Raw genomic sequence first — 69,076 nt, 5'->3', positions numbered from 1 at the left:
GCTTAATTATTCATCCGCGGGAACCTGCACAGGGAGTTAAGAGAGGCCACCGGGTCAGGGCGGAGTGGAAAGGGGTGGACAAGGAAGGACGGGGAGTGGGGGGAGGGGGGGCGGGTCCAGAGTGGAGTCTGCACAGTGGGGTCCACACAGTGGAGTGTTTATGGCAAAGCAAGGGGTTGTGGATCACGGATGGAGATGAGTTAAGCGTGGAGAGGACAAGCGGAGGTTTGGTAGGTTTGAAAAAAAGAACAGGGGAGAAAAGAGGATGGGGGGGTGCGGTTTGGAACGGGTGGGAGTGGAGAGGCCCGACTGTGGACGGTTATAGAGGGAGAGACCCCGGTGGAAGCTGGGACGCAGAGAATAGTGAATCGGATGGTTCCGAAGCGCTCGGATGGGGAGTTCAAAGACTGGAGGGAAATCACGCCCGGCGGGCTCCGGACTGCAAGGAAGTCTGAGGCAGGGGCGTGGCTGGGGGGTGTGCGTTACACAGGATTCCCCCACCCCCCTGGAGTTCCAAGTCTTCTCCTTTAGTCCCTCCTCCTCCTTGGGAGTAACAAGCCCACCTTCCAATCAGAGCCGCGGGCTGGGCAAGGGGTAGCCAATGGCGTGGCAGGGGCGGAGCTGGGGAGGGGGCTCACACGACCAGGGGAGGGGGCGCGGGGCATCGAGGGCTCAGGAACTGCGAAGGGCGAGCCATGGCGTTGGGGCTGCAGCGCATGAGGTACAGGGCTTCGGGTATAGGATGATGGGGACCGGGGGCTCTCCTTGACCGGGGTGTGGGGGAACCCCTCATTTGTGGGGTGTGGCTCAAGTTGAGGATACTCTGGGGTGCGCGACTGGGGACACATCCCCGACGTACCCTCCACTCTAGAGGGTAGCAGGGGATCTGGGATTTACCCCCAGAGTTCCAGCTGTCCCGCCCCCCTGCCCAAGAGCTGCTCTGGGGTTGTGAGCTGCGATTTCCTGATACACCGGGTTCAGTCCTCCTTCTGGCTGGGAGTGAAACTAACTCCAAGTTCCTATGGTTTGGAGGTGGTTGTGTTTGATCAGTGGCCTCTCTTCCGAGAGAGAAGCTTTCCTCCAAGCCCCTGAATTGAGTCTTTCTTGGCCGTCAGACTCTTGTGATCTTAAAAAAGGGATCCCCAAATTGAGGTTTCCCCGACATAGGGAGCCCCTGGAAGACTCCACTTCTGACTCGCAGAAGAGAGATTACCTTTATCCTGCCCTAGAAATGACCGGGAAGAATGTCTCGTTAGTCTGTGGGACCCAACCAAGGTCCTTTATCCTTTCAAAAATAAAAGTGGCATGATAGCTGGGGAGGGGAGTTCACTCCTGTAAACCCAACACTTGGGAAGCTATGGTAGAATGATGATTTCAAAGCCAGCCTGGCCTACATGGCAAGTTCCAGACCAGCTTTGGTCTACACATAGAGAGATCTTGTCTCAAAAAAAAAGCAATTAAAAAAAAAAAAGTAGGGTCACCCCTTTTTAATAACAACGGGACAAGCCTGACCCACTTCCCAAAGCCTGGCTCTGTGTTTCATTCATCTGCCCCCACCCAGTCTGTAATTGAGGGAGGAGGGCCCCACCCAAACCCTATTTGAGGGGCATCCTTCAGAGACACGGATGCCCTGGCTGATGAAGCGAGGAAAGCAGCTCCTTCCTGTGGCCCGGCACAGCTGGGCCATCCTGGGAATAGTTGGATTCTGTGTTCACCTTGCAACAGGTGCAAAGGCCTTCTCGGGGCCAGAGCCAGGTTACCACAGGAGGCCCCAGAAAAGTACCCTAGACCCTTGGTATCCCCTGTCTAAACTGGGGCATCCCTCAAGTCTCGCCACAGTCCCCCACTCTCTGGTTGTGTAGGTCTGATTGGTTTTCTCTACACCCCACTTTTACCCCTACCTCAACTCAACCAAGCTCCCCTTCTGTTCTCCAGTTCTATTCCAATCTCTGGCTCTGAGCCCACCAGGGAACTCCATCCCCACCCCTTCTAGGCCAGCCCTGGCGCCGCCCGTGAGAGCGTCCCCTTATGGTTGTGTGAGGGGCCTCTCTTAACAAAACTAGGGTGCCCCCCCCTCTGCACCCAAGGCCAGCCCTTTCCTGTGGTGTCATCCCATGCCGTCATCCCATGCCGCACACCCACTAGAAACTCGCACCCGCCTCCCGGCTGAGCTCCGGGCTTCTCCTGCGCCCCCAGGATGGCACTTGGCATCCGAGGGCGCTTGGGTAAGTGGTTCTCTTCCGGCCGTGCGCCCCCATCTTTCTTCTAGCTTTCAGTTTCCAGCCGTCTCACCCTTCGTGGGAGTGTTCTTGGGAAATCCATAATGACCACATTGCCCTGTACCCACCTGAAAGCAGGGATCCCCGTAAAAACAGGACTGGTGTCTGGCACCCCACTGGATAGCCAAATGACCAAACTGTTGAGAACAAGTTAGATCAAGGTCAGAGAGGCTCCGCACTGACCCCTACCCCAAGTCCTTTCTCCGACCCAAACCTTGCCTTCTGGCCTCTCGGGTAACCTCCACGCAGCATCAAAAGGGGTCTCTGCCCAGACAGAAAGCTAAACCTCCACCACAGCTCAAATCCTCTACAGTTTTTGCCAGCCCCCCGGTATCAGGCTCAGTCAGAAGACAAGGCCAGAATGTGAGAAAGAGGCTCTCCTCATCTCCTAAGTCTTTCAGGATGGGGAAAGAGTTGGGGTCTCTTCTCTCTTGGCTAAGGGGCCCTGGGCCCCAAGTCTCCCTTCCCAGGCCTCACCCTGGGCCTCTTGGCCACACCCTCTGTTCTCAGCTAGAACACGGAGTAAAGGTGGCAAAGTTCCAGGCGCACGTCCCAGGCTGGGCACACTGCCAAGGGGTTGGACCAGCGCTGGGCCGGCTAGGGAGATCTGCAGCAGGGCTGGGACCTAAGAAAAAGACTTGGGCCACCAGGCAGAAAGGAGCAGGCACGGGTCCCTTGGCTGGTGGGCACACCCTCCTGAGGAATTCACATTTTAGAAGGCAGGCCCTAAAGTCAGGGTTCAAATCCCCAAGCTGTGCAATCTTGGCCCAGAGATCTCCTTCCCCGAGCGCCCACTTCAAGTCTTGGATAATGGGGGTCAAATCTCTCCCAATAAGGAAACAGGCGCCCTTCCTCCCCCCACCCCCCCACACACACCCACTGAGGTGCCAGAAGTTAACAGACCTGACTTTCCTAGGGATTATTATGTTATGTGGCCTGGAGCAAATTCTGTCACCTGTCTGTGGTGGCTTCCTTAAGCAAAAAGGTAATAATGGGTGCAGGGTGGATGTGAGGGGCTTAACTGAGAAGCCGCTGAGCAGGGCAGACGGAAATGGGCATGACAGGCTAGGAATTATCACGTGATCGGCACAGGCCAGGGGTGTCATTGCTCTGAACCGCAGACTCTGAGACAGGCTGACCTCGAAATCACTACATCCGGGGATGGCCATGAACTCCTCGCCCTCCTGCTCCCACCTCCCTAGTGCTTGAGTTGCAAACCGGGTGCCACCACACCCCGTTTATGTAGTACTTCAAGGCAAATGTCCCGCCCACTGAGCTACATACTTCTCAGACCCCGTTTCTACCTTTAAAAAAAAAAAAAATTAACTTACTTCCGAAGCTGTGCGGATGGGGGACGGATTGTGTGCTCGTCTTTGGGAGTGTATGAAGGTCACAGGATGGGTTCAGGTGTTAGAACTCAAATGGTCAGGTTTGGCCCTGTTTCTGCCTTGTTTGTTTGTTTGTTTGTTTGTTTGTTTCGAGACAGGGTTTCTCTGTGTAGCTTTGGAGCCTATCCTGGTACTCGCTCTGGAGACCAGGCTGGCCTCGAACTCACAGAGATCCGCCTGCCTCTGCCTCCCGAGTGCTGGGATTAAAGGCGTGCGCCACCAACGCCCGGCCTGCTTCTGCCTTTTTAAAAGGGAGATTGTCACTTCTGCTGCTATTGATAATTGTAAAGGGGGGGGGGGTCCTCTAGTTTCTGAGTGTGCAACACACCGACACTGTTATTCTGTTCCTTTAAGGCGTTCGTGTAAAAGCTGGGCATGTACTTACACACTCATACACACAAATACTTGCAGGCGTGACTAACTGCGCGCCCAGAGGCGCATAGGTTACTCCAGGGTACAAGAGACTCATAAACTAGGGCCTTTCATTACGAACTCTAGCCAGTTGCCCAGCCTCGCGTCCTAAGCCTCTGGCATACATTAACTCATTTAATCTTCAAGCCCCCCACCCCACCCCGCCCCGCCCCGGAGGAATCCATCACGGTGACGCAGTCCTGTGACCGCAGCACCCAGGGAAGAGGCTGCCGCAGGAGGCTCCTAAGTGTCAGGCCCGTCTGAGCTACACAAACGAAAACCACCCTTTGAGGAGGTGGGGGGGGGGGCTATTAAACTGTGCCCTGGGGAGGTTAAGCAACCTACCCAAGGTCACGCGGCCAATGAGCAAGGGTGTCAGGACTGGAACCCTGAGCCAGAAGAGGCAGCCCCCACTGTTTCACAGTAAGGCCAGAAAGCCAGCGAGAGGCCCATACTTCCCGTCCGCACATCCGGAGAACAGACGGAGAGGGGAAGCAGGGTCCCTTCCACAGCCACCAGCTGGCTCCTTCTATGGAGGAAGAAACCCTGCCACCCTAGCCGTCCCGTCCCGAGTAGGATTACAGAGCTCAGCTGCCTGGGAGGTGGGGCGCCGGCCCCACCCCCACCCCCATTCCCCTTCTCTCTCCCAGTTCCCTCTGTCCCAGGGCCCCCAGCTCAGGGAGGCCCGCCCACCCCCACCCTCTGGGCAGGAAGACAAACAGGGCTGGAACAGTACAGTACAGGACGGAATGTCCTCTGGGCAGGCAGGACTGAGGCCCCTGCCCCCACCAGCCAAGAGGGAGTTCATGGGGGCGCCCCCTTGGCTCCTCCAATACTAGGCCAGCCTGCCCCCTTCAGGGCCTCACACAGCCCGGCACTAACGGCTTCCCCACCCCATCCCACCCCCGCACCCAGACTGGAACATTTTTGTAGCCCTCCCACCCCCAATCCCAGAAGTGGCCTCTCTGCTCCCCCGAATTGATGACGATTGGGAAAGGGCAGCCTGCTATCCCAGAGTCAGGCTTCGGCTTCCTGGGATAGGGGGGCTTAGGTACCTCGTTGACTGGGCTCAGCCAGGTACTGGTTGTGAGATCTCTTGGGCCTCAATTTCCCCTTCACAAAGTGGGTTTTAAATTTGCCCCCTCCTGCGTCGAGGCCAGACAAAGTGACATGCCTATAGACTTATAATAATCCCAGCACTCAAGAGGTGGAGGCAAGATCAGACGCCTAGGGTCATCTTTGGCTTGGGCTACACAAGACCATGTCTCAAATAATAACGGGGTGCAGTGGCACACACTTTTAATCCCAGCTCTCGGGAGGCAGAGGCAGGCGGATATCTGTGAGTTCGAGGCCAGCCTGATCTACAGAGTGAGTTCCAGAACAGCCAGTGCTACGCAGAGAAACCTTGTCTGGAAAACCAAATAAATAAATTGGCCTCCACCACCACCACCCGGCCAATATACCTTTTTTTTTTTTTAAGAAGAAAAGAAAATATTCAAAAAGAGACATATAAGTCAAGTGTGGAGTCACAAACCTATAATCCCAGCACTTTCGTGGTAGAGGCACAAGGAAGGATTAGGTGTTCAAGGCCAGCCTGACCTACATAGGGAGACCCTGTCAAATAGACTATGGTTTCAGATAAAGTTTTGGGTTTTGTTTGGTTGGTTGCTTGTGTGTTATTGAGACAGGGTCTCACTATGTAGCTCTGACTGGATTGGACGTGTAGACTAGGCTGGCCCCGAATTCAGAGATCTGCCTCCCAAGTGCTGGGATTAAAGGCGTGCGCTACTACGGAGTTTTAAATGGGTTTGGCACTTGGCAGGGAAAATGACTTAATGGTGAAAATGGGTAATTGATTTCTCTCTCTCTCTCTCTCTCTCTCTCTCTCTCTCTCTCTCTCTCTCTCTCTCGGCAGGGAAAATGACTTAATGGTGAAAATGGGTAATTGATTTCTCTCTCTCTCTCTCTCTCTCTCTCTCTCTCTCTCTCTCTCTCTTTCTCTCTCTTGGCAGGGAAAATGACTTAATGGTGAAAATGGGTAATTGATCTCTCTCCTCTCTCTCTCTCTCTTTCTCTCTCTCTCCAGGCATTTGAAGTGTGTTAAAGGGTAGAGGTGCTGGGCAGAACCCAGGGTTGGTTTGCTGTGTCACCCTCGGTGGGGCTCTGCCCCTCTTAAGGCCCCTTTGGCTTGTCGTTAGGCTTTGAGCTATCTCTGTGAGATTCAGCTTGTCTGAGGAGGGCAAACGCGGAGGGAAAGGAGCCTGGGAGGGTGCTGGCTCTTCGTGCTCTATCTCTCCTTTGGACTCAGCTCTGCCACCCCCTCCCACCGGGAGGCCTCCCTATCCCCCAGGCGGCGTCTCTAGCTCGGGGGGGGGGGGATGAGCTGCGGATAAACCCTGGAGAGGACAGAAGGCCTTAGGCACACATCCTGGGGGAGAAGCCTGAAGCAAGGCCCTGCAGGGAGGGCCACATGGGCTGGGACCAAGACAGGTAAAATTGGGGGGCAAGGAGAAGGGGCTTCAAGGGGAGGAGCTGCGGGGGGGGAGGTCCAGCGATGTCGCCGGGGCCCCCAAAGGGACCCACATGTGACCTGCCGCGTGCCATTTCCTTTCCACAGGTCGAGCACGGAGCTGCGGAAGGAGAAGTCGCGGGATGCGGCGCGCAGCCGGCGCAGTCAGGAGACGGAGGTGCTGTACCAGCTGGCTCACACGCTGCCCTTCGCGCGCGGCGTCAGCGCGCATCTGGACAAGGCGTCCATCATGCGCCTCACCATCAGCTACCTGCGCATGCACCGCCTCTGTGCCGCAGGTGAGCCCCGAACATCCCTCGAGCAACCCCCACCAACACCCCCCCCGCCACGCCTCTGCTCCCTGTGGAGGCCCCGCCCCTGGGAAGCCTTTCCCCGCCTCCCTGGCCCTAGAATCCTCCCTGGTCGAGGACCCACCCTTCGAGTGCTGGACCAATCGGAGCCCTGGGTTCAGAAGACCCCTCCCTTGGGAGGCCCCACCCCTTAGCATCTAAAGGAGGCCCCTGGAAGCCTTAGGCTTGGTCTTTGGGAGAGACTAAATGAAGTCTCTACCCCCTTGATTTTGTGTTTGTTTTCTTTTTGTTTCTTGATATTTTTGTTTTGTTTCTTGATATTTTTGTTTTGTTTTACTTTTTTATATTTTGAGACAGAATCTCACTGTGTAGCTCTTGACGGGCCTGGAACTTGCTATGCAGACCAAGCTAGCCTTGAACTCACATAGATCTGTCTACCCCTGCCCACGCACCCACCCACCCATCCATCCTTCAAGTGCTGGGATGAAAGGAATGCACCACCACGTCGGCAATTTATGTTTTTGTTTTTTGGTTTTTTGGTTTTTGGTTTTGCCATACTGGAGATTGAACCCAAATCCAAGGGGTGTGGCACCCAAACACTCCACAACTCAAGCCCCCAGCCCCTCACTGGGGGGATTCTAGGCAGGGGCTCCACCACTGAGCCACGCCCCAGCCCCTCACTGGGGGATTCTAGGCAGGGGCTCTACCACTGAGCCACGCCCCCAGCCCTCCTTTTACTGTTTTGTTTTGATACAGGGTCTTACTAGGTTGCTCAAACTGGCCTTGAACTAACTTGGTAGGCCAGACAAGACTTGAATTTTTTATCTTTCTGCCTCAGTTTCACATAACCACCATGCTTAGCCAATCCTTGTCCACCCCAGGAGGCTCCGCAACCATTTTTTCAAAATTTCCTGAAAAGTCTCTCTTCACCCTCTGCCCTCTTCTCTTCTAGTTCTATTTCTTATTCTCTTAGCAGCCACCAGAGGAAGCACTTGCATGCTCTCTCTCTTTCTCTCTCTCTCTCTCTCTCTCTCTCTCTCTCTCTCTCTCTCTCTTTCACACACACACACACACACACAGAGAGAGAGAGAGAGAGAGAGAGAGAGAGAGAGACTCCTAAAAAAAATTTGAAAAGGTTTGAGTGTCTGCCCATTAAATTCCTTTAGTCCCAGCACTTGGGAGGCAGAGTCAGGCAGATGTCTCTGAGTTCAAGGCCAGCCTGGTCTACAAGAGCTAGTTCCAGGACAGTCTCCAAAACTACAGAGAAACCCTGTCTCTAAAAGGAAAAAGAAAAAATTCCCTTGCCCCATAGAATTCGGGGGACAGGAGGGGTGCCCCTTTAGAATTCTGTCATGTGTCCTCCGACCTCCAGGTGCTCATGGAATAAATGAACAAAATGGAATGGAATTCTGTCTTCTGGAAGTCACTGACAGTTTAGAATTCTGCCCATCTGGCAGGCCATCCGTACCTTTCCCAGAAGAATTCTAGAAAACTCACTCATAGCTCTAGAATTACAAGTGCCCCCTCCCAGGCCACTTTGGAGTTCAACTCCTCAGAGAGTTCAGTCTTAGAATCTTGGGGGTTTCTGCCCCCCTCTCCTGGGGTCGGCATTCCTCTCTCCAAGGCTTAGCAGCCTGGCCGGGCTTGGGACTCCAAACCTCTAGAATTTCCCCCCTCTCTCCTGGGCACTTCTATGAGTTCCTGTGTGTGAGGAAAGACAGAGGGAAGCTAGCAAGGGTGGATCCGTGACTGACCACAGCTGCTCCATCCTCCCTCTCCCGGCTTGGGCACCAGGGGAGTGGAACCAGGTGGGAGCAGAGGGCGAGCCACTGGACGCCTGCTACCTGAAGGCCCTCGAGGGGTTCGTCATGGTGCTCACCGCCGAGGGAGACATGGTTTACCTGTCGGAAAATGTCAGCAAGCACCTGGGCCTCAGTCAGGTGAGCTGCCTGCTCTGCACCCCGACCTCCCCCACACCCGTGATGCTGGGGGGAGGGGGGCGGGGGACCGTGGTTCCCCACAACCTTAGCTCTCCCTTTATGAAGTTCGCAGCGTGGCAGAGGGAAGAGAGGGATGTCACCAGACAGAACGGTCAAAGCTGTGATGGGACAGTCTTCGATGGAGGGAATGTGGGGCCCAGAGGCCTAACCTAGCCCGGGAGGAAATGGACTGGGGGGAGGGGGGGCTGGTTAGAAGAAAGAAGGCCTCAGCTGAAACCCGAATGACTTAGCCAGTCATAAAGAATATGAAGGCAGGGACAGTGAGGATCACAACTGTACGTGGAGAAGGGAAAGGCAAAGGCCCAGGGGTGCCCAGGGGTGAGAGGAAAAGGGAACGCTTTGGAGAAATGACAAGGTGATCATGGACAGTGGAAGAAGCTGGGAGGGATTAAAAGGTCGGACAGTTCAACAGATAGATAATGCCGGTTCAAATGAGAGGGTTTGTCTCCAAGGTACTGGGGAGCCATAGAAGGAGTCAAAACAAGGGAGAGGTTGTGCTAAAGAGGTAGAACCCTATTTACAGTTTAGAAAGGAAATAGAGAAAGACTAGATAGAGGTTAGGGGACCAGCAGGGAGCAGATCCCCCCCCCCTCGGGTGGAAGAAGAGACGCTGGGCAGGACACTTGGGGACTAGAACTAACTTTAATTCATCTTTGGAGTAAAGCCCTGTGTGAGAAAGTCTGTGTTCTTTTTTTCTCTTTCATGTAAATGGCTGTACAGTGGACCTCTGTTCCTTCTCCCTGATGCATATCCCCACTCCTGGTACCAATTTCTCTGTGAGTGTGAACTCTCAGAGTCAGACAAGTGACTGTCCCAAAGTCCCTAACTAGAGAGCGATAGAGACAACTCTCAAACCCAGCTACTCTTAAGAGGCGTTTTGGGAAGAGTACCGTGGCATGCACACACCATTGGGTTGGATCCCACCATGGGGGATTTTTTTTTTCCATCTGTGTCCCATCCTCCCAGTACCAGGCTCATTTGCTAAACTGAAACAAGTAACAGACTCTTTGACCTGCCCAGGAGGTGTGGCTCACCCTTTGAATTTGTGACTCCTGATTTTATTTTTATTTGTTTTTTTTTTTAAGTACTAGTAAAAGTTTATCTATTTTATATGTATTGGGAGGGCCGAGAGAGAGAGAGAGAGAGAGAGAGAGAGAGAGAGAGAGAGAGAGAGAATGTGTTGTGTGCACGCCATGTAGGTCCTGCATTGCAGGCGCCATCAGCAGCTAGAAGGGTACATTAGAGTCCCTGAAACTGGAATTACAAGCAGTTATCAGCCACCTGATAGTAGTCCTGGGAACTGAACCCAGGTCCTCTATGAGAGCAGCAAGTGGCACACACCTTTAATCCCAGCACTCGGGAGGCAGAGGCAGGCAGATCTCTGTGAGTTCGAGACCAGCCTGGTCTACCAGAGCTAGTTCTAGGACAGCCTCCAAAGCCACAGAGTAACCCTGTCTCGAAAAACCAAAAAAAGTGCAGCAAGTGCTCTTAACCAATGAGCTGTCTCCTCTCCATCCTCCCCCCCCACCTTTCTGAGACAGGGTCTTACTGGGTAACCCCACCTTGCCTGGAACTCACTCTATAGACCAGGCCAGCCTGGCACTCACAGAGATCCACCCATTTCTGCCTCCTGAGTGTTGGGATTAAACCTGTAGGTCACCCCACGCTGCAGACTCCTACAGATTCACTTGACTAGTAAGTGAAACAGCATTTCACATAGTCCAGATTAGCCCCAAACCCACTATATAGCTGAGAATGTCCTTGAACTTCTGACCCTCCTGCCTCCACATCCCCACTTCTGGGATTATGGATACTTGACACAGGGCCCGAGATTCTGTGTCTGGTATCAAACCCAGGGCCTGGTCCGAATTAAGCAAGCATGCTACCAACTTAGCCACATCTCCAGCCCCATACCTTTGTTTTCAAATGTCACCTCCTCCAAGACACTGTTCGGGGCCTCTGTCTTTAAACTAGAAATCTCATTATCATGTGACTCAACCCCGATGCCTCCCCAGACACACACAGGCATGCATACCACCCAGTAAGCCCCCCCGAAAGGCAAGGATCCATCTATGATTGGTCCAATCATTTAGGAAGGGTCCTAGCAAATACTGGGTGTTGATAACTGGTTACTGAATGAAGGAGTGAGTGAATGAGTGACTGAGGAGGCTGATGACATTGACCAGACTCCTGATTTGGGACCAAAAAAAAAAAAAAAAAAATGATAAGCAGAGAGAGGAAAGAGGAGCCAGCCCAGGGGTCCTGTTAAATGCGTCTTCACTACAAACTCTGCCTTTCCCCCAGCTGGAGCTCATTGGACACAGTATCTTTGATTTTATCCATCCCTGTGACCAAGAGGAACTCCAGGATGCCCTGACCCCCAGGCCAAGTGAGTGCCTTGCAAGCCCAGACCCCACTTTTTAGGGTAGGAAACTGGCCCAGCCCTCCCCTCCCTGATCTGGCACACCTGCATAGAGAAAAGTGGAGAGAACTAGCTATGCCCAGAGTGCTTCCTCCCCTGGGTGCTTCCTTCCCTGAATGCTCCCTTCCTTGGGGACTCCCTTCCCTGAAGACTCCTTTCCCCTTGATGCTACCTTCCCTGAGTGCTCCCTTCCCTGGGGACTCCCTTCCCTAGATGCTCCCATCCCTGGTTCCAGGTTTGGGAATGAGGCTGGGGAGACTTTAAGATTTTATTTTTGCCAGGTGTAGTGGCGCACGCCTTCAGTCCCAGAACTGGAGAGGCAGAGGCAGACAGATCTCTGAGTTCAGGGTCAGCCTGGTCTGCACAGTGAGTTCCAGGACAGCCAAAACAAAGCAGCGAGGTCCCGTCTCCAAAAAATAGGAAGGGAGGGAAGGAGGAAGGAAGGAAAAGATTTCATTTTTATTTTCTTTTAAGTAGGGCGTGGGGGGGAGGGCAAGGGCGGAGGGGGGTGTGATTGTGCAGGGGAGTTCAGGTGACCTCAGAGGCCAGACATGGGTTTTAAAGTTACAGATGGTTGTGAGCCGCCTGACGTAGATTCTGGGATCCAAACTCTGGTCCTCTACAAGAGTAGAAGCCTCTCTTAGCCGTTAAGCCATCTCTGAGGCTGGGGAGACTTTAACATTCACTCAGTGACGTGTCCCCATCTCGGTGCCTTCGCAGGCCTGTCCAAGAAGAAGCTGGAAGCCCGCACAGAGCGCCACTTTTCCTTGCGCATGAAGAGCACGCTTACCAGCAGGGGGCGCACGCTCAACCTCAAAGCTGCCACTTGGAAGGTAGGCTGTGCCTGGTCTCAGTGGGGTGGGTCTGACCCCTGAAGATCTCACTCCCTGTTGGATTTGGGGTCTCCCGGGCTCAGAGAATTGCTGGAACTCCTTCAAACCGAGTCCGATAGGTTATTAAGAGTACCTATGAAATTGAGTATCCCCGGGGCCAAACATTTAAGGATGAAAAAATCCTCAGCCTCCTCAACTAAGTCCCCCGAGTTTCCCCGAGGGTTAGAATAAGGATCCCGGAGCTCCTCATGACTTTCTAGAATAACCAAAGATCTTTTCTCCCCAGTTCCCTCTGGGACCCAGACACAGGTCTCCCAGCCCCGTGGGTAGCCTAAGGCTAAGATGGGTGGGTACTCACAACGCCCCGCTTCACCCAAAGGTGCTGCACTGCTCAGGACATATGAGGGCCTACAAGCCCCCTGCACAGACTTCCCCCACCGGGAGCCCTCGCTCCGAGCCTCCCCTGCAATGCCTGGTGCTTATCTGTGAAGCCATCCCCCATCCAGCCAGTCTGGAGCCCCCTCTGGGGCGAGGGGCCTTTCTCAGCCGCCACAGCCTGGACATGAAGTTCACCTACTGCGACGAGAGGTGGGCAGTGGCTTTGTGCAGAGCCACACCCACCCACCAACTCCTCTCATTGGTTTTACCCAAGTTCTCTCTCTCTACCTCCCTCCCTTTCTGTCTGTCTGTCGGTGTGTGTTTGTCTCTGTCTCTCTGGTCTAATCGCCCTGCCTCTACCTCCTGAAAGGGGCGGGGCGGGATGACGGGCATGCGGGACATGGAACCCAGGACATGGAAATCATGCTCCGAAAGCGTTCTGCAGACTTCAAAGCTACATGCTCAGAGACAACGACTCTAGGTTCTGACTTCTTGGGTTTTCATCCTGGGTCTGTAACATTGACCAAGTGACTTCACCTCTCTACCCCGCAGTGTCAACTGTCCTGTAGGAGAATAATGTCCCCTTTCTCTTGCCATTGTTCTCAGCACTCCCTGCTCGCACAGCGCATAGCTCAATGCAAACGTCTCGCTTTCGGGCTATATGGGTTTTCGTTCTTTTCTTTATTTTCTTTACCTTCTCTGCTTCTTCTTTTTCCACCCTTTCCTACACACACACACACACACACACACACACACACACACACACACACACACTCGTTTCTTTTTTCACTTAATGTTGTGGCGATAGGAGTGGAATGCAGGGCTTTATACATGCTTGACAGGGGTTCTACCACTGAGCACACCCCAGCCCCTCACTGGGGGATTCTAGGCAGGGGTTCTACCACTGAGCCACACCCCCAGCCCCTCACTGGGGGGATTCTAGGCAGGGGCTCTACCACTGAGTCACGCCCCCAGCCCCTCACTGGGGGATTCTAGGCAGGGGCTCTACCACTGAGCACGTCACTGGGGTTCTAGGCAGGGGCTCTACCACTGAGCACGCCCCAGCCCCTCACTGGGGGATTCTAGGCAGGGGCTCTACCACTGAGCGCCCCCCAGCCCCTCACTGGGGGGATTCTAGGCAGGGGCTCTACCACTGAGCCACGCCCCCCGGCCCCTCACTGGGGGGATTCTAGGCAGGGGCTCTACCACTGAGCCCCCAGCCCCTCACTGGGGGATTCTAGGCTCTACCACTAAAGCCCTGAACCCTTGATTTTTTGAGATATGGCCTCGCTGTATCCCAAGCCTCAAATTCACAATCCTGCTTCAATTCCTGAATGCTGTTATTACAGGGGTAAGTTGCCACACTCTGTCCTCTGTGTTTCTTACCCTCCCCTTGCCTTTCTGTTGCTGCCCCGTCTCTTGTCTCTCGTCTTGCCGTTGTTGTCTGTGACACCTGCTCTTTCCCTCCTCTGGGCCTGACCAGTACCCTCTCCATTCTACCTCAGGATCGCAGAAGTCGCTGGCTACAGCCCTGATGACCTGATTGGCTGTTCTGCCTATGAATACATCCACGCGTTGGACTCTGATGCAGTCAGCAGAAGCATCCACACTTGTAGGTGACCAACATGTCCCCAGGCTGGAGCCAGCTGCTGCATGAGCCCCCACCTAACAGCAACCCCTGATCTCTTGAACAGAAAGCCCAGGGCTTTGTGGGACCCCTGCCTCCCCCTGGACCCCAAATGCTAGGATCTGCATTGTCTTCCATGACCTCTCGTCCCTAATTCCAGCTTCCTGAGCTTTCTGTCCCCAAGTGTCTCCGCTGTGACCCTGACTCCTACCCATCCTCTCCCCAGTGCTGAGCAAGGGCCAGGCAGTAACAGGACAGTATCGCTTCCTGGCCCGGACCGGAGGCTACCTGTGGACTCAGACTCAGGCTACAGTGGTGTCAGGGGGACGCGGCCCCCAGTCAGAAAGTATCATCTGTGTCCACTTCCTGATCAGGTGAGCAGAGGGGTGTAAAGTGTGTGGAGGGATGCCAAGGCAGGTCTGTGTATTTTGCGTGTGTAAGGAAGTGTATACCTGTCTGTGCCTGTGTGGAACACATACGGCCATATGACTCCACATATGCATCTCTGTGTGTACGTTTTTTTTTTTGTTTTTGTTTTCTTTTGTTTTTTCAAGATGTGGTTTCCCTAAGTGGTCTTAGCTGTCTTAATACTCTTGACCAGGCTGGCCACAAACTCTCAGAGATATACCTGTCTCTGCCTCTGCCTCTGCCTCTGCCTCTGCCTCTGCCTCTCTGCCTCTGCCTCTCTGCCTCTGCCTCTGCCTCTGCCTCTGCCTCTCTGCCTCTGCCTCTGCCTCCTAAATGTTAGGATTAAAGGTATGCACTACCAGGACCCTTTGCTAACTTTTAAAAGAAAATTATTGGCGGTAGATCTATAGGCTGGAGGGATGGCTCAGCAGATAAGAACTCTGGCTGTTCTTCCAAAGAACCTGGGTTCAATTCCCAGCACCCACATGGTGGCTCACAACCATCTGTAACTCCAATTCTAGAGGACTGGACACCCTCCTATGTGGACACTGCATATACACAGAGCACAGTCATATCCACACACATAAATAAAAATAAATACATATGAGGCAGAGGCGGACAGATCTCTGTGAGTTCAAGACCAGCCTGGTCTCCAAAACAAGTTCCAGGACAGCCAGGGCTGTCACACAGAGAAACCCTGTCTTGAAAAACAAAACAAAACAAACAAAAAAAATTTAGTGGTGTTTTGAGCTGGTCTCAAACTCCCAGCAATCCTCCTGCCTCCAGCTCTCGAGCACTGGGATTACAAATGTGAACCACTAGGTCCAGACCAACAGTTCCTTTCTCGTGGTGACTGGTGGTCACTGGAGAATGAATGGGCCAATGTTTATTTATCCATGTGCCATCTAGGGGACTTTGGGTTGTTTCCTGTTTGGGGGGAGTATATAAACAGCCTCTATAAACATTCTCAAGTGGGATTTTGTGAGAATGAACATTTTCATTTCTCCTGGGTAGACATCTAGGAGGGGAATGGGTGGGTCAGATGTTCCCATGCAAATTTAACTTTTTGAGGAACTGAAAAACTGTTTTCACAGTGCTTTTGCATTCCCTTCGTCAATGTATGTGAATTCCAGTGGTCCCCATCCTTGCCAATATGTCATATTGTTGCGTATTTTCACCTCAGGAATTCAAATTGATAAAATTCAGAATATAGCACCTGCTTAGAATGGCCCAGTGAGGGGCTGGGGAAATGGCTGGGGTTGGGGTGCTGAGCCCCTGCATAAAATCTCTCAGAGAGCAGCAGGGGATTTGTCTCAGTGGTAGAGCCCCTGCCTAGAATCCCCCCAGTGAGGGGCCGGGGGGCGTGGCTCAGTGGTAGAGCCCCTGCCTAGAATCCCCCCAGTGAGGGGCCGGGGGGCGTGGCTCAGTGGCCCCTGCCTAGAATCCCCAGTGAGGGGCTGGCTCAGTGGTAGAGCCCCTGCCTAGAATCCCCCAGTGGTAGAGCCCCTGCCTAGAATCCCCCAGTGAGGGGCGGGGGCGTGGCTCAGTGGTAGAGCCCCTGCCTAGAATCCCCCAGTGAGGGGCTGGGGGCGTGGCTCAGTGGTAGAGCCCCTGCCTAGAATCCCCCAGTGAGGGGCTGGGGGCGTGGCTCAGTGGTAGAGCCCTGCCTAGAATCCCCCAGTGAGGGGCTGGGGGGCGTGGCTCAGTGGTGGAGCCCCTGCCTAGAATCCCCCCAGTGAGGGGCCGGGGGGCGTGGCTCAGTGGTGGAGCCCCTGCCTAGAATCCCCCAGTGAGGGGCTAGGGGTGTGGTTCAGTGTACCAGTCCTGAGACATTCAGTCACGTGTTTAAGGCAGAGCTGAGATTTGAACCCAAGCTGCTAGCTTCATAGTTCTTGTTATCAACTTCTGTTTAGTAATGCTTAACTGAAAGGTGTTTATGGAATGAATAAATGAATGAGCTCCATGTAGCCTGTATGCATTTATATAACACCAAGTGCATAGAGGTTTTTGTGCATGAATGTGTCTTTTCCTCTAAATACTCGGGTGTCTACAGGCGTTCCTGTATGTCTGTGTGTCCCGAGTGTGTGCCTAAGTTGCTAAGTACATTCTGTCTTCAAGGGGATAAAGGTGGCTGTCTTTAATTAGTACATCTCCAGGACAGGTTTAGTGAGGGTAGAGTCATAACTTCTCCAAGAGCCTCTGGAAGCACTAGACCCTCCTGCCTTCTGCCCTATGGGATGCTTATGCTAATGAGATGCAAATGAACGCATGGTCCTTACCCTCAGATCCACTCCCCCAAAGCCAATTTACCCAGCCAGCTTTGGGTTGTCTCCAGAGCCAGAGACTGTGGGATGGGAGGTGCGGGGGACAGAAAAGGGATGTATTTATAAACCTGTTCCCTTGAGGATGGAGATGTCTACAAATAGAAGCTTCTCAAATAAATGCTTATTCATAGAAAATAGCTATGAATTCTTCATATTTGGAAATGTAATGAAAAATATGGTTTTGGGGGGGGATTGATTTTTTTTTTTTTAGTTTCTTAGGGACACAGTTTTCTACAGAGCAGACCAACATCTAATTCACTGTGTAGCTGAGACTAATCTTGAACTCCTGACCCTCTTGCCTTTGCCTCCCAAGTCTTGGGATTTCAGGTCAGAAGCCATCAAGCCCAACAACTTCTGTTTTGTTTTGTCTTGTTGGGACAGGGTCTCCTGGCGGTAGCTCAAGCCAGCCTCTAACTCTCCAACTTCCTACCTCAGCCTCCCAAGTACTGGAATGCATGTTTGGCTCCACCATTGCAGGAGCTAGGGACACAGCTCAGTGGAAGAGGGTTTGCCTAGCATGCATGAGATCCTGGGTTCAATCCCCAGCCCAACAAACAGATAGATAGATAGATAGATAGATAGATAGATAGATAGATAGATAGATAGGTAGATGTCGTTACAGGTTGAGTGTCCCTTATCCTAAATATTTGGGAGCAAAAGCCTTTCTGAGGGGCCAGGGGTGTAGTTCAGTTGGTAGAATGCTTGCATGTAGGAAGCCTCCCTCAGACCCCATGACCTGAGCGTGGTGGTATGTGCCCGTAATCCCAGCACTCAGGAGGTGAAGACAGGAGAATCAGAAGTTCAAGGTTTTCCATGGCTACATAATGAGTTCTGAGGCCAGCCTGGGCTACACAGAGTCTCATCTCAAAACAAATAAAATAAATCCTGGTGAGAAAGCATTGTGGGAAATTATTTTCTGGCAAATCCCCTTCATCATCTCCTGGGTGACATGGCCTCTGTAGGAAGACCCCGGAAGCAGCCGCTGGGGGGGGGGGGCAGGTGGGTGGGTAAGGACACTCTCTGACTACCATTCTTCTTGCTTTCTCCCCCTCCCCCACCCAAGCCGGGTAGAAGAGACCGGAGTGGTGCTGTCCCTGGAACAAACAGAGCAACACACTCGCAGACCCCCTCAACGGGGTACCTCCTCGAAGAAGGGTATCCCTGGCAACAGTCTAGGTATGGATCAAGGCCATTGTGTCCTCGGGACCCCAGAAGAAAGGTCAGATGTGTTCACACAGCTCACAAGGCCCTGTGGGACCTTCCGAAGCCTCTCTACCCTTGTCACTCACAAAGTCCAGATGCTGTTTGCAGCCACTAGACCCTTCCCCAAGGGCCCTCCAGGGCTCCATAGCAATCTGACTGTGAAATAGCCTGGAATGAAGCCCTCCGGCGATTCCTCTCCAGCAGTAAACACAATGACCCGTCCTTACCCTTATGTCATCATCTAGGCTGAGCACCGCAGAGCAGGGTCTGGCCCTCAGCTCTGTGTGATGGCACTGTGTTCTGTTCATCCTGCAGACCCACCTGTTCCCCGGATCCTGGCCTTCCTGCACCCTCCGGCCCTGAGTGAGGCCTCCCTGGCTGCTGACCCTCGACGTTTCTGCAGCCCAGACCTGCGCCGTCTCATGGCACCCATCCTAGATGGGCCTCCCATAGCCGCCACCCCCAGCACCCCGCAGGCTACCCGGAGACCCCAAAGTCCTCTTCCGGTAAACAGGGTCACCTCCCTGAGCACATAGAGCCTGTGCTGCTTGGGCCTCTGGCTTGAGTCTTGCTGTTGTCTGTCCTCAATTTCTCCATGTTTGGGATAAGATGGGATTTCTCTAAGGCCTAGGTTACAAGATAAGTATGGTAGCACACACCCAAGATCCCAGTACTTGGGAAGCAGAGGCAGGAGGATTGAGTTTAAGGCCAGCCTAAACTACACAATAAAACCTTGCCTCAAAAAAAATCAAGATAGCCCAGCCTGGAAGTGTGTACCTGCAATACCAGCACTTGGGAGGCTGAAGCAGGGACAGTTCAAGGCCAGCCTTAGCTATGTAGTGAATTCTAGACCAGCCTGGAATGAGACCCTGTTCTAGTTTCCTTTCTGTTGCTGTGATAAACTGTCCTGACAAAGGGTCCTGGAGACATGGCTCAGGGGTTAAGAGTGCTTGCTCCTGCAGAGCACCAGAGATCAGTTCCCAGCATCCACCTGGGATGGATGGCTCACAACCACCTGTAATTCCAGCTCCAGAGGATCCAACGCCCTCTTCTGGATTGTTGGGCATCTTTATTCATGTAAGGCGTGTGTGTGTGTGTGTGTGTGTGTGTGTGTGTGTGTGTGTGTGTGTTTGTCTGCATGCATGTGTGTATGTATGTGAACCACATGTATGCCTGGTTCCTATGGCAGTCAGAAGAGGACATCAGATGCCCCAGAACTGGAGTTATTGTATGGTTTTGAGCCACCATGTGGATGCTAGGAATCAAACCGGGATCCTCCGAAAAGCCACAGATTTTCTTAACCACCAAGCAATTTCTCCAGCCCCTACCTACTTCAATTAACTAATTTAGAAGATCACCCTCAGACATATCCACAGGCCAACTCAATGTAGACAATCCCTCTTACTAGGTGATTCTAGGCTGTGGCAAGTTGACAAAGCTAACGATCACAGACCCTGCCTCAAAATAAATAAATACATACATACATACATACATACATACATACATACATAAAGCCAAGAAGGATGAGACTCACATATAATCCCAGAATTTGAGAACTAGAGGCAGGAAGATCCTAAATTCCAGTTCCTCCTCAGCTACATTGTGAATTCAGGAGTCACCTTGAACTACATGAGAGACAATGTCTCAAAAAACAAAAACAAGCAAGCAACAAACAAAAACACCTTTGTTTGCTTTGCTGTTTGACCACCTGCAAGCTCCAGTTTAAGACCCCCTACCCCCACCCCAAGATCTTACTGTCAGCACTTTCAGACTCAACCTCTGGTGCTTCCGCTCTGTTCCAGGCTGATCTCCCAGATCAGTTGCTCCGGGGCTTAGAGAATGCATACAGACTCTCCACTGCCCGGAAAAACAAGACTGTGGAGACAGATCTAGACAAAACTCAGGTGAGGACTGGCATGGAGGGGTCAGCTTATCTGGCTTTGCAGAAGGGTGGTGGGATGGATGGATGGATGGATGGATGGATGGATGGATGGATGGATGGATGGATGATGGATGGATGGATATATGGGTGGGTGGATGGATAAATAGATAGATGGATAATTGGATACATAGACCATTGTTTCATTGGCTGGGGGTGGGAAAAGGAAGACAGAAGGACAGAGAAGGGAAGAGAGAGGGAGACAAAGAAATAGACAAAATGACAGAGATAGTCAAGGTAAGAAAGAAAGGCAGCGGGTAATGGTGTCTTAACTATTTAATCCCAGAACTCTGGAGGCAGAGACAGGCAAATCCCCATGAGTTCAAGGTCAGCTTGGTCTACAGAGTGAGTTTGAGGACAGCCAAGGCTATGCAGAGAAACCTAGGGGCGGGGGAGAAGAAGAGGCAGAGAGGCAGAGAAACAGGCATCCAGATAGAGACAGAGACAAAGAAAGACAGTGATGGGGGTGGGACGATGACACTTTGAGGGACACAGAGACAAAGAAGGAGAAAGATGGAAAGAGACAGGGAGAGGGACAGACAGACAAGGCTTAAGAAGAGACAGATGAAGAAGGGGGAGAGATAGGTAGCGTAAGAGACAGAGACAAAGAAGGAAGAGACAGAAAGACAGAGCTACAGGCATAGCTGGAGAGACATGGTCAAAAACACAAAGACACACACAGAGAGAGAGAGAGACAGAGAGACAGAGAGACAGAGAGACAGAGAGACAGAGAGTAACACAGATGACAGCTGTCACAGCTATCATGCCTTACAGCTAAATGGGAAAGACACACAGAATCGTGTCCTTTTAAACCCAGGCCACCTGACTGACCTCTGTGGAAGGGGACTGGACCCAAGGAGAATCGTGGGAACTGACTACCACACAGTCTTTGTACATTTGAGAGACAGGGCAGGAAAAACAGCTCTTCAGGCAAACACCTCAGAGGAGTGAGCACCCAGCTTAGGGCCGCCCACCCAGGTCATGGCTCCTGCTGTAAACTCTCTCCTGCCCCCCTTACAGGACCCTGACACTCTGGACTTGGAGATGCTGGCTCCCTACATCTCCATGGATGATGACTTCCAGCTCAACTCCAGTGAGCAATTGCCCAGAACCCACCGCAGACCTCCTAGGGTGGCCCGCAGACCCCGGGCACGGAGCTTCCATGGCCTGTCGCCCCCCATCCCTGAGCCCTCCCTGCTGCCCCGCTGGGGGAGTGATCCACGACTGAACTGCTCCAGCCCCTCCACGGGAGATCCCCCCACAGCCTCCCTAATGCCTGGAACTCGGAAGAGGTGAGCTGCAGCGAAAAGAGGGAGACATAGCTCAGGCATACACAAGGTCCCTGCAGCAGCCCCATCCCTCCACATGCGTCCTGACCCCACGTCTCCAGCCAGGCCCTCCACATTCCCAGAATACTCCAGGTTTATATTCCAACCTTTGTAGCCCCCTTCTGGGACCCCCCTCCACTGCTCTCACCATGGACCCAAATCCCATTGCAGCCAGCAATCAATCATCAAGGACACATTTGCAGATGACTTATTGACACTTTTTGTGACAGTGAGAAACTGGGACTGGGAATATAGCTGGTCAGGAGACAACTTGCCGAAAACGGACCAAGCCCCTGCCTAGAATTCCCCAGTGAGGGGCTGGGGGCGTGGCTCAGTGGTAGAGTCCCTGCCTAGAAACCCCCAGTGAGGGGCTGGGGGTGTGGCTCAGTAGTGGAGTCCCTGCCTAGAATCCCCCAGTGAGGGGCTGGGGGCGTAGCTCAATGGTAGAGCCCCTGCCTAGAATCCCCCAGTGAGGGGCTGGGGGCGTAGCTCAATGGTAGAGCCCCTGCCTAGAATCCCCCAGTGAGGAGCTGGGGGCGTGGCTCAGTGGTAGAGCCCTTGCCTAGAATTCCAATAAGAATTTAGGGATGTGTGGTTCAATGGTAGAGCACTTATCTAGAATCCACCAGTCCAGATACATTCGGTCACATGTTTAAGGTCCCATAGCTCAGCCTCTCATTAGGGGATTCTAGTCATAACCCCAGCCATCTCACTGATGGGTTCTAGGCAGTTTCTCTAGTGCTGAGCTATATTGCCGTTGTGGGGGGGATGGGTGGATGGATGGATAGATGGGTGGAGAAAAATCAGTGGATGGATAGGTGGATGGGTAGGTAAATGGGTAAATGGATAGGTTAAAAAAAAATATCAATAGGGTGGCTGGAGAGATGGCTCAGAGGTTAAGAGCACTCACTGCTCTTTCAAAGGTCCTGAGTTCAATTCCCAGCAACCACATGGTGGATCACAACCATTTGTAATGAGATCTGGTGCCTTCTTCCTCCAGCCTGCAGTCATACATGTAGGCAGAACATTGAATACATAATAAATTTAAAAAATTAAAAAAAGAATAAAAGTATCAATAGATGGGTGGATGGGGGCTGGAAGGTGAACGGGTGGTTAGATGGATGGATGGATAGATGGACGAATAGACGGCTAGATGAACCCTGAGAGGGTGGATTAATCAGCAGATGAATGGAAGTATAGACATCCTCCGGGTGGTCCTCCCTCCTTTCTCTGCCTCTGCCTCTGTGCCCCCAGAGGCTGACCCCATTGCTGGGCAATTTTGCTGTCACCGGATGGATGAATAGGATGACAGAATGACAGCTGAATGAATGAATGAGTAGGCAGGTGAGTGGGCGGGTGGATAGAATGAGTGAGTAGGCAGGCGGGAAAGGAATGTGGAGATGGATAGACAGGAGGGTTGGGGCTGAAGGTGAATGAAGAAGGCTCATCGTGTGGAAACAGATAGGTCACAGCGCAAAAGAATAAGATGATGGCTGGTGGAAGGATGGGTGAATTGGTAGGCCTGTACGTACAGTATCAGCTTCCAACACCGGTACCCACACTTGCCCAGGTTTGCCATATTTTTCGAGTCTTGTCTGTGTCTCTACAGGGCACTGGCCCAGAGCTCAGAGGACAAAGGGGCGGAGCTGCTGGAAACAAAGCCTGCCAAGCGGTCCCCCAGCCTAGAACCTGCAAGCTTCCGGCTGCCTCCCCTCAGCCTGGTAAGTTTAGAGAGTTGGGGCTGGGGTTCTTCAAACCTCTGAACCTAGCAAGTTTCAAACCTCCTGTTTTATAGATGGGGAAACCAGAGAGGGCCAGGGGCTGACTGAAGATCAATGGTCCAGCTGCAAGCCGGACCTTGATCCCCTTAAGGCCGCTAATGGGCATGAAATGACTTTGCAAGTACATGGCTAACACCAAGAAGAGACAAGTAGGTTAAGAGGAGTGAGGCAGTCCACCGGATGAGGAGGAATCTTCTCTGCTTCCATGGGGTCCCCCTCCAAGATGAGACTCCTCGGATCTGGAGTACCTATACAGAGTTTAAAGAATAAATATTGAGTGTGGTGGCCACCCATAACCCCAGCCCTAGAGAGACTGAGGCAGGAGCATGAGCAGATTGAGGTCAGCATGAACTACATAGTTAGAGCCTGTATCAAAGAAACAGAACAAGAAAAAAGATCCATTGTGCACAACAGCAAAATCTAGTTTCTTTTATAACGCTTCCTGGGATTGTATGACTTCCACAATGCCTCTGTCCAACACCTTCCTGTCTCCCAAAGAACTCAGCTCCAGAGTCTACAAGAACTGTTAGAATATGAAGGGTGTGAATGATAATATCAGTAGCTCTCATTTACTGTGTGCTGATCCTGGCCTCGGTAAGTACTTCACAAGATTAATTTATTTAGCCAGGTGTGGTGGCTCACACCTTTAATCCCAGCACTAAGACAGAGGCAGATGGATCTCTAAATTCCAGGCCAGCCTGGTCTACAGAACGAGTTCCAGGGCAGCAAGGGCTACACAGAGAAACCCTGTCTCAAAAAAAAAAAGTTTAAATAAATCAATGCCATTATGGTAAGACAGTTACACAGAGGAAGTTAAGCAGTATTATCCGTCAGTGTAGACAGCACACCTAGATGGGGTGTGAGAATTTAACGACAGGATTGTCGGGGTGTGTGAGTACAGTGTCTGCGAGTCCACAGAGATTGTGTAGCATCTGGGGCCAGCACTGCCCCTAGCCATTACAGCCTAACACCTTCCAGAGTGGAACACAGCCAACCTACTCCAGCCCAGCAGGTTGGCAGCTGAAGGACACCTTCCTCCTCCCACACCTGTTAGGATGGCCCGTCTTCTGAGTCCAGTAGGAAAACGCAAAATAGCAATGGGTTCAGCCTCTGGGGGGGCCACAGAGGCAGAGAAAGGGGGCAGGACCACACCCGAAGGATGTCTAGAACAGTGATTTTTTTTCCAAGTCTCTTGGATAACTAGTACTCACCCAGCTCCAGTCAACCCCTGCACCTTACTGTCTTGTCAGATACACGGTGGTGGTGGTGGTGGTGGTGGTGGTGGTGGTGGTGGTGGTGGTGGTGGTGCTGTTGTTGATGGCACTGATGGTGGTGGTGCTGACAATAATAGTGATTACGCTAACGATGGCAATGGTACTGATGTTGCTAGTGCTAGAGGTGATGCAGGCGGGCTGATGATGTTAAAGACGCTGTGCAGCTGTTGATGCCAATCAGGCAAATAGTGATGCTGATGTTGCTGCTGCTGCTGATGATGCTGATGCTGATGTTGCTGCTGCTGATGCTGATGCTGATGATGATGATGATGCTGATGATGCTGGTGATGCTGATGCTGGTGATGCTGATGCTGATGCTGGTGATGCTGATGCTGATGCTGATGCTGATGCTGATGCTGGTGGTGGTGTTCGTTCTGATGATGGTGATGATGACAACTCTGTCTTCCCCTAATTTCCCAGAGTTTCCTTCTGCAAGGCCGACAGTTCCCAGGGAACCAGCAGGATCCAAGAACCCCGCTTCTGGATTCCCATGAGCCCTTGGGTGAGTCACAACACAGCCTGGGTGTACAGAAACTTGAGGTCCCCCTCCCCCGATGGTTCCACAAATGATTAAGAGAAGAATGGAACCGACTTAGGGTAGGTGGGTAGGTGAAGGAGGTTGTCTCAGTTAGGGTTATTTTTGCTGTGATGACACACATGACCAAAAGCAACTAGGAGAGGGAAGGATTTATCTCATTTCCACTTCCACACTTCCATTTCCACACTTCCATTTCCAAGTCCAGGAACTTGGAGGCAGGAGCTGATGTGGAGGCCATGGCGGGGCCATGCTGACTGGCTTGCTCCTCGTGGCTTGCTCAGCTGCTTTCTTTCTTTCTTTTTGGTTTTCCGAGACAAGGTTTCTCTGTGTAGCTTTGGAGCCTATCCTGGCACTCGCTCTGGAGACCAGGCTGGCCTCGAACTCACAGAGATCCGCCTGCCTCTGCCTCCCGAGTGCTGGGATTAAAGGTGTGCGCCACCAACGCCCAGCTCAGCTGCTTTCTTATAGAACCCTGGACCACCAGTCCAGGAGTGACTCCATCCACAATCACCCATCAATCGCTAATTAAGGAAACGTCGTACAGACTTTCCTAAAGTCCAATCGTATGGGGGCATTTTCTCAGTTGAGGCTCCCTCCTCTCAGATGACTCTAACTCTAGCTCATGTCAAGTTGACATAAAACGATCCAATGCAGACGATGCCCTCAGGTAGCCCTCCCCTCTTCTCCTGAGCCCCGAGGAGAGAAACAGAGACCCTAAGGAGGGTAAGAACTGACCAAGGCTATTACCCCTTGGGGTGGAAGCCAAGATCTTGTGGACCCAGATAGGGCTCCACTTCGAAGCTTGCCCAAGTAGAAGTAACTTGACAAGGTAGCTCCCAGCCACATGGCTTTGGGACAGCTGCTATGAAGCCTCAGCTCTCCTATCCATCAGTGGGAACCCATGACTACAGTTCTTACCTAAAGGACCTGTTTTATGGGGATGCTACATGAGCAGAATTCACCCAAGAACTGTTATGTAGTAAGTGCTCAAGAAACACCTCCCCACAAGCCACAAGCTGCAGGGTAGGGCGATGCTGAATCTGCAGCCTTTCTCTCCATCATCTTGTTTTGTTTCGTTCTTTTGTTTTTCGAGACAGGGTTTCTCTGTGTAGCTTTGGAGCCTATCCTGGCACTCGCTCTGGAGACCAGGCTGGCCTTGAACTCACAGAGATCCGCCTGCCTCTGCCTCCCGAGTGCTGGGATTAAAGGTGTGCGCCACCACTGCCCGGCTTGATTGGGTGCTAATTCTCTCCTGATTTACCTTCCCTTTCTCTGCAGGCTTAGCTCCCTCGCTGCTCTCTCTCTACCAGCATGAGGAAACTATCCAGTCCCGGAACCACGTCCCACCAGCAGCAGGCTTGGCCCAGGCCCACTGAGTCAGCCCTCCCCCCAGCTCCCTTCTACCACCCCAGAAAGGACTCAGCCACACTCCACACCAGCAGCCCAGGATGGGGCCTCTCTCCTCGGAGTGCCCCTCACCAACCCTCCGGCCAGCCTCAGTCCTACCTCAGCGCCCCCAGCCCTCTGCCTTCACCCATTCAGGGGCTTCTTGGAGTGTTTGCAGCTCAGTGACCTCTGGGAGGGGGTGTGTGACCCCCTCCACCTCCTCAGGACTTCCCTTGGGGTTCTCCACAGTTGGTTACCTCACTATCCCTTTCTCTGACTCTCTTTGCTTTATTTGGGAGGATGAGGGGTTGAGAGAGTCTGAGATCTGTCTCTGATCCTGGCTCCATGGAGTTTGGACAACCGTGATCTTTTTTTTTTTTTTTTTTTTTTTTTTTTGGTTTTCATGTTTTGTTTTGTTTTGTTGTTGTTGCCTCACTCTTCCGCCAGCTTTACTTTGTCCTTTTCACGATAACGCATCAGGCGCTCTGCATCGCACAGGGTCCACAGCAATGCAGGACTCCGATCTCCCCAGTCCTCAGCGACAAAGATGGGGAGACTCAGGATCAGACCTCCCACCCTTGTCTCAGCCTCCTGAGCTGCCGCCCAGCTCTGCCTTCCCTTTCTGCTCCTGACTTCCTGCCAGCACCAGCCTGGCCTGAATACTGACTTCGTCTGTGATCTTCCTGTTTTAAGAGTAGCCAGCAACTTGCTCCACTCAGCAGACCCATAATATCTGACCTTCCCTGGATCTAGAATTACTTGAGTCCTTCCTTCATTGTTTGTAGACTATGCAAGACCTTCCCTGGTCTTAGGCTATTCCACCTTCCGTCTTCCCTGGTTCTACATGCAAGACCCAGGGCCTCCCTTGTATCTAGACCGTGCAGCCCCTGGACTTTGGTGATTCTAGGTTGTATGCCCTTGGGCCTTTCCTGGTTCTACAGGCCTGTGGGCTCTCTGGTTCTAGAGTTTCTACTTTCCTGGTTCTAAAATGTACAATCCGTGGCTTCTCCTGGCTCTTGGACTCCGTATCCCTCATCCATTTCTGTCTCTAGACTGTGAGGCCCGTGGGCTTCCTTGGCTCTAGACTGTGTCCCCATTGGTCTCCTCTGGATCTAGGCTTCTGACCTTTGGCCTTCCCTTGTTGTAGACACTGAGGCCTCTGGCCTCCATGGTTCTAAGCTGTGTTATTTCTGTCTTCAGTTCTAGACTATGCAACCTCTGGTCTTCTCTCTAGTCTGCATGTTCCCTGGTATTTTGCCTGTTTCTAGATAGCACACCTTATGCCCCTGCTGTGGTTCCAGACCATGCCATTTTTCTGGCCTTGTCTATGATTCTAGACTGTGGTCCCTATGGTCTCCTGTGGTTCTAGAGCACTGGTTCTCGACCTTCCTAATGCTGCAGCTCTTTAATACAGTTGCATATATTGTGGGGACCCCCCAGTCATAAAATTGTTTTATTGCTACTTCATAACTGTAATTTTGCAGCTGTTATGGGTCATAATGTAAATCTCAGCTATGCAGGATATCTGATACGCAACCCCCAAAGCAGTTGAAATCCACAGGTTGAGAACTGCTGTTCTAGATTGTACAGCCGGTGACCATCTTTGATTCTAAGCTATGATTTCTCTGGTCTTCACTGGTTCCAAACTATATGACCACTAGCCTTCTCTGGCATTCCCTGGTTCTAGACTGTGCTGTCATTGACTTCCCCCGTCTCTAGACGGCATCACCTCCAACATGGTCTGCTACAGCCCTCAGTTTCTTCAAACCTCTCTAATTCCAGATCTCACAGTCTTCAGTTCTTTCTTGGGCTGGCTCTCACAGCTCCCGATTCTGTCTGTTTTCAAACCTCAGTGGTTTAAAGTGTGGTTTGAATTACATAATCTGTAAGGCTCTCTGAGTCTAGAGCCTACAACCACCAGAATCCTCTTGCTACCAAGTTCATTCTGTAATTTCCTCTGGTTGTAGACTTCTTAAAAATCCCTCTAGTTCCCATGCCCTCTGCTCCCCGTCATTTGCATGTATGTTATTGAGAATTAAACCCAGGACTTTGCACCTACTAAGCAAACACTCTACCACTGAGCTATAACCTTGGCCCTTTTTTATCTCTTATTTTGATACAGGATCTTGATAAATTGCTCGGACTAACCTTGAACTCACTCTGTAAACCTAGGCAGGCTTTGAACTCATGATCCTCCTGCCTCTGACTCCCAATTAGTCGGGACTTTCAGGCCATTGAGACAGAGCCCAGTTGATCTTATGACCGATGATTCCTTCTTGTTTCTGGATCCCACAACTCCAAGCTTCCTGTTGGCTCCAGCCTTTCGATTTGTAAGGTATTTGGTTTCAAATCTAGATCTCATTTTTAGATCACTTTGGTTCCAAATCTCCCAATGCCCGTCTTATTTCTCTTCAGGCTTCTGCACTCAAGAATTCAAGAACTGCTTTCCCCCAGTAAGGAAGGGTAAAGTGAGTTTTATGTCTCTTGAACTTGCAGCCAGCTCTTCTGGAACCAGACACCATGTGCCCATTTTCTTGGGTTCTGGATTTCACTACCTCCACCATCCCCGGGTTTTGGACTATACAAACTCTAGATCTTGAAACTTCCAGGATTCCCTGTTCTGGGATGACCTGGTGATCTGCCTATTAGTGAGCTTCAAATATCAAGCTAGGGGTTGGTGGTGCACACCTTTAATCCCAGAATTTAGGAGGCAGAGACAGGTGGATCTCTGTGAGTTGAGTCCAGCCTGATCTACAGAGCAAATTTCAGAACAGCTCAGGCTACTGAGAGAAATCCTGTCTTGAAGAACAAACAAACAAAAAAAACCTTCTGGGTTTTGTTACTGTTTGGAGATGGGTATCTCAAAAGTCACTGGCCACTAAATTGCCATGTAGTCAAGGGTGACCTTGAACTGGTGATATCCCTTCATCCACCTCTCAAGTGCTGGGATTACATGCATGCCTGGTTTTATGGGGTGCTGCATTGAACCCAGAGCCTCATGCATGCTAGGCAGTAGCTCTACCAACTGAGCTACACTCGGCCTGTGTAAATGTCTTCTAAATCTAGACCTTGTCCCACAAGTCCCTTTGTTTTTAGACCCCACAATTGCCAAGTCCTCCTAACTTCAGATTTTTTTTTTTTTTTTTTTTTTTGGTTTTTCGAGACAGGGTTTCTCTGTGTAGCTTTGGAGCCTATCCTGGCACTCGCTCTGGAGACTAGGCTGGCCTCGAACTCACAGAGATCCGCCTGCCTCTGCCTCCCGAGTGCTGGGATTAAAGTCGTACGCCACCAATGCCCAGCGTTACTTCAGATCTTATGACTCAAATTACCCTGAATCTAGAACACATCTTGAAGATAACAGCTGATAATGTCTTGCCTTATAGATTTCTCTAGTTCTAAACCTTAGAACCCCAACTCTTTCTAATTCTAGATTGTAAGATCCCCCAAATCCCTGTGGATTCTAGAACTTTAGTTTGGGGGCTTCTCTCCCTCTCTCTCTCTCTCTCTCTCTCTCTCTCTCTCTCTCTCTCTCTCTCTCAGAGAGGAGACAGGATTTCATGTAGCTCAGGATAGCCTTGAACTTCTAATCCTCTGCCCTCCACCGCAAATGCTGGGATTAAAAGTGTGCTGCCAGGGGTGAAACCCAGCTTTGTGCGCACAACAAGCAAGAACCCTACTAGCTGAGACACACCCCCTGTCCTCGGCCTTTCTGATGCTGCCATTACTCATGAATCCCTGGGGTCTGGGCCTCTGGCTTCCGACCCTACTCCTTCAGGTTCTAGAATGCAGCCTCCCAGTGGACTTGTAGAATGCTTCTTGTTGCAGAATCTAGAGCTCACTCCGTAGGTCGCCTTGATCCAAGATCTCCCATCCCTTGACTCTTGTAGCTCTGTCCTGGGCTTCTTTCCAGCCCTCACTGTACTTGTTTCCTTTAACGCTCAAGTCTTCCCGTGCCAGATCCTCTGCTCACAAGCTTCCTATTCAAGCCCCTCCTGTCTTGGAACCCTAAAAAGATCTGTCCTAGAACCTCTTTCACTCCTCACCCCAAGCCTCCAGGCATGTACTTAACCTTAACTTTACTCCAGGTATCTAGGGGCCTGAGGGTCCCTCCCCCCCCTGGGGTTCCATCATCCAGCCGCACAGGCACACGCACAGCCCTATCTGCATATCTTGGGGTGAGGAAAGAGGGCAGGACCCCTCAACTGTCTCCCACCAGCTATGCACCCTCCTTACCCCAGCTCCCTTTCTACAATGGTGCTACTCCTGGTCTTCCACAGGAAAGGGCTCCCGTCTCTGTCCCATTCATGATTCTATGGAAGGCGCCACTCAATCTGTCTTGTCGAGAGGTGGCCTGACCCAGGTGCTACAGGGGAAAGGGTCGAACCTCCTCTCCCCTCATGGGTTTTGCGGGCCCTCGATGGAAGGAACTGTCCTGACTAGGAGAGAGGAAGGACACAGCCCAGCCATGCTGGCTCAGAAACCCAAAACTGTCTCCCAAACCACCATAAAGACCTCGCCTTGGCAGGCACCACAGAGATGTGTGTTGACTCATCTGTGGGGCCACTTTGGAGGGTGTGGGTGCACTGCGTAGCTGGGTATCCACTGTGGACAAGGAGACAAAGCCTATTGTAGGCCAGGCTAGCCTCGAACTCACTGTGCAGCCAATGATAAACTTCAACTTTGATCCACCTGCCTCCACCTCTTAAGTGCAGGGTAACAGAGGTATACGTTTGGCTTCTGTGTTACTTTCTGATCCCCCCCCCCGTCGTGTGTGTGTGTGTGTGTGTGTGTGTGTGTGTGTGTGTGTGTGTGTGGTGTGTGCTTAGGTAAACATGTGGGGTCTGTGTGCAATACTTCATATTGAGAACAGGTATGATTCTTTTTACATGTCGATGTTAGTATCTGCATGGTTTTTTTTTTAATTTTATTTATTTATTTATTTATTATGTACACAACATTCTGCTTCCATGTATATCGACACAACAGTAGAGGGCACCAGATCTCATTACGGGTGGGTGTGAGCCACCATGTGGTTGCTGGGAATTGAACTCAGGACCTCTGGAAGAGCAGCCGGCGCTCTTAACCTCTGAGCCATCTCTCCAGCCCCAGTATCTGCATGTTTTTCTGTGGTTACTTGTGTGGAAACATTGTGATCTTTTCACTGTGTGTGTGTGTGTGTGTGTGTGTGTGTGTGTGTGTGTTCGCAAGTGTGCACACACACGCACCCCATATGTGTAGACATCAAAGGATGACTTGTAGGAATTGGTTCTTGCCTTGCACCATGTGGGGCCTGAGCATCAATCATTCTCTCAGGTCATCAGGCTTGGTGGCAGCATCTTTACTTGCCGATACTTCTCAGGAGCCTGTGGAGTCTATTTAATTCGGACTCTGATATATCCCTGGCCAGCCTTTAATTCACTATGTAGCCAAGAACTTCTTATCCTCCTGCCTTTATCTCCCTAGTTCTGGGATTACAGGCATGATTCACCACACCTGTTTTTATTCGGTCCTGGGGATTGAACCCGGAAGCTTGTGGCATGCTAGTCAAGCACTCTGCCAATTGATGATCCATGTCTCCAGGCTGGGACTGTGGTTTCTTTTTTTACCGTCTGGATAATGTTGTGATACTGCATATGTGTGTGGGACTGTTTAGCTCAGTAATTCCAGGAGAGAGTGAGTGTGTCTGTGTGTGTGTGTGTGTGTGTCTGCGTGGGTGATTGTGAGTCTGCAGATTCCTGCGTAGGAGGGCGTGTCTGTTCTGTTTCGTCTCCGTTCGTATCACTCTTCTATCCCTCTCCCTTGTTCCTCGCAGGCAAGGAAACCACTTTCAAGTTGTTGCACTTGCTGTGCCTTCTGCTTTAAACGTCTCTCCTGACCTCGGTTGGCAAAGCCATTGCCTAGCATGCATGAAGGCCTGGTTCCATCCCCAGCGTCACATAAAATGGGGCCCAGTGGCCCGACCTATAATGCCAGCACTTCCTAGCTGGAGGTGGGAGAGTTAGGAGATGAAAGTTATCTTAAGCTACATGCTGAGTTTAAAGCCAGCCGAGGCTACATAGGACCCTGTCTTTAAAAAACAAAACAAAACAAAACAAAAAAGCCTTTCCCCTTCTGCTCTCATTTGCTCAACTAACTCATACTTCAGATCGATGTTCTAACACTCCTCCTCCAGGAAGCCACTTTTGCCTTCCCTAGTTGGGGGGGTGGGGAGTGGGGGGGTGAATCTAAAGGGAGCAGTGTTGTGCTGTCTGTCTGGAAATGTTGGTGAAGGCCAGCCTAGTTATGGCTTCTCATCAGAAAGAGTTTGGGTTTTCGCCGGGTGTTGGTGGCGCACACCTTTAATCCCAGCACTCGGGAGGCAGAGGCAGGCGGATCTCTGTGAGTTCGAGGCCAGCCTGGTCTCCAGAGCGAGTGCCAGGATAGGCTCCAAAGCTACACAGAGAAACCCTGTATTGGAAAAAAAAAAAAAGAGTTTGGGTTTTCGCCTAAGGGAGTTGGGGAGCTATGGAAGACTGGGGCGGGTGCCAGCCTTACAGTGTTCTAGCAAGATGCCTCTGACTGCCATATGGAAGGTAAACTGGAGGGGGTTGGATGAACCGAAGCAAGCATCAGAGGAGGCCGAAGCTGTGATCCAGGCAAGGGAGATGCAGACAGCAACCCAAGCGTCATTTAACAGACTCCATTGGTCTGGTTGTTTGTGTTTGTGACAGGGTCTCAAGTATCCCAGTCTGGCCTTGAACTTGAAATTCTGGTCCTCTTGTCTCCACCTACCAAATGTTCCCATTACAGAGATCCACCTTTCAGTCTGGTTTCACGTGGTGCTGGGACGGTACTCAAGCCTGGAGGATGCTAGACTAGTATTCGACCAACTGAGCTACATCCCCGGTCCTTTAAAAAAATTCTGCTGGGGCCCACCATGATGCAGCAAGCCAACACCTGGGAGGCAAAGGTAGATGGATCTCTGTGAGTTCAAGGCCAGCCTGGTCTGCACAGCAAGTTCCAGGCCAGCCAGGGCTACAAAGCGGGACCCTGTCTCAAAAAATAAATAAATAAATAAATAAATAAAACAAATACATAAATAAAACACTATTTTTTTTAAAAAAAAATATACTATTGAACCCAGAACACAGCACAGTCGATACTTGGCTCAAGACTCGAAAAAACCGGGATGCCCCTGTTCATAACCCAGAAAGACCGATTGGCAAGGTTCAAACTTTTATTCGGTTTCCTTGGGGGAACTATGTGTTTTTTGTTTTTGTTGTTGTTGTTGTTGTTTTTCCCCAGAAGGGACACTGGGGGCGACTTGTTCAAGGTCACAAGGAGCAACCAGGCAGCAAGCACCCAACTCCGGAGCAGGTTTCCCGGTTCGGTTGGGCAGGGTGCTGCCGTGAAAGCGGTCCCAGCCCGCGCGGGGAGGCAGGCATCAGAGCGCCGATCCATCATCACCAAGCCCAAACGCATGCCCGCGGGTCCCTGAGACCCCGAGAAACTTTCTTGCTGCCCGAGAACTCTCTTAACTTTGGGGAGCAGGCGCCCTCCGGGCTCACCCCGGGCCTCCAGCGCTCCCCCGCGATGGGATCCTTTCCCACGAGGGGGGCATCTGGACGGCCTCTGGTCACCTTGCCCTCCGCGAGCACCAGCGTGCGAGCCGGTGGCGGGAGGGAGGGGGGGGAGGAGGGAGGGAGATGGCTCGCCGCGCAGGCGCGCCAGGCGAGCCTTTGGGGCCCGCGCTTTACGACACTTGTGCGGCAGCGGCGGCGGTCACTCGGCGCTCCTTCGCGACGGTTCGGCCTGTGTGCCGCGAGCGGCCGTTGCCAGGGCAGGGGGGGTCGCTTTGCGGCATGGCGATGGCGGAGGGCGAGCGGGCTGAGTGTGCCGAGCCCCCCCGGGACGAGCCCCCGGCCGACGGCGCTCTGAAGCGGGCGGAGGAGCTCAAGACGCAGGCCAACGACTACTTCAAAGGTGCGTGCGGGCCCGGCGCGGGGCGAGCGGTCCAGGCCGCGCGGGAGGAAGCCGGCCGGGGGCCCCCCGCGGGGAACCATGGCAACGCGGAGCCGGAGCCTGTGGGCGCCGAGGATGCAGGTTCCTCCCGAGGCAGCCGGCGCGAGGAGGAGGCGGCCCAGACCCGGGGTGGTGGTGGGGGGGGTGGAGGTGGGGGGGAGAGAGAGAGAGTCCTTGGAGAAAGCGGGGTTCCGGAGCAGAAGCCGCTCGCCGCGGTGGGGAGACTGAGGCAGGCTCTGCTGCACGATGCGGGGGGGGTACAAGCGGGGGTTGGGGGGGGACACCCGACATGTGATTGCTGCCAAAACGCGAGACCTGGACAGACAGAGGTGCTGCTAGGTGCAGGTCAGACCTGAAGAGGGCGCCACCGGCTAGTGACATGTGTTGAGGGCAGTGATGGCGCTGGCCGAGCGGCGGGGGACACCCGAGGTGACTCTGGCCAACTGAGGAAGGAGGAGGGAAGGCCCCCAGGGAGAAGGGATCTGTGGGGATGGACGAGATAGATGATTAGGTTGGAAGGAGACTTAGTTGGGGCGCGCGGGGGGGGGGGGGGTGATCCGAGGTGATGAGTAGGGAGTAGAGGTGGAGCAGGAAAGAGCTGGCGTGATCCTTGGGTTAAGAGTGCGATGTGGGAATGTGTCCGTCCGTCCGTCCATCCTTCCATCCATCCATCCATTCATTCCCTCAGTACCTTTGCATGAACTGTCACGTGCTTGGCTCCGGAGGCTGTAGCAATGAGTGAGGACCCATAGCTTGGGTTCAAGCAGCCCCGACAATTGCTAAAAACTTTCGGTGAGCACTTTGGATCGAGGTGCCAAAAGTAGAGAGTGCAGGTTAAAGTCTGCTCTGGATAGAGCCGGGTTAGGGAATGCCCGGGAGAAGGGCTTTTTAAGGAGAATTGGGAAGGGGTTTCTTTCCCACGTGGGTCAGTTGACATAGCTCAGAGACCCTCAGTTGCAGAACGAGTGAAAACAGATTGGCTTAGTCGGAGCTTGAGCAAGCCTTGGGGGGGGGGACTTGATACAAGATGAGATTAGTAAGATGAGGGACCAGATCGAGCAAAACCTATGAAGGGTTTTCTGGACTGTCCAAAAAAAAAAAAAAGACACATTGAGTAGATAGATGGGCCAGTCTGGGCTGGGGAAAATTTGGAGTGTGACCAGCCCGTGGTTGGAGGTGCCCTGGGAATGGATGAAGTTACCTACAAGTGGGATCTACAGAGAACCTAGAATGGCATTTTCCTAAAACCGAAACGGGGCTGCTGAGGGAAAAGAAAAAAAAGTGAGCCAGAGGGAAGGAAAACTAGGAAAGGTGCCCCAGGCTAAGAGAGGAAGGTTCTTCCCGAAAGAAAGCCAGTTGCCTGATCACCTAGCCCCAGGCATCGCCTCCAAGGTGAAGGCGATGATGTTGACAGTGCAGTTGTGAATGATAAAGCCAGCCCACAAGTTCCTGGCAGGTGAATATTGGGGACCCCCGGGGGACAAGCGTCTCAGTTCTGAAGGAGGGTGGAGAAATGGGGGCAGATGGCAAGAGGGGGAGTGGGTGGGGGGTCCCTAGGAGTGCTATTTCAGATATGGGCCAAAAGAGATACAGACCCAGGGAAACATCTGCAGACAGTAGGGGGTGAGGGGGAGCGGGGGAGAAAGATCTAGAATCCTAGGGAGAGGTGGGCCCCAGTGGAGGTAAGTCCAGACACTGTGGTGCATGCCTGCCAGCCCAGCTCTGGGGAGGCTGAGTCGGGAGAATTGTGAGTTTAGTGACAGCCAGGAACACATAGCAAGACCGTCACAAATAAAGTGGGAAAAGTAGGTAGAGGAGCCTTAGATGTCTCTCTGTGTGTGTGTGTGGGGGGGGGTTATAGAGATCATCCTAAGGGCAGCAAGGAGATACAGAGGGTTTTAAGAGAGTGGCCCAGCTGGTTCTGAGGGAGGACAGTTGAGAGGGTGGAACCTCTGACCTGGCTGGAGGGAGGAAATGAGGCTGGCTTCCTAGAGAGGGGGAGGGTGGCAGTTGGTCAGGGCCCAAAGGTGAGCGGAGCCTGGCACTTAGATGAGTGGGGCTGGGGTGGAGGTGGTTAGAGTTAGGCCATGGGAAGGGACAGGAGCCTTCAGCTTAGGTTCTGGAGAAATAACCCTGCTTCAGATTTGTGTCTTCTAAAGATTTGGGGGGGAGGGGGCAGGAAGCGGGGGGGGGGGGGCAGAGCAGAATAGGACTCTGCAGGGGTGGGGCACTAGAGTGGGAGGGGAGCTAATGGGTGTAAGAGATGCTATCGGGACACTCTGCGGAACTTGGGGGGCTTAGAAGGCTGGAGGCTGCCAGCAGCAGGTGACCAGGCCCAGCCTGAGAGAAGCAACCCGAAACTGGGCTGCTGCTGAGGACAAGTGAGGGAAGGAGTTAGCCATGGGGAGGACCGTTCACCTCACCCACACACCCACCTCCCAGGTCCTGAGGTTCAGGTTCTCGGGACCCTAGGGCAGGGCCAGGGCAGTCAGCCAGAGGAGCCTGGCCTAGAGCTGGCTTGAAGGAGCACCCTTCCTGGTCCAGACCTCCCACTGCTGTGGACAGGCAGTGGCAAGCACAACCCCAGGCTCATACTACAAGAATACCAATAAAGAGAATAATTGCTGCTGCTTTCATTGCACCCCTGTGGTGGCCAGGTACTCCTGAGCCGAACCTGCCTGGGGCATGGGGGTGGCGGTTTAGGTTTATAGAGGAAGCCGAAGCCGACTCAGAGTGAAACTTCTTGCCCAAGGTCAGAGTGTGTGAGCAGGAGGCGGATATCCCCTTCCTTCCTCTCTCTCCACGTGCTCAGCTCTCCTTGTTGGACTCATCTGGCCTCAGTGGGGAGAAAGGGGTACTCTGTGAAGGAAGGGGGTGTCTCGGGGACTCAGAAGGCCCATCCCCAACCACAGAGGGTTCCTCTGAGAGCTCAGCCCTACTGTAAAGGTTCTGGGGATAGAACCCGGTCCCCGGCTCAGTGTCAGTCCAAAGGAAGCAAGCCTCTGCTCTTTCCCGTTCTTCCTGAGGAAGGAGGCTGTTCTCACCTATGGGTCTTCATGATCTAAGGGTTGTGGTAGGGGAAGGACTGCATGGTGGTTCAGGGCACTCCTCTGTGAAGGAAGACTATACCTGGAGGGTTGTACTGCCGCAGCTGCAGGATGGCCCCTGGCTGGAGTGTGACAGCCGGTGGAAGCCTTCAAGGTGGGGGCCTCCTGTCCCTTGTGTGTACTGTTCCTTCCCTCCTCCATTTGGCAGTGTGTGAGGCCAAGTGCAGCCTGGTTCTCAGGTGCGGACAAGTGGTCTGAGGGGCTGAGGCTCCAGCAAGAGGCTCTCTGTCTGCACTTTTGTGTTGGAATCTGCACCACCGGGTGTCAGGCTACACACTCTCTGCCACTTGGTGAAGTCCCACCTATCCACCTGAGTACTAACCAGCAGCCTCTGGAGCCCAGCCAGGATGCCAAGGAAGCCCTCAGAGGCACTGACATTCCTGGGAGGGGCCCTCTAAACTGTGCCGCCATCTGCACCTTCCTGCCTTCGTGGCTTCTGGGAAGTTCTAGGTCCTGCCTTCTTGGGGCTCATGGGCCTAGGAGACAACCAGAGTGGCAGAACTGGGGCAGGGAAGGTGGAGGCAGGGTGGTGCCTCACCCAGACCGGAGGTCAAGTGGAGCTTCCTGAGAGGGGACATTTGGACTTCGTGACAGAAGTCCAGGAAGGACTGCTGAGCTGCACCCCCAGGACCAGCTGTACTGCCTCTGGTCTTGGTCTCTCCCTGTCCCCCAACCCCCAACCCTCTCCTCCCTTGGCCAAGTGCTTCCTTCCCCATTCATGGAGCCGCCTCTGCTCACATCCCTCTCCCATGTCTTGGATCAGGCCCTTAGGCTGTCTGAGCCCAGAGCACTTTGTCACTGTTATCTGGGATCAGATAGATCTCTCTCCTTGATACACCAGCAGTCCCTGGAGGGCAAGGCTGTGTCCCCAGATCAGTCCTGAGCTCTAGGAAGGGTGACAGACACCTTCCTCACGGTGTTGAGGGTTCAGCAAACAGTCCCTGAGTACTCTGAGAACGGTGAGGTGGGGTCAGGGCAGTAACCCCACTCCAGGTTGAAACTCAAGTACAGAGAGGGTATTGAAGTTGTCCAAGTACACCCAGCCTGAAAAACCAGAGCTGGGCCGGCTTCCCATTGTCTGAGCCGGGTGCTGTGTCAGGCTCCCACCAGGGCACGTGGAGGTAGGATAGAGGCCTTGCCATTTCTACCTGCCTCAGAATTCCCATCTGCCACTTGCCATGTGACCCCAAGCGCAGGCTTTCCTTCCCTCTCTGAGCTTGAGCAACCCTCATCAGGAGATGGGCTAATGTGGCTTTCTCCCTCCGGTTCCTTGAAGATCCATGTGTCCTGGGGTGCTGTGTGGCCTCGGGTACATTGCGGTCTCCCAGCCTGGGCAGGTCTCTCAGAGCAGCCCGAGGCCCTAGTTCTGCTGTTTGTGTAACGACCTCTCGGGAGGAGGGGTCAGGCCTAACCTCTGCCAGTACAGACTGGGGCTCTGACCTTGAACTAGGCCTCTGTGGTTTGTGTCAGGTGAGCACCAGATGTTGCTTATGCTGTGGGGACAGGAGGGTCCCACAGGTTGATGGAGAGCCCAGGGCCCAGCTGTGCTCCTCAGTTCCCATAGAGTCTGACCTTTTACCCTTGGAGGGGAGTTACCCTTGTCCCTCCCCCAGCGCTTGCCCTCCTGCGCCAGCTGGTCGCCCTCCACACCTGCTGTAGCTCCTCCTCGCAGCCTAAAGAGCTCCCTCCCTTCATCCTCCCGCTCTCCCCATCTCTGGACCTGTCTGCTTACTCTGGGCATCTGGACAGCCACAGGCTCGGACTGTCTCAGTTTGCCTGGCTTAGATGGAAGTGCTGGCACTCCCTGACGTGCCCCTCTGATCATGGGGAGACTTGGAGCCCTGAAGGAAGTAGCGCCCAGCCTGGACTTTGCTGGGCCGATGTGTGGATTGATTCAGGTTCTGGAGACTGTGACCTGAGCCTCAAAACCTGGGCTATGGTCAGACATTGGGGACAGGGAGGAGGGACAGAGTCCATACTGAACCCCAATCTTCTCTTGTTAAATATATATTTATTTATTTACTTTATGTGCATTGGTGTTTTGCTTGCGTGCATGTCTGTGTGAGGGTGTCGGATCTTGGAGTTACAGACAGCCGTGAGTTGCCGTGTGGGTGCTGGGAACCGAACCCAGGTCTGCTGGGAGAAGCGCCAGTGCTCTCAACCACTGAGCCGTCTCTCCAGCCCTAGTCTTCCCTTTTGTAACAAGGACCGTCAGTCTAGGGTGGATCCCCCCTACCTGTGGCAACAGGGCTTCATGCCTCCTTCTCCTCCACAGCCAAGGACTACGAGAACGCCATCAAGTACTACAGTCAGGCCATCGATTTGAACCCCAACAATGCTATCTACTATGGCAACCGCAGCCTGGCCTACCTGCGCACCGAGTGCTACGGCTATGCCCTGGGCGATGCCACTCGGGCCATCGAGCTTGACAAGAAGTACATCAAAGGCTACTACCGACGGGCGGCCAGCAACATGGCACTGGGCAAGTTCCGAGCTGCCCTACGTGACTACGAGACGGTGAGCCGGGCCTCGGGCACGGGCCAGCTCCCGGTACCCTAGCCAGGTGGAGGGGGGAACACCAGGGACGGGGAGGAGCTGTTCTGTGTCTCCTCTTTTCAAAGGCTCACCCAGATGCCGTGAGGACTCTAGGCTCTCGGATTCTACCTCTCGGCCATCGTGCTCTCTATGACCCTGGACAAATCACCTGGCTTCTCTGCCTTCCTGTGCCCTCAGCGTGTTGAGGACAGGCCCAGCCTCGGGTGGCTGCAGGAGAGTTTCTACTGTGTGCATGCTTGGAGCCATGCAGGCACGTAGTCTGTGGTCGCTGGTAGCTCAGCCTTGTGACTGCTGCGACTGTTGATAGTGGTGGTGATTAGTAATGGTAGCAGTTACTGGCAAGGACCGAACAAACCTTTGATAGCTTGAGAATCTGGCAGGTGGGAGCCATGTGTCACTGACTAGGCAAGGGAAATGACTGTAGGCAGAGAGTAGCGGTTCCGAGAAAGTAGAGCAGGGTGACACATGTGGAGGGACAGACAGCCTCCAGGGACACGTTCCCCTGTGGACATGAGAGAAGGGACCTGGATGACATTTCCTCATCCACCACTGCCTACTGCTGATGTGCTCTGACATGACAGCCTTGATGGCGGTAGCAGGGACTGCCAGGACATCCACTTGGGACAGGTGTGCTCTGTGCCCTTCACAGAGTCAGTGGCTCTGTGAAGTGCCACCCAGAGAATAGGAGATTGCTCCTGTCATACAGGTGAGGACTCTGTATGCAGTCCTTGACTGCATCTCTCCTCCCCAGACAGTTAGCTCCCTGCTCAGGGACTCTGATCACTGCTGACCTTGCTGTCGGTAGCCCTTCACAGTGGACCCTTTCTGTGTGTGCACAGGGTCCCAGGAGGGCTGAGGAGCCATGCCTGCAGTCACTCAGCCTGGCCTAGGTCAAGTGACACTTGGCAAAGGGCAAAAATGTGAAGGGGGCGGAATGATAGCCATGGGTGGAACGCAAAGCGTGATCTCTGTGAGCTTGGTATCCAGTCCCCCCCCCTCGTCCCTCGATAGCCTAATCTGGATTACAGTAAGAAGAGCAGTGGTCACCTGAACAGCGAACAGCTGGGGCTCTGGTACCGGGGTGAATAAAGGTCATAGGGGCCAGAAGGCCAGGTGATGGATGAATGAGTAACCGAGGAGAGGCAGGGTCTCTGCCCCTCTGGGCTCTTTACTCAGAAGCATCTTTACTCAGGGTAAGGAATTAGGATCTTTTAAGAGTGTTCTCAAGGTTGGCGTCTAACTCTGATTCTCTGTGAGACTGGGGGACGGCAGGCACCCTGCATCCGAACCGTACTCCAGGCTGTGTGGATGCCGCAGTGATGAGGGAAATCCATAGCAATCTGCAGAACCAGCTTGAGGTGGAGCCACACCTGGCACCTAAACTTTCAGCCCTGGAAAACCCCAGCAGGAGCCTGGGCTCCTTACCCTCCAAGCCCGAGAGGCTGGGCTTATGGCAGACCTACCCCAAAACTTCCTCCTGGAAGATGCTAGAGGTCATAGAGGACCTACCCAGGTCTTGTCCTCTGTGTCAGGAACTGTGTGGTGTAAATGGAGGTTTCTCTCCCATCCGCCAGTTCCCAAATAAATACTCAGAGGCTTAATATTATAATTGTTTGACCAATGGCATATTACTGACTAGCTCTCATAATTAAATAGGCCATTTTTACTAATCCGTGTATCACCACGTGGCCATGGCTAAACAGGCAATGTCCTGGCATCTTACGGCTATATGGTGTCTCCCTGACTCCGCCTTCTTTCTCTCTATATCTGTTTGGATTTCCCACCTAGCTATATTCATCCCTGCCATAGGCCAAAACAGCTTTATTCATCGACCAATAAAAGCAACACATACCCACAGCATACAGTAAGTCCATCCCACCCACATTAGTGTGGCCTTGGGTGGAGCAAATGAACCAATGGCTCCCCCTCTCCGGCCTGTTTCAGCCTCAGTGTGCACTTGGCGAACTCAGTATTGACTGTGAGCATTGTGCACGTTGAATTTACCCCTGTATAGAAAGAAGACGCCCCTCTCCAAGGTCACCTGGAAGGAGTGACAGCTGAGACTGGAACCTGGCTCCACAGTTGAAACCGTGTGGGTCTGTGAGTCAGGAGCACAGTCTGCCATTAGCCCTCCGTCTCCAGCAGAAGAAAAGCAGCTCCTTCTGTAAAAAGCCCTGTTTACGACGTGTGTGAGCATAGACGCTGCCCACTGCCACCAGTGTCTGTCTCTTCCTGTGGGCTAGAGTCAGGTGTGCAGCCACTGGAGCAGGATATGAAGGCACGGGCTCCAAGATCTGGATGTCTAGCTTGGTGGCCCGCTCAGCCCAGGCCCAGGCGTGTCACTTCAAATGCCTTGGGCCTCACCTGTAACCAGGGAACACATAGGCCTACTTGGCAGTGCCATTGTGAGGGTTGAGCGAGTGGGTAAATTTGGGGAGTGCCTGCTTTTCACTCTGCATCAGCCATGTCCTCTGGGTAGCCAGGCCCATGGTGAAGTGGGCCTGCGGCCCCTGGTTTATGCGGGTGCCAGGACATTGTAAGGGCACAGGCACCTGGGCATGTCTGTTTGCTCCCCCGCTTGGGGGCCTACCTTGGACTCGTAGTAGTAGTCGTCTCCCTCACAGGGCCATGCTGCACCCCTACACACACTTACCCCACTTCTCCCACATAGCCCTTCCACGTGGGCCCATCTTCCTGGGTCACAGCTCAGTTGGTGTCACTGTGTTCTTTCCTGTGCACTTGGAACACAGTCAGCCATGCAGGCCCAGGCCAGACCTGGGCAGTGGTAGGGTCTTCCTATACTCTGCCCTGCCCAGGGGTCCTGTGGGGTTTGTTTGGTTTGGAATAGACTTTACCTTTGTGTTTCTTAGAAATACAGTTTGACGCCCCTGATAGAGTGATACCAAAGAGACAGGCAGAGTTGGTCTGTCTGGTCTGGTCTGGTCTGGTCTGTCTCAGATGCTGGCAAAGTTGATGCTGCGAAAGTCATTTGATCTCCATGGTCCCTGATTTACAGGCGAGGAAACCGGGGTTCAGAGGTCAGAGAGGTCACTCCCCTGCAGTCTCACAGGAATCCCAGAAGGTGGTGGCATATCCCCAGAGGCAGGCTCCTAACATGCCCGCCCCTGGGCAGGTAGCAGTGTTGGTGTCCCCACCTCCTCCATCATTCAGACACTGGGTGTGTCATGGTGGACCCACTCGCTGGAGAAAGGATGTGTTGTGTGTAAGGCCGTCTCTGATGGGCTACCTGCCGGGAGCCTAGCTTTTCTCTGCTGAGTGATGCACCATCTGGCCCCTCTGGGCCAAATCTCATTGTCTGTGCCCTGCAGGTGAACCGTAATGCCCTTTTCTGATTCTTCTTGCTGGTCTGTCTCCCTTACTCAGTTCTGATAAATGCGGGCGCGTCCCTTGATAGCCACAGCTGGCCTGAATAACTGTGGATTGCTCCCAGGTGGAAGGACTGCAGGCCTTGGTGCCAGCAGAGCTGTGTGGGTGATGTTGGGACTGCTGGGGGCACCCTGCTGGAGGGAATGTACCCTGAATGGCCTCTGCTATCCCAGTGAGTCCCAGTTCCCAAACACGTGTCCCAGGGCTTATAGTAGTGACTGCTGGTGAACCCTGACAGCTGACAGTGCCATTTGTTGTTTTTGTTTTGTTTTGTTTTGTTTTTTTCAATGCTGAGGATGAAACCTGGGGCTGTGCAAGCACTTTGCAGCTGAGCCACGCCCCCAGCCCCTCACTGGGGGATTCTAGTCAGGGGCTCTTCCACTGAGCCACGCCCCCAGCCCTTCACTGGTGGGTTCTGGGCATGGGCTCTTCCACTGAGCCACGCTCCCGTTCTATTGTTTTTATAAAGTCCCTGATCCTACCAAGGGGACCTAGCCTCTCGACCTCATCTAATTCTAATTCCCTCACAAGTAACAAGCCACAAAGCCCTACTTCAGCCCCTGAAGATGGCAGCTTTTAAAGACATCTCGTTTCTTCAAAAGCGCGGTGATCACATGCAGCCTGCACAGATCCCAGTCTCCCCAGTGCAGGGTGCACTTGGACCCTATGTGTGTCACAGAACACTGCCACATGGCATCTTTTGTTGGTTGCTTGTTTTTGCCTTATGAGAGAGTCTGGATATGTAACCCAGGTGGTCGTTGAACTCCTAGAATGAAGCCATCCCCTTGCCTGGGCTTCCAGAATCACAGGCATACTGGGTGCATCACTGCACCTGGCTTTGGTTGCCACTTTTTAAAGACATGACCGTGGGCCAGGTATGGTGGTGCATGCCTTTAATTCCAGCGCTGGAGAGACAAGAAGTTAGAGGCTAGCAAATCTCTGAGTTCAAGGCCTGCCTGGGCTGCATAGTGAGAGAAAGGAATGAACTGTCTGGTGCTGACACTAAGTTCTGGTGCAGTGGGTCTCAGACCCCAAAGAGTCCTGTGGTATGAAATGGTTCCCGCCCTCAGGAGAAGAGCTTGACAGGGCCATCTTCCTGTCATACCTAGCAATCACTGCAACACCGCATAGCAGGCATGGGAATTGAGTGTTTGCTGCTGCTGGGTGGGCCTGACAGTAAAGTCTCACACCAGCCTTCTGTAGGGGTGCTTGCACCACTGCTGTTTTCTAGAAACTGGGGGTCTTGGATGAGCAAGACACATGCCCTGCCTGGAAGGCCAGAACCCAGAGCTGGAAGGACTATTGCGTTCAGGAGCCTGGGCTTTGACACAGACTAATCCAGGAGTGCACAGAACCCTGACCTTTTGGGTTAATAACTTTACCACTCTGTCTAATGGGGATTTGCTGCCCCCACCCACCCACCCACCCACCCACCCACCCCACGGAGCTGGGTAGAGGATACAGTGAGCCGGAGTCATTCACCACAACAGCGGCATCCAGCCCCATCTTTCTCCTTAGCCTGCAGCCCATCTGAGGACAGGTCTGGCTTCTAGGACATGCTTGTCACCCTTTCTTCCCGTAGGAGGCATTCGTTCCCTGATGGGGACACAGCTCTGTGCCCCCAGTGCCACTGAGGTGGGAGGGACATTGTCCCCGGCCTGGAGGCTTCATGGGGGAAAGGAGCAGAAAGGAAGTTGGCATTAGGAATGAAGGGTGTGTGACAAGGGCAGTGTGGCATACTTGGGGACCTGTGAGAGGCAGCACCAGGCCACAGAGAAAGATAGGGTGGGCCTTGAGGGCTAGGCTTGAAGCCATGTGGACTTCATCCTGGGAAGTAGAGGGAGCCTGGCCACCCCGCCTCTCGCTGGGAAGGGCTCCAAGGGCTGCCTAAAGCTGGCAGCCCTCAAGCTTGACACCACACCTACTCCCCAGTAGAGCTGTCTGGCGGGTGGCCCGGCCTAGGCTGGCCAAGCACCTGCAGGGAGTAGGGGTTGTCTTTGCCCAGGCTCTGACTCACTCAGCCAGCCAGCTTTGCGGTGGGGTGGGGGAAATTCTGAGGGCCAGTCTTGGGATGGCTGTGTAGGTCAGCGGGTGTGTGACAAAGCTTTTTGGGGGGATAGATGAGTAACACACATGTCTGCTTACCCCAGATAGGGATCTTGCAACAGATCACACCACCAAAGTCCAAGTTCATGAACCAGTGAGTTTTTATCAGGGTTACCTAACAGGAGTATGAGTGAGGGGTTACTTACAGGAGTAGAAATGACAGCTTATCACCCAAGCCCGCTCCAGCATGGATGACAGCTCACAGAGCTGGGAACCTGAAGCACACTGCACAGCCTGCAGGCAACTGACCATGTTGGAGAATGTCCTTTCCTGGTGCCTCGGTTGGTCTAAACCTCTTGCGGGCACATTGACTGGTTTCTCTCTGGTTTCTCTCTCTCTTCTAGGCAGCTGGTCTGGTCTCAAGAGTCTCCCTTGTAGCTTGGCTACTCTTAGCAGTTTTATTGCTTGCTCTGCAGGGGGCGCCTAGTAAGTCTGTGCAATTTTAGGGACATCCTGAAGGCATTTATTTATTTATTTATTTATTTATTTATTTATTTATTTGTGTGTGTGTGTGTGTGTGTGTGTTGTGTATGCAACACTCTGCCTCCATGTCTGCCTGCATGCCAGAAGAGGGCACCAGAACTCATTATAGATGGTTGTGAGCCACCATGTGGTTGCTGGGAATTGAACTCAGGACGTCTGGAAGAGCAGCCAGTGAGTGCTCTTAACCTCTGAGCCGTCCCTCCAGCCCCCTGAAGCCATTTTGAGGTGTTTATCTGTCTGCTTAAGGAGCTTCCCTGTAGGATGGAATGATTCCATCTCAGAGGAAACTGTTAAACATCAGCAGGTCAGACTGGTCCGATTATAGTTGTGGTAGCCAAACTAAGGCTCAGAGATGAAGTCTGTTGCCCAGAGCCTCACTCTGTAGCCCAGGCTAGCCTGCTGTTATCAGTCATCCTGCTTCTACCTCCTAAGTGCTGAGATTAGACCTGTACCACCAGCCCCCCCCCCGCCCTCGCCCCCCCCCCCCCCCCCCCCCCCCCCCCCGTGAGCTCCTGAAATCTGAGTTTGCAGGAGGCGGTACAGAGCAGTGCAGGCAGGCCCCTTTTACTGCTGTGGCCTGGAACTGCCTGCTCACAGTGGACTGTCTTGGATCTTTTCAAAGTACTCCCTCATTCATGCTTATAGCTCTCTCAGGTGACACTGTTACTAGTTTCCCCTCCCAGGGAGGAAACTTAGGCCAGATCACCTACCCCAGGCTCCTCCATCACCAGTGGCTAAGCTAGGACTTGAGCCGTGTCTCCTATCCCAATACCAGGAAACGGCAGTTAGAGCCTCAGTCTCCCATAAAGCCCCAGGGGAAGCAAGCTGCTGGCTGTCACCTGCACAGTCCCTCTTGTGTGTCAAGGCCCTCGTTCCTGTCTCAGTCCTTTCAGCAGACCCCTACTTTATACTAAGGGACAGTAGGTGCTAGGAGTCCAGGCTGCTCTAACTCTAACCTCCCTCTCAGCTCCCCCGACTGGCTGTGCTGGGAGCCTGAGACTTGTTTGCTCAGCTGGGTACCAGTTTTGTTTTTGTGTTTGTTTTTCGAGACAGGGTTTCTCTGTGTAGCTTTGGAGCCTATCCTGGCACTCGCTCTGGAGACCAGGCTGGCCTCAAACTTACAGAGATCCGCCTGCCTCTGCCTCCCGAGTTCTGGGATTAAAGGCGAGCGCCACCAACGCCCGGCACCAGTTGGTTTTAACAGGGCAGCAGTTGTTTAGTGAGGGCACTTGCATGGGCCAATGCCCTGACCTCTAAAGCCATCCTGGGGGGCAGCTCAGTGTGCTTGGTGTGGGGATGTAAAAACTGAATCCTGAGTGACAGGGCCAGGGTTGTCCTGCTAGCATGTGGTGGTCCGACGCTGGCCTTTCCTCAGCTCGGGGCTGTGCATGCAGTCCAAGACAAGCGCAGCGACCCTGGTGGCTCATCTGGGCTAGGTGGCTGGCCCTCCGGAGTGTGACACCTCTTCACTCTCTCTTCCTGACCAGGTGGTGAAGGTGAAGCCTAACGACAAGGATGCTAAGATGAAGTACCAAGAGTGTAGCAAGATTGTGAAACAGAAGGCCTTTGAGCGGGCCATCGCGGGCGACGAGCACCGGCGTTCTGTTGTGGACTCTCTGGACATCGAGAGCATGAGTGAGTGGGCCTGGCTGTGCACCACACCCCCTGCACACGCGTCACTGACACACTAAGTGGGTAAAGGCGGGGTTTCAGGGGACGTTTGGAGATGCAGGTGTCACCCACAGCTGCTGTCTTCCTTAGCCCTCTCCCCTCCGTCTCAATCAAGAGTGGGAACCGTTGAGTAAGCTTGGGGTGTCATGGCCTAACACGTCCCTTGCTCTAGTCACTCCCCAGGGTCTAGTTAGGCTCAGGGCCCATGGTGCCAAACAGGTGTTGCTTCCATTGCCACCACCATGTCTTGTGGATGTCGGGGCCTTATTCGCTGTCACCCTTGGCTTTACGTGATGGGGTGATCGGCATAGGGTTTTAAGCCACAGCGAGTGCCATGCCTAAGAATCCCCCACGGTTCCAGTACCCTGTGACAGTGCTTCAGGCTTGGGGACAGAAGGGAAGCGGAGATAGGGAGTCAGAACAGGAAGAAACGGTAGGACTGTGTGACATTGTCTCTTAACAGGAGCTCTCTGCTCACAGCGCGCGCCCATGCGCGCGCGCGCACACACACACACACACACACACACACACACACACCCCGACCACCCCCAGTCACGCGTTCCTTTGGTTTTGCTCAGGTGTGTGAGTCCAGCCTGTGTGTGTATGGGGGTCAGGACATAAAGGAGCTCACTCTAGTCCAGGCTGGCCTTACACTCATGACAATCCTCCTGCCTCAACTTCCCAAGTGCTGGGGTTACAGGGGTGAGTCACCATGCCTGCTGTCTCCTCTCATCTTAGCCAGCCAGGCCTTTGGGTGCCTGTTCCACTTCTCTGGGGAGCCGGCTCTAAGGAGCACGTCTCCCTGCCAGGGCTAGATGTTATAATCTGTACCGTCACTCGGTGTGAACAGATGACAGTTGTCACCTATGTCTGTGCATTGTCCTCTGGTTTCCTGAGCACGCTTTGGCCACTTGTTGTCAGCCCCCCCCCCATTCCCCCACAAGGAAAGCCACAGTCTCTGGAGACAGTGTCAAGTCCTGTCACAACCCATTTGGAGCTGCGGGACCCCCACCACCACCAGCATCACCCCCAACTCACCAGCTGTTGAGCGTGTTCCCCCATAGGACTGTCCCATAGCTCCCAGCACGTGAGCTGTTCCTGAGTGGGCACGTCTAGACTCAACCATCTTTGCAGTCCTGCAGCTCCCATGTCCACTCATTTCCCTGGAGCAGGTGACCTTCTTGCATGAGTCCTGGGATGTCAGGGAACTAGTGACTGACGTGGATCATTCCTGCTTCAGTGAGCTCCTCTGACCTTCCTGGGTCTCTGTTCCAAACACACACCCCTTTCCCCAGCCATGGTCACGTTGCCTTCCTGCCTGACTGTGTCAGCACAGGCACAGACTTGGGCCTCAACACCGCCCAGTTCGTTGGTAGCCACCAAGCACAGCTGTCCCCTGCTTCTGCGGGAGAGGCGTCCTCCCAAGTGGAAGGTTGTCCTTTCACATTGCGGTGGCCGTGCATACACCTAGAAGCTTTAGGTCCATCGCAAGCTATGACCAGGCGCTATCCAAATGTCAGTAAATACCCAGCTTCTCAGAGTACGCCTTGAGGAGCGGTCCCCTGCCCCTTAGGGCCCCCCCACACACACCTTGTGTGATGCTTGTGAGCCCTGCTGTCCCTAGAGTGACTCACCTGGAAGTTGTGGTTTCTCAGGTTATGCCCATCAACACAGGGACAGGCTCAGTCACTGTCCCACCGCAAGGTAGAGAAAGCCCTCACATTGAATGTCTCTGGCCCAGAGTTTTTGCTGTAAGCCCCAGTCAAGGCTATGCCTAAGGCTACTGCACAGAAATGTGTCCCGACCAGCCCTGCCCCTGCTGCACGTGGATGGGAAGCATGCCCAGTTCTTAGTTGATATGGCCACTTACTCCTGCCAGGGTGTGGGCTCCGCAGTTGTGTTTAATGGAGAAGGCATTCATTACCTGGTGAGATAATACTGTACATCCCATAATACAGTCGGGTAGAGGGGGTATGTGTATCACAGGAAGTGTGTTCAAATCCACCAGCCTCTGTGAACCTTTAGCACACCTATTAACACTCCAGCTCACAGTCCTGTCAACCCGAGAAGTCTTACTCATTTTATTTCAGTGTGTGAAGGTGTTCTGCCTACCCGTGTATCTGTACACCACTTGTGTGCCTGGTACCCTCAGAAGGTATCGAATTCTATCGGGACTGGAGTTAAAGGTGGTTGTGGGCCACCATGTGTGTGTTTGGGATTGAACCTGGGACCTCTGCAAGAGCAACAAATGTTCTTAACTGCTGAGCCATCTCTCCAACTTTCACATTTTTGATAGATAGATAGATAGATAGATAGATAGATAGATAGATAGATAGATAGATAGATAATACCCGAAGTGGGAAGGTCTTCCCCCCTCAATCAGTACAGTAATCTCCCTATAGACAGGCCCAGCAGCCCGTCTCCTGGGTGATTCTGGACTCTGTCTAACACAGCCTGGTGTATCCTTCACTTTGCAGCAGTCAGGATCCAAAGCCAGGATCCTGCATTGGGACCCTCAGAACCCCCTGTAGGACAAAGCCAGGTCCCTGCATTTGGACCCTCAGAACCCCCTGTAGGAAGGCTCCTTTGGGGAGCTGATAATGGGATCGTAAACAACTCCTCCACACGAGGCCTTCTGCTCTCAGAATGTCTTGGTCTTCCCTCCGGCAGTTTCTTTCACTTTTGGTGACCAGAAGTCCCTGCAGGTGTGTGACTTTTTCCTGGAGGCTGAAGTTGGTCTCAGGCCAGTGTGGGACCCGACTCTCTCTACTTCAGTTGTAGCTTAGAAAGCTTTACCAAGAAATTGAGCCGGTCACGTTTTCTTAGTAGAATGTGGAGCTGGTGCCTTCAATGAGAGCACAACACAGCTGTGGCCCTGTACAGAGTGTGACCACGTGGTCACCCAGAAGTCATACTCCTTATCTTCTTCCTTCCGGACCACATTTCTGTGAACCAGTGCCATCCCAGCAAATCCACTCCCAGCCCTAGTGCTGTCAGTATATGGGAAGAGCATAGTTTTTTCCTCATCTCGCTTAGCAGTCAGCACAGACTCCTGGTCACCAAGATGGAATGCAGATTTCTCCACCAGTAACCGGGTCCTCCGGTCTGTAGTGGGTACCATCTGCAGATGCCTCTGATTCCAATGAGTTCTGACAAACTGGGGCGCAGCCCCAAGCCCTCCCACGCGCACACGGCTTTGAGAAGCATTCATTGAGTGTCGTGTTGTGTGAGTATGTGTGTCTATGTGCCGTGGTGCTTCTGTGGAACCAGCCGCCTCCACGGCATCGCTTGTTCCAAGTCCCAGATTTGTTTTGACCATGCCTCTGACCCACTGGGGGTGAATCAGGCCTCCTACGGTCCACTCTTCAGACTTCATTAATTTGTCAGGTGACTCACAGAGCCCAGCAGGGTGTTTACCAATCTGTTATACGGCCTAGACATGAAGAGCTGCAGAGGGAACGAGCACATGGACGTGCGAGCTGCCCTCCAGCAACCTTCGTGGGCTCCGCTGTCTGGACCCTAGACGAGGAGCTCCCAGGTCCCTGCCTTTGCCTTGGAGTCTTGACAAGGACTTCACTACATAGACAGACACTGGGTTAGACCATTGGCTGTTGTCCTACCACACTCAAGTCCCATCTGCTCACCCCTGAGAAGCCTGAGAGCCAGGAGTCAGTGGGGGAGCCGGCTATAATTGAGGACCTGCCTCCTGACAGCGAGACAGTAGCTAGCTTGTCTGCCTCCCTCCCAGACACACACTCTCGGGGTCTTCATCAATCAGGGTGTGCGTCATTGTTCTTTCTGGCCAGAGTATCTTCACAGTGGACGGTGACTTCCTGGAGGCACGGCGCGCAGTCCCTTGGGAGGACACAGCCCTGTGCAGTTTGGCCCAGCAGTCCCCATGCTGGGTTGCTCATGCACCGTGCTAGGAGGAGTGGCCCACATTCCGATGTCACCTGAAGGTCACCAGGTGCTCTGGGCTCTGAATCTGAAGAGAGATTATTTGGCAATCGCCCTCTTAGCTGCTCCTTTAGAATGTGGGGCACAGGGCGGGGAAAACAGCTCTCCAGAGGACAGGCGCCAGAGGAGAAAGCCACTGCTTAGAACTGGCCAGAGAGTTAAGGGAGTGTAGGAGCTGTGGGCTGACCTAAGACCCAGGAGTAAGTACCGTGGCATCATGGGAATCTTAGTTATCTCATCGCCTCACCCCATCCCTCTGGGCCAGGTTCCCCTTCCTGCCCCTCCATGACTGAAGTCACTAACTGTTCCCCTTGTTCCTACAGCCATTGAAGATGAATACAGTGGGCCCAAGCTTGAGGACGGCAAAGTGACAATCACCTTCATGAAAGAGCTCATGCAGTGGTATAGGGAACAGAAGAAACTGCACCGGAAGTGTGCCTACCAGGTACCACACCACCCACCCGTGCCACCTTTGAGTAAGCGAGGATGTGCATGGTTGGGAGAGATCTCAGATAACAGAAGTCATTACTTTTTTTTTTAAAGATTTATTTACTTTATGTATATAAGTGCTCTATCTGTGTGTCCTACTTTATGCCAGAAGAGGGCACCGGATCATAGCCATAGATGGTTATGAGCCACCATGTGGTTGCTGGGAATTGAACTCAGGACCTCTGGAAGAGCAGTCAGTGCTCTTAACCCCTGAGCCATCTCTCCAGCCCCCAATAGAAGTCCTATTTCTAGGACAGAGTTAGCCATACATGTCGCCCCTCCTGTGATAGTGTCACAGCCCGCCTCTGGTCATAGCCCCAACAGGAGCTACCTGCCACCAGCCTGAGCAGCTGTAAACCCCCTGGTGTGGCGCCTCCCCCCTCCCCCCTGAGGGGCTACTGTCACCATCTGTGGTGTGATTCCTTCAGGATTTTGGATGCATTTATTAATTTTCTTTTGGAATGTGATGTTGGCTGTTAGGGGTAGCAAGAACAGTAGTCTTTACAGCTTCCTTAGTGGCCACCTCCCGTCTTTTGTTTGGTTTGGGGGGATTGATTTTTTTTTTTTTTTTCAAGACAGGGTTTCTCTGTGTAGCTTTGGAGCCTATCCTGGCACTCACTGTTAGACCAGGCTGGCCTGGAACTCACAGAGATCTGCCTGCCTCTGCCTCTCGAGTGCTGGGATTAAAGGCGTGCGCCACCAACGCCTGGCTTTGGGGGGCTGGGGGTTCTTTTTATGAGACTTTCTCTTCTCCCCAAATTTTGGGGTTTTGTTGATGTTGTTATTAAAAATACATGGAAGTTAGCTGGGTGGTGGTGGCACACGTCTTTAATCCCAGCACTCGGGAGGCAGAGGCAGGTGGATCTCTGAGCTCAAGGCCAGCCTGCTCTACATAGGGAATTCTAGACCAGCCAGAGATACACAGTGAGTGAGACCCTGTCTGAAAAATAAAAAGAATGAAACTATATACCCCAAGCTAAACTTAACCTGCCAGGATTGCAAGTATGTGTCCCCCGTACACCCCCCAGCAGATTGTCAAAACGCCAATACCCGCTGCAGGGTGGAAAGGTCCCCTGCCCGCTTCTCTGCAGAGAGAGGCTTATATCTCCAGGAGCTTTATGGCCATGCATTACGTGTGTGCAGGCCTGCTCTGTGTACATGTGTGCACCCACATGTAGAGCATGCGTGAGTCTGTAGGTGTGAGAACAAGGAGACGGGGTCTTACTCAGCTGGAAACCCACCAGCCTATCTGGGCTGGCGAGCCCACAGGCTCCGGGAATCTGCCTGTCTCTGCCTCCTCTATGCTGGAATGACAGACAGACGTGCCTGCCTGTCTGTTTACACTGCATGTGTGCAGTACCTGTGGAGGCCAGAAGAGGGCACTGGATCCTTTGGAACTAAAGGTGTGGACGGTTGTGAGCCACTATGTAGGTGCTGGAAATCAAACCCTGGTCTTCTTTAAGAACAGCCGATGCTCTTAGCTGCTGAGCCATCTTTCAAGCCCCCAGTCACGAGGATTGAATGACACATGGGCCCCTCAACCCCTCTTGAAGGCCACCTCTGTCCCTAACTGGCACCCAGTAGTAGTCCAGGCCTTCCCAGTAGCGCCCGGGCAACTGAGGCTTTCCAAGGGCCTTAAAGGGGCAGCACCTTGAACTCTCACCCCAGGCAGCTCTACTTACAGCCCGCCCTGTCTCCCAGATCCTAGTACAGGTGAAGGAAGTCCTCTGCAAGCTGAGCACTCTAGTGGAGACGACGCTGAAAGAGGTGCGCCTTGTGCTTGCTGCAGGGTGGAGGGCGCATGGAGGGAGGGGGAGGGGGAGCGGCCTGGTAGGTCACCCAGCTGAGGGCCTGAGAAACACCTGCACGACGCCCCTTCTCTCTGTACCTCACCCCCCCACCCCCACACACACCCGTCTGCTTCCTGGTTGCCGTGTCCCCTGCCCTGTGTCTTGCATGGGTTTTCCTGCTCCATGTGACCTCTCCCCTCATTTCTCCTCTGCCCCCCTCCCCACATCTCTCTCTGGGCCCCTCCCTCTCCGGTGGCCTCTTTTCTTCCAGACAGAGAAGATTACAGTGTGCGGGGACACCCATGGCCAGTTCTATGACCTGCTCAACATATTTGAGCTCAACGGTTTACCTTCAGAGACCAACCCCTATGTATCCTCCCGTGTCGCCCCGTGTGGAGAGGGCGGCGCCCCGCTAGGGAAGAACACCGGGACTGACCGCCATCTTACTGTTACTGTGGTCACTGCAGCTCCAGGCTACAAGGTGACACACCAGTGTCCACCCAGCCCAGGGCTCCAGCAGGCTGTCCCGTCTCCTGCCTCAGTGCCCTCATGTGGACCGTGGGGTGATAAGGTCTTCCTCACAGGGTCATTAGGAGGCGGTGAGCAGATGAGCAGGACCACCCCCTGTATTTTCCCAGTTTTGTTTTATTTGGGGCTTTTTTGGGGTGAGATGTCAAGTATAGCTCCTGTTGGCTTTAACCCTTGAGCTTCCTGCCTCCCTCTCCCCCATGCCGGGCTTGTGGGCATACACCCCACACCCTGGCGTGGGGTGTTTCCCTGGTGCTTAGCCACAGGGTAGGGTCCCTCGGCTGCGTACTCTTGGGGGAAGGGTCTGTCCCATCTGTGGTTCCCCAAGACAGGTGAAGTTGGGTCCTTGTGATGTCCCAGGGCATGTCAGTCCAAAGGCAGGCCAGGGGTGCACCCCCTTTGGAGGTACTGACGCCAGGGGGACAGGAGGGACTGCCCCCGACCCATCCACCACCCCCACCATGGTTTCCTTAACAAGAAAGATATTTAATGGCGACTTTGTGGACCGAGGCTCCTTCTCCGTTGAAGTGATCCTAACCCTCTTTGGCTTTAAGCTCCTGTACCCAGATCACTTTCATCTTCTTCGAGGTAATGGGGGTTTTATCATACTCTCCCACCACCACCACCACCACCACCACCCCCAGGCCCGCCCCGCCCCGCCCCGCCCCACCCCGCCATGCCCCAGTCTCCAACTGTAAAGGAAAGAGTAGTTGAGCCATGCATTTCGTGACTTCACCGAGCTCTGCGTGGTGCCACCAAGTAAGGTTGGACAGGTTGCTCTGAACTAGCAGCCTCATGTGAGGGTCGGCACTGCACTTGCCACAGACAGCTCGGTGTGGGACTTTGCTGCCAATTGCTGGCAGGTGCCAGACAAGAGGTTTGAGGGAGGGGTGCCTTTTTCTAGTTTATACATGGCAGGTGTCAACAGCCTCCCTGGGGAAACCAGTCTAGCACAAAGGTCAAGCAGAGTAGGGAGGTGGACACTCATTTGGGAAGCTTAGTGCCAGCCTGCCGTCATTGGGCGGGGCCATCTTATCCTCAAGGTTGCCTCAAGGTTATCCTGAAGGTTGCCAGGTAGGTATATGATAACATGGAGGCCTGAAGGTCCTCTCCTGTCCCCCTGTTGTGGCCAGGCAACCACGAGACAGACAACATGAACCAGATCTACGGGTTCGAAGGCGAGGTGAAGGCCAAATACACAGCCCAGATGTATGAGCTCTTCAGTGAGGTGTTTGAGTGGCTCCCGCTGGCTCAGTGCATCAATGGCAAAGTACTGGTGAGGACCGAAGGCCTTCCCGCCCCGTGTGTGGGCAGCATGCTGGTTCCGGGGGAGGGGGCCTCCTTTCCTCACAGAGACCACACACCTCCCCCAGATCATGCATGGAGGCCTGTTCAGTGAGGATGGCGTCACCCTGGATGACATCCGGAAGATTGAGCGGAATCGGCAGCCACCAGACTCAGGTGAGTGACTCCGGGCACAGAGAGGAGTACCTGGGCTCCCACAGACTATGCCCTTGGCAAGCACGGGGCCACTTTTTTCCCCACCTGCATCCTGAGTCAGTGGGACTATGCCAGCTGGGAGACCTCAGTCACCTGTCACCCATTTGCTCCCCTCCCGCTGCAGAGGAATGAAGGCACCTGTCACTGAGGACATAGATGATGTGGGTAGTCTCCGCAGGGTGGTGACATTCGAGATGGCACCAGAGGAAGGGCAAGGCTGTGGCCAGTGGGGGAGGACAGCAGCGAGTGAAGGGGTGGGGTGGGTGGGGCTGGCCCTCGGAGGTTCCTGCTACACATAATACTGGCGGCCACATCCTGAGAGCTACAGACCTTGGTGGGAACGTGGGCTCTGCTGCTGGGGCAGTGGGGAGCCACAGGAGGCTTCGGGCAGGAAGAGGCTTCAGGCTGAATGAGAGGTAGCGGGAACTGGCCAGCTCAGAACTGGTATGCAGGCCCTGAGCCCTGGCCACAGTGATGTCCCCGGCCAGACCCCACCACCACCATCACCCCCACCACCACGCTGTACTGTGGGGTAGGCCCCTGTCTGGTGCAACCCGGAAGATAAGTCTCTAACCCTCTGCCCTTCCCCCAGGTCCCATGTGTGACCTGTTGTGGTCAGATCCCCAGCCACAGGTGAGTGTGGTGTCTTGCTGTGAGTGGGGGCTGAGTGGTGGGTGAAGCCAAGCCGGCAGTCACCCAGACTCTCCTGTTCTTCCCTTGCTCCTACCAGAACGGGCGCTCCGTCAGCAAGCGGGGTGTGAGTTGCCAGTTTGGGCCTGATGTCACCAAGGCCTTCCTGGAGGAGAACCAGCTGGAGTACATCATCCGCAGCCATGAAGTTAAGGCTGAAGGCTATGAGGTGGCCCATGGTGGCCGCTGTGTCACCGTCTTCTCTGCCCCCAACTATTGGTGCGTCTCCCCCTCCCACCCTCTGCTCGGGGCACAGGGTTTGCTGTGTGGCTTTAGAGACCAGGTCTTACTCTAGTCCAGGGCTGTGTCATCCATACTCAGGACATTTCTGTTGCGTGCCTCTCAAGTGGAAGATAGGCCTGAGCCACTCTGGCAGGTTTTGGCTTTAACTTTCCTCATGGAAAATTTCTGCCATAGGAAGGAAGGACACCAGAGAGTGCATACATGGTGATGTAATGAACACTTGTGGCCCCGGCGCTGTCCCCAGCCCCGGGTATTAGGTCCTCTTCCCTTGGACCGAGGCTTTACATCAGAGTTCACTGTCTCCCTCCCCCTCCATGTGTGTGGAGGGAGCCAGGCCACGGGGCTGCGTGGGCTTCTGTTCTTAGACTAGGCTGTGACATCCTGGTGGTGTCAGATCACTCTGTCCCCTGCACCTCCAGTCAATAAGGTAGATCTCGGTATGGTGATGGTGAGATCCCGTCTCCAGGCTCCTCCCCCACCTTTCCCAGGCTTCCCCCCTCCAGCCCTCTTGAGTGTGGTTTCTTCTCTGCCGCCACCATCTCTGTCTACAGCGAGTGTAGACAGAATGGTGTCTCCCTCTTCTCTCCTCCTCCCTACAGTTCCCTCCTGTCCCCCCCCCCCCCCCCCCCCGTTTTCCCCCTTCTCTTAATCTGTAGCCCCGACCACACAGCCTCTCTGCCCCTGTCCCTGTCCCTGCAGTGACCAGATGGGAAACAAAGCCTCCTACATCCACCTCCAGGGCTCAGACCTGCGGCCCCAGTTCCACCAATTCACAGCAGTGGTGAGTGGCCTGAGGCAGAGCACTGCCTGGGCAGGGGCTGCGAGTGAGCGGGTCCTCTGACTGTCCCTCTCCTTCTGCAGCCTCACCCCAACGTCAAGCCCATGGCCTATGCCAACACGCTGCTGCAGCTAGGAATGATGTGAGCTGCCCACAGCCGCGCACCAGGGCCTGCCCAGCTCGATGGCCCCGCCTTCGGCCTGCTGCCCCGCCCCACGGCAACGTTGGACCCCCTTTTACTTTGTAAAGTTTGTATTTATTCCCCTTTAGGTTGCAGAGGGGGTGGGGGCAGCGCGGGGCAGCAGAGGACAGGTTCCTGGTCAGAGGAAGGAGTTGAGACCGGGTAGGGCACAGCCTGGGCATTCGGGGGAAGGCCAACCTGGGAAGGGGTGGGGCCAAGAGGAGGCCCCGCCTCCTCATCTGCATGGCTCCTCCCCTGGGAAAGCAATAGGGCCTTACCATAGGAAAACCCCAAAAGAGGATCATCAGGCCTTCTCCTGGTAGCCTCAGTGTGGGGCGGAGCTGGGGCCCACCTCCAGCTATTTTATGTTCTGTAATTAAATATGTTAAAATAAAGTCATTATTGTAAGTCAAACCTCATCTCAGACCCGCATCGGCATGACACCACCACAGGCCGCCCTTCCAGGGTGGGTCCAGTTCGGTTCTGGACACCTCACAATGAGGTGGGCATTTGGGACCTAAGAGCAAGTGATCACAGAGGCGGCAGCCTCTGACTCTGAGGCCTGTGCAGGGCCCGGTGTCAGCCACAGTTGGGAAGAGCACCTCATCATGCTAAGAAAGGCAGGGTGGCTATACCACGTCAGGGCCACGGGAGTTTACACGGCTGCTCACATGGTAGGAACTGGAAAGCAGGCTAGACCTCAAGCGGAGCCCACCCTCAGTGTCCGAATCCTCCAGCTAGGTCACATGTCCAGAAAGTTATATCTCCTGGTATTACCAGCTAGGGACCACTTGTGGGGGACAGTTCCCTTCAAGCTGTTCTAGTCTAACCTCCACATTTCCACAGCCCTTTCCACCAGTTAATGCTAACTCAGGAAACTGAGGGGCAGGACCAGTGAGATAGGTGGCTCAGTGGATAAACTGTTTGCCAGGCAGGCCTGACAACCTGAGGTTGAAGTAGAGCACTAACTCTGACCTCTGACCTCTGACCTCACACATGCTAGGTATATGTGCCCTACCCCCAATAACACACACCTGCAGACAGTGTCTCTGTGGCCCTGGCTGTCCTGGAATTCACTTATAGACCAGGCTGTCCTGGAACTCACAGAGATCCTCCTGCCTCTGCCTCCCCAGTGCTGGGATTAAAGACGAGCGCCACCACCTCCCGACCTCAAAACACATTTTTTAAAATTGGGCTATGAGGTTTCTCTGGATGCTTGTTCAAAACCATGAGCTTCCCATACTTGACCAAGCTATTAACCCCTTGCCTGACATAGAAACTGCGTGTGTCATAAAAGGGGACACAGCCTCCATAGCAGTGGCCGTTTGCATGCTGGAGAGCCTGAGAACTGGGTGCCTCAACAGTGCGGGCCAGTGAGATGGCCCGGTGGGAAAGGGGGCTTGCCACCAAGCCTGGTAGTCTGAGCTCAACTCCGGAACTCACATTGTGGGCCAGCCACCCTCACACAAGTGTCCTCCATCCCACCTGTCAGACACACACGTTTTTAAAAAAAGAAAGAAAAATAAAGGCATGCAAGTTTTTCCTCAGAAAAAGCATGCCTTTTATTTCTGGATGGGCCACCAGCTTGCCAGGGTCTTCAAACCTGGTTCTGTCTAGTTGCTAGTCAAAATCATCGCATACCCAGCAGAAAAATCCTAGACCACGCCAAGAGACTCAACCATAGAGCACTTACCCAGAATCCACCAGTGAGGGCCTGAGAAGACGATGAAGGCCAGTGCCAAGGAACACTTAGGAAACAGTGTAGAAAGCAGGCCTGTAAACACCTACGGAATTCCACTTGCAGAATCCTGCCCTTGCCGGGTCCACTCTCAATCCTGGCGAGCAGAGCATGGGGTGGACCCATGGAGAGAGCTGCTTCAGAAGGGAGGGAAAGAGACACGGGGAGGAGGTGGAATCACAAGTTCAAGGTCATCCTCAGCTCCATAGCAAGTTCAGGCCAGCCCGGCTGAAGCAGACCCTGCCTCAAAACAGCACAAGTTGGGGAGCATAGCCCAGGCGCCGGACTCCAGGGCTGGCTCACCATCGCCCCCTGCTGTCGCTGGTGGAGTAAACGATTAGTAGCCTAAGGCCAAGGTGTGGGAAACCTCGGCTCCACCCGTCCATGTGCAGGCCAGGCAGAGGAACACAGCCAGTCCTGTCCCGCAGCCCCTGCCATGCAAGACCGGAATACGCCACCAGGTGGCGCTCCAGGACCGGTTAAAAACCCGCTAGCACTGGCGCTTACACTGGTGTGGGATGAAATAGAGCTCGCGTCTACCCTCTACCCTGAGACGGGAGGAGTGAGGTTACACCAGTTACAACCACCGCAAAAGCTAGTGTTTCTATTTCACTCGCGATGTTTGTTTACTTATCCATCTGTTCGTCTGTGTGTGTATCCTTGCAGTCTCTCTTGTACCCAGGCAGGCCTCGAACTCAGGCTCAAATGATCCTCCTGCCCAGTCCTCAGAGCAGCTGACAACACAGGTCAGTACCACCATGCTGGCTAAAACGGGGTTTTTTAAAAAAACAGGTAAAAGACAGCAAGGAGGTGGTTATTCGGGTTCTGGGCTGTGTTTATGCCTGTTTTTTTTCCAGCTCCACGGGGGGGCGCTATGATGAGGGCAGGACTCCTCACATGATGAAGCTTAGGGAGGCCAGGAGTTTGAGCTCCTCGTTGTCCTACTCCAGGGCCTGTGGCATAATCATTCCAGCCGCAAAGGAGATTTGAATGGTACCTGCAAAATCCACACTATCAGGAGTCACCACAACTTGGTGATGACTCCTGGCGCCACAGAGGCTGAGGTGCTCTGGTGTGAAGACCCTCCTTCCCCTCGGCCTCAGAGCCTGCCTCTCTGCCCCTTGGTGTGCCCAGGAGTGTGGCCATGTTCTAAGAACTGTCTAGGATGGCTGCAGAAGTGGGCCCTCCCTTTACTCCCAGGACAGCCACAGCCAAGAAGCCTATTTAAACTGACTGCAATTCTCACTGTGACCACCAGAAGACGCTCCAGTCCCGCTGGTCCAAACCAGGCAGGTGTAAGCATCTTGTGTAAGCTGGATGGCCTGGGCGAACTCAAAGCCTAACAGCACCGAAGCTGTGCCTGGCTGAATTTGGGACCCCGCCTAGCAGAAATCCCTTGGGGCTCGGTTGGTAGAGTGTTTGTCTAGCATGTTTGAAGCCCTGAGTTTGATCCCCGGCACCATAAAACCTTGGCGTGGTTGTACATCTCACCTGGGGGTGAAGACTGGGGGACCGGAAGTTCAAGGTCATCCCCCACAACACGGGTGCTCCAGGCAAGCCAAGGCTACATGAGATCCTATCTTTGAAACAACAAAAACCTTGAGTTGACGACTTGAAGATGTAACACCACTTACCCTGTTGGTCTAGGGCAATGCAAGGGTTTCTCTTCTCTCAGATCTGGATCCTCTTTGGATGCTCCTGCTCGATGACACGGGAGGAAGAGGACATACATCATGTCCACTCAAGGAAGGGACAAGCTAAAGGTTAAACCGACCCAGGTCTGTCCGTGTTCCAGGGCTATTCAGAAAGGCGGGTTTCCATAGGGTTACTCCATTCTGTGACTGCCTTCTGGGTTTGGTGGCACTACGTGTGTCTACAGGGGTGTCTAGCCGCATGGGTGCGGAAGCTTTGTAAGTGTGGTGGAGTATATGTCTGTCAGGGGACAGAGGGTTTCCTGGCATGTGTGGGGACCTGTTGGGTCTGTGAACCAGAGTGTGAGTTAACACTCTGTGTGTGTGTGTGTGTGTGTGTGTGTGAGAGAGAGAGAGAGAGAGAGAGAGAGAGAGAGAGAGAGAGAGCACGTTGTGTGAGCCAGTGAAGTAAGATACAACGCTCACCAAGGGCAACTGATGTCTATGAAATCCATAGTCCTGGGTCTAATCCTTCCAGCCTCTGTTGTGACAGTACACATCCTATCCCTGCTTGGGACTGGGCTTGTGTCTGTATGGGTTAGACGTGTGTGTGTGTGTGTGTGTGTGTGTGAGAGAGAGAGAGAGAGAGAGAGAGAGAGAGAGAGAGAGAGAGTGTGCACATGTGTGGGGGGGGGCTATAGGGACAATATTGGTATTGTCCCTAAAGCCCACTGAGCTCCAGGCCCTGTGCGGGAGACTGAGCACAGTCACTATGTGATACTTACTGTCCACTGATGCTTTTCTTTTTACCTTCAAGTGGCTGTGGACAACAGCAAGGACCACCCCTGGCCTCTCCCCCGAACCTGGTCATTCCAGACACCCCCAGCTCTCCACTTCTTCAGGTGGGGTCAACACATCAATGGGACTTTTCTCTGGACAGGCTGTGCTGTAAGGGAACCAGCCTTGTCCATGACCAGCAACGCCACACTGAGAACTGCAGTACATTATGTAACTACTCACTTTCAGAACACAGCAGGGAAGGAAAAGAAAGATTGGTATACAAGGGCTCATCATGGAGCCCCTGCCTAGAATCCCCCAGTGAGGGGCTGGGGGCGTGGCTCAGTGGTAGAGCCCCTGCCTAGAATCCCCCCAGTGAGGGGCTGGGGGTGTGGCTCAGTGGTAGAGCCCCTGCCTAGAATCCCCCAGTGAGGGGCTGGGGGCGTGGCTCAGTGGTAGAGCCTCTGCCTAACATGGGAGCCACACCCCAACCTCTCACTGGGGGATTCTAGGCAGGGGGGCTCTAAGATGAGCCCTTGTAAACCCACCTTTCTTTTCCTTCCTTGTCGTGCTGTGTTGTCTTCCCAGATATCTCCCCACAGGGGAAAGAAGAGGGTTAGAGCTGCTGGAACATAATTCTTCAATCACAAGCGCACTGGACTGCTCTTTTCCAGTCATGCTCTTTTCTCCGGCTGACTTTTGCCGAGGCTGTGTGCGCACATTTATTCTTTCTCACGGCTAGCGGTTGTAGGCTGCCAACCATCACAGAGAAATACCCTCACCTTCCTCGCAGCCCCCGCAGGCCTTTGGCAGCCCAGAGTCTGGTTATAAGAGGCAGTTGTGAACACCGATTTCCCTCTGAACATGCTTCCAGCCCCAGATGTTTGTGAGCTCACTCAAAACAGACCAAAGAGGGGGTGGTGAGGTGGCTCGACAGGTAAGGACGATTGCTGTGGAGCCTGATAACCAAGTTTAAGCCAGGCGTTGGTGGCGCACAACTTTAACCTCAGCACTCGGGAGGCAGAGGCAGGCGGATCTCTGTGAGTTCGAGACCAGCCTGGTCTACAAGAGCTAGTTCCAGGACAGCCTCCAAAACAATACAGAGAAATCCTGTCTCGAAAAACCAAAATAAATAAATAAATTAAATAAATAAATAAATAAATAAAATAAAGGCGTGCGCCACTAACTCCCGGCTTGACGAAAGGTCATCTTTGAGGAGCCGGCCAAATCACCCCCAACACTGCCCATCGCCAACACAGAAGCAAGAAACCACCCTGCTGAGACCAATGTTTCTTATCCTGTGGGTGGCAACCCCTTTAGAAGTCAGGCATCCCTTTCACAGGGGTCACATATCAGATAGCCTGCATACCAGATATTTACATTAAGATATTTACATTAAGATTCATAACAGGGGCTAGGCACTGGTAGCACCCACCTTTAATCCCAGCACTCAGGAGGCAGAGGCAAGCGGATCTCTGTGAGTTCAAGGCCAGCCTGGTCTTCAAGGAGAGCTCCAGGACAGTCTCCAAACCTACAGAGAAACCCTGTCTCGAAAAACAAAAACAACAACAAAAAAGATTCATAACAGTAGCAAAATCACAGCTACAAAGTAGCAACAAAAGTAATTTTATGGTTGGGGAGGTCACCCCAAAATAAGGAACTGTATTAAAGGATCGCAGAGTTAAGAAGGTTCAGAAACACCAGGCGTTGGTGGCGCACGCCTTTAATCCCAGCACTTGGGAGACGGAAGCAGGTGGATCTCTGTGAGTTCAAAGCCAGCCTGGCCTGTAGAGCCAGTTCCAGGAGAGCCTCCAAAGCTAGAGAAACCCTGTCTGGGGCGGGGGTGGGGGTGGGGCAGATGAAGAAAAAGCAGATTCAGAAACACTGTTGTAAACATTTTTATTTGCATATCAACTTGAGCCCTTTCTTTGGGTGCAAAGCAGGCATCCATGTCCATCAAAGTTGGTTGTAGACAGAAGACAAGGGACAGAATAACCCCTCCTCTGCCCACTTCCCTTTGCCAGGCTGCGAGCCTTTAAGAAACACAGGGAGAAGTTAAAGCACCATCCAGGCAAGCAGGCTTCACTGTCTTCTTTCTTTACAGTCTTTGAGATTGTATATTCAGTATTTAAAAAAAAAAATCAATGTATTAAAAAATCAAGTGTGTCTACAGCTACACCCCCCTAAAAATGATGTAAGCATAGAAAAACAAGATCGTAAAGAGGACCGAGGCTTGGTGGCATGTGCCAAAAGTCCTAGCAGAGGCAGGCGGACCTCTCTGAGTTCGAGGACAGCCTGGTCCACATAATGAGTTCCAGGCGAGCCAGGGCTGTAGAGAAACCCTGTCTCAAACAAAATAAAAACAAAAACAGGTCAATGGAGCCAGATGTAGTGGGACACACCTGCAATCCTAGTGCTCGGGATACTACGGCAGGGGACTGCTGGGAGTTGGAGTACCAGGCCAGCAGGGCTGCATAGCAAGACTGTCTCAAAAAGATTTTTAAAAAAGGAAGAAAGGGAGGGGAAAGGGGAAGGAAGAGGAGAGAGAAGGAGGGAGAAAAGCCGCTAAATGTGCGCGGTGCTGCCTGCCCCTGCAGCCTCCATTTTCAAACATGGAGGTAGAAGGAGCCTGCAGGGGAGGCAGGTACCCTGGCAGCCAGCGCAGGGCAGGCAGGGTGCCGGGGCCCTGGGCTCACCTCACAGCTGTTCCTCTTCTTCTCTGTGTTCCACTTCTGCTCTAGCTTCAGCCCTCAGCACCCTGAGGCTCCTAGCCTCGCCTGCCCTGGGGACTCTCTTGGGCAAGGCTGGCAACCGGGGAGTGTGCCAGAAAGCCCTTCTGCGCTTGCGAAACCACGAGAACCGTCCTGGGGTCTGAAACCTCACAGTCTTTACCTGTTTCTGGGCCCTAGGTCCTGGGGCTGTTCCTAGGGTAACGGAGCCAGCTGAGGCTTCCGCTATAGCCTGAGGCCCAGCCTCCTCCCTCTGGTCAGCTGGGACCTCCACCCTCTGATTTTCTGCAGCTCCAGTCCTTTCATTAGCTGGACCTTCTGCCCTCTGACTATCTATGGCTTCTGCCCTCCGGTCAGGTAGGGCTTCTGTTCTCTGATTGCCTGCAACCTCAGACTCAGGCTTATCTGGGGCCTCTGCCCTCAGATTAGCTGGAGTCTCAGCCCTTGGATTAGCTGCAACCTCTGCCCTCGGATTAGCTGCAGCCTCTGCCCTCAGGTCTCCTGCAGCCTCTGCCCTCAGATCAACTGCAGCCTCTGCCCTCGGATTAGCTGCAGCCTCTGCCCTCGGATCAGCTGCAGCCTCTACCCTCGGATTAGCTGCAGCCTCTGCCCTCGGATTAGCTGCAGCCTCTGCCCTCGGATTAGCTGCAGCCTCTGCCCTCGGATCAGCTGCAATCTCTGCCCTCGGATTAGCTGCAGCCTCTGCCCTCGGATTAGCTGCAACCTCTGCCCTCGGATTAGCTGCAGCCTCTGCCCTCGGATTAGCAGCCTCTGCCCTCGGATCAGCTGCAGCCTCTGCCCTCGGCTGCATCAGCTGCAGCCTCTGCCCTCGGATTAGCTGCAGCCTCTGCCCTCGGATTAGCTATAGCCTCTGCCCTCGGATTAGCTGCAGCCTCTGCCCTCGGATTAGCTATAGCCTCTGCCCTCGGATTAGCTGCAGCCTCTGCCCTCGGATTAGCTGCAGCCTCTGCCCTCGGATTAGCTGCAGCCTCTGCCCTCGGATTAGCTATAGCCTCTGCCCTCGGATTAGCTGCAGCCCCTGCCCTCGGATTAGCTGGAGCTCCTACCCTCCGATTGGCTGCAGCCCCTGCCCTCGGATCAGCTGCAGCCTCTGCCCTTGGATTAGCTGCAGCCTCTGCCCTCCGATTGGCTGCAGCCCCTGCCCTCCGATTGGCTGCAGCCCCTGCCCTCGGATTAGCTGCAGCCTCTGCCCTCGGATTGGCTGCAGCCCCTGCCCTCCGATTGGCTGCAGCCCCTGCCCTCCGATTGGCTGCAGCCCCTGCCCTCGGATTAGCTGCAGCCTCTGCCCTCGAATTGGCTGCAGCCCCTGCCCTCCGATTGGCTGCAGCCCCTGCCCTCCGATTGGCTGCAGCCCCTGCCCTCGGATTAGCTGCAGCCCCTGCCCTCGGATTAGCTGCAGCCCCTGCCCTCGGATTAGCTGGAGCCTCTGCCCCCTGGATCTCTGCAGCCTCTGGGGGCCCCTGGGCTGGCATGCCTGTGCCCTGAGCTGGGAGTGGCGCCGCCTGCTCCTTCCTGGACCGCCTCAAGGAGACCCACTTGAATTTGGGATTCCAGCAGCTGGTACCCTGTGTCTGGTCGCTCCCATCCTCCGAGTTTCTGGAGCCATCGTCCCCCCTGGTGAGGCTGTGTCTCAGTCCTCCAGCCCTCTCAGCTGCCATGGAGGCCTGCTGGGCCTCGCCCACCTCGGAGCCTGACCTGGGTGCCCAGCCCTTTACCCTCTGTTTCAGCTTCCCCCAGGACACCTGACTGACATACTCCCGCCATCTGTCCGCCTTGGATGGCCTGGGACCCAGGTTGTTCTCAAACATGGGCACTGGCAGATTGACTCGGCGTCGTGGAGGAGGCAGGCCGGGCTTCTTCTCTCCCCGGCGGAGGAAGGCCTCCACCAGCTCCTGATCATCCTCGCTCTCCACGTCGCTGCCCAGGAATTTGCTGCCCAAGTAACTGACCGGCATTTTGCGCACCTTTCTGGTCCTCTGGGAGCCCCTGTTGCCTTTGACTTTGGAGGTCTCCAAGTCACTCAACTCGCTGTCGCTGGCGTTGCTGCTGTCATAGGTGCCTACAATCAGCCGGAGTGGAGGAGTGACCATCTGGGGGATTGCCCTCACTCGGGGCTCCTTGGCTCTCTTGCGGGGCTGGGGTGGGTGTGGAGTACTCTTTTCGATGATTCGGGCCACGTCTTCCAGGGTGCGGCCCTCCTCCTGCAGAAACTGCATCAGCCGCTCGCGAAACACAGCTTCCTTGGTGGCGGGCTTGGAGATGACCCTCCACACGCCCCCAGCCAGCCGGACCTCCCGGGGGATGAGCAGATAGTCAACATCCTCCCCAATCTGCAACATTCCCACCGTGGAGTCCTCCTCTTTGCGGAACACCTTCCCGATCTTCTTAAAGGTGCCCACGGGCCTTAAGGCCTCCACCAACACGTCCAGATCGACATCTTTGCAGACATCAGGGACACTCCAGAGGATCAGGCAATCGGGGGAGGGGAGGAAGCCCCAGGGGAACCATCCCCCCACGTGGCTTTTCTCGAGAGTCTTTAAGATCTCCAGAGTGGACTCTGGGGCGGGGGGGCAAGAAGCCCAAACAAACAAACAAAAAACTTGCTTCTAGTCTTGGGGAGAGGGCAGAGAGGGTTCCAGCAACTCTCTGCTCACGCAGAGTGTCACCTCCCCGCAGTTTGCTCCGCAGGCGATGAGTCCAAGTTGGGTTTCTCTCACCCCTCGGAGTTGTAGCGAGCAATTTTCCAGGGTGCTTACGGGAAGAGAGAGGTGAGGTCAGTCCCGAGGCTCAAAGCTCGGTCCAAACTGGAATCGCCAGCGTCCCCGCTCCAAGCTGGGAACGCACGGGCTCTGATCTCTGATCGCTTCTCCCTTGGCCCCGACACCCCGGGGTGCAGCTGAAAGTTTGTGGGAGGACTCTGCAAACAAAGGCGGCTCAGCGTGGTGGCCGTTCAATATGGCGAGGAGCTTCAAGGCCTCCGCCCAGCACCGAGGAGGGTCTCCCGCCCCCAGGAAGGCAGCCACCCGCTCCAGGCTGACCTTGCTTGCTGTCTGTCTGCGGTGGAGCTGAGAGTGGCAGGAAGTTTCTGGGCGCCCTCCCCTCCTGGGTGAGGCCCACCTTCTTCTCATCTTACACTCTCAGCCTGGGAAGACTGGCAGCGGAGCTGTCCACTCCCTTCAGGGCAACCTCCCTCTCCTCCCCACAGAGGTGTGGCCGCCCCCTAGGGCCTCGCTGGGGCCACGGCTTCCCATCTCAGCTTCCAAAACCCACGTCATCATGTCCTCCTCCCCCCCAACCCCCGCCCCCGAAAGGCAGCGGGTCTCCAACCTGCCATACTCGACGTGCAAGGCTAAGGCCAGTGGACTTACCGGGATGGGACCAGAGAGATGGCTCAATGGTTAAGAGCCTGGGCTGCTCTTGCAGAGGCCTTGCGTTGAGTCCCAGGACCCACGTGATGGCTCCTAATCCTCTGTTACTCCAGGCCCAGGGGATCCAACACCCCCTTCTGATCTCTGTGGGCACTAATGCACATACATAGCCGCAGGCAAGACATTCATGCACATAAAAAAGGGACCCACAAGATAACTCAGTGGGTAAAAACATTTGCCATGCAAGCCTGATGACCTGAATTCAATCCCCAGAACCCACATAAAACCAACTCCACAAATCGTTGTCCCAGGGCTGGAGAGATAGCTCAGAGGTTAAGAGCACTGGCTGCTCTTCCAGAGGTCCTGAGTTCAATTCCCAGCAACCATATGGTGGCTCACAACCATCCATTATGAGATAATGGTACCCTCTTCTGGTGTGCAGATAGACATGGAAGCAGAATGTTGTATTCATAATAAATAAATGAATCTTTTTTTTTTTAAAAAAAGAAGGTTGTCCAATCTCCACACGCATAGATTAAACATATGCAAATATATACACAATGATAAAATTTTAAAATACAATATTTTCTTTAAAAAATCTTTTAAGATCAAAGAGATATTGTGGTACCTTAGTTCTTAATTTACTATGTATCCCACGTGACCTCAAACTTACAGTGATCCTCCTGCCTCATACTCTGACTACTGGTCTTCTGGGCGTGCATGGGCTACCATGCCAGGATGAAAGACAATGTTTTCAACAACAACAAAAATTAAGTAAAGAAGTGACTTTAGGGGTTGGAGAGATGGCTCAGTGGTTAAGAATGCTGACCACTCTTCCAGAGGATGCGGGTTCAATTCCCAGCACCCATGTGGCAGCTCACAACTGTCTGTAACCCCAGTTCCCAGGGACCCAACACCCTTGCACAGGAATACATGCAGGCAAAACAGCAATGAACATAAAAATAAATACATCCTTTTTAAAAGGGTTAATATCAACATATAACAA

General features: G+C 53.6%; 3 protein-coding genes across 4 annotated transcripts; 2 read left to right on the top strand and 1 right to left on the bottom strand.

Annotated features, from left to right (window-relative positions):
• Window positions 1-695: 695 nt before the first annotated feature.
• Hif3a (hypoxia inducible factor 3 subunit alpha) lies at window positions 696-26,329 on the top strand. 2 transcript variants are annotated; one of them, XM_027431318.2, is made up of 15 exons: window positions 696-721; window positions 6,696-6,886; window positions 8,693-8,838; window positions 11,203-11,287; window positions 12,041-12,153; window positions 12,533-12,741; window positions 14,037-14,143; window positions 14,385-14,532; window positions 17,954-18,066; window positions 18,409-18,599; window positions 19,896-19,997; window positions 21,053-21,324; window positions 22,970-23,081; window positions 24,836-24,917; window positions 26,232-26,329. In XM_027431318.2, the coding sequence occupies exons 1-15, from the start codon at window positions 696-698 to the stop codon at window positions 26,327-26,329; spliced, it is 1,995 nt and encodes a 664-aa protein (XP_027287119.1). The 2 variants fall into 2 exon arrangements, with proteins under 2 accessions (XP_027287119.1, XP_027287120.1); XM_027431319.2 differs by lacking the exon at window positions 696-721 and adding an exon at window positions 6,549-6,568.
• Window positions 26,330-34,102: 7,773 nt separating this feature from the next.
• Window positions 34,103-58,225, top strand: LOC100761879 (serine/threonine-protein phosphatase 5). Its single transcript, XM_027431324.2, has 13 exons — window positions 34,103-34,301; window positions 39,723-39,964; window positions 47,467-47,614; window positions 51,931-52,052; window positions 53,798-53,863; window positions 54,158-54,256; window positions 54,897-55,002; window positions 55,548-55,690; window positions 55,788-55,875; window positions 56,507-56,547; window positions 56,645-56,823; window positions 57,547-57,628; window positions 57,709-58,225. Exons 1-13 carry the CDS (start codon window positions 34,181-34,183, stop codon window positions 57,769-57,771), a joined length of 1,500 nt encoding a protein of 499 aa, XP_027287125.1. The 5' UTR covers window positions 34,103-34,180; the 3' UTR covers window positions 57,772-58,225.
• A 5,609-nt stretch (window positions 58,226-63,834) lies between these two features.
• LOC113837380 (coiled-coil domain-containing protein 8-like) lies at window positions 63,835-67,835 on the bottom strand. Its single transcript, XM_035449434.1, has 2 exons — window positions 65,500-67,835; window positions 63,835-65,450 (listed from the first exon to the last, which is right to left on the bottom strand). The coding sequence occupies exons 1-2, from the start codon at window positions 67,039-67,041 to the stop codon at window positions 64,650-64,652; spliced, it is 2,343 nt and encodes a 780-aa protein (XP_035305325.1). The 5' UTR covers window positions 67,042-67,835; the 3' UTR covers window positions 63,835-64,649.
• Between the last annotated feature and the right edge of the window lie 1,241 nt (window positions 67,836-69,076).

This window comes from Cricetulus griseus, chromosome 9, assembly GCF_003668045.3.
Source record: "Cricetulus griseus strain 17A/GY chromosome 9, alternate assembly CriGri-PICRH-1.0, whole genome shotgun sequence".
NCBI lineage: Eukaryota > Metazoa > Chordata > Mammalia > Rodentia > Cricetidae > Cricetulus > Cricetulus griseus.
This window is presented reverse-complemented; position numbering and strand designations above follow the sequence as displayed.

Coding starts and splice junctions, on each gene's coding strand:
- LOC113837380 (XM_035449434.1), bottom strand. CDS start 67,041: ATGTTGCAGATTGGGGAGGATGTTGACTATCTGCTCATCCCCCGGGAG. Junction 65,451..65,499: donor CTAATCCGAGGGCAGAGGCT/GCAGCTGATGCA, acceptor CCGAGGGCAGAG/GCTGCTAATCCGAGGGCAGA.
- Hif3a (XM_027431318.2), top strand. CDS start 696: ATGGCGTTGGGGCTGCAGCGCATGAG. Junction 8,839..11,202: donor AGCACCTGGGCCTCAGTCAG/GTGAGCTGCCTG, acceptor CCTTTCCCCCAG/CTGGAGCTCATTGGACACAG. Junction 11,288..12,040: donor TGCCCTGACCCCCAGGCCAA/GTGAGTGCCTTG, acceptor GTGCCTTCGCAG/GCCTGTCCAAGAAGAAGCTG.
- LOC100761879 (XM_027431324.2), top strand. CDS start 34,181: ATGGCGATGGCGGAGGGCGAGCGGGCTGAGTGTGCCGAGCCCCCCCGG. Junction 55,691..55,787: donor GCATCAATGGCAAAGTACTG/GTGAGGACCGAA, acceptor CACCTCCCCCAG/ATCATGCATGGAGGCCTGTT. Junction 57,629..57,708: donor TCCACCAATTCACAGCAGTG/GTGAGTGGCCTG, acceptor CTCCTTCTGCAG/CCTCACCCCAACGTCAAGCC.